The 72,089-nt window shown below is 35.6% G+C and overlaps 4 protein-coding genes and 1 long non-coding RNA gene across 9 annotated transcripts in view; 1 reads left to right on the plus strand and 4 right to left on the minus strand.

The window, feature by feature from the left end:
* Positions 1–8,490: 8,490 nt before the first annotated feature.
* Positions 8,491–9,986, minus strand: LOC132310517 (trans-resveratrol di-O-methyltransferase-like). The gene is made up of 2 exons (XM_059808683.1): positions 9,189–9,986; positions 8,491–8,969 (listed from the first exon to the last, which is right to left on the minus strand). Exons 1-2 carry the CDS (start codon positions 9,957–9,959, stop codon positions 8,655–8,657), a joined length of 1,086 nt encoding a protein of 361 aa, XP_059664666.1. The 5' UTR covers positions 9,960–9,986; the 3' UTR covers positions 8,491–8,654.
* Positions 9,987–14,306: 4,320 nt separating this feature from the next.
* Positions 14,307–27,180, minus strand: LOC132308930 (acyl-coenzyme A oxidase 3, peroxisomal-like). Its single transcript, XM_059807231.1, has 13 exons — positions 26,463–27,180; positions 23,329–23,446; positions 23,110–23,217; positions 22,825–22,997; positions 22,608–22,707; positions 22,300–22,374; positions 22,043–22,173; positions 16,859–16,994; positions 16,656–16,775; positions 15,677–15,823; positions 15,493–15,597; positions 15,290–15,391; positions 14,307–14,740 (listed from the first exon to the last, which is right to left on the minus strand). Exons 1-13 carry the CDS (start codon positions 26,945–26,947, stop codon positions 14,492–14,494), a joined length of 2,049 nt encoding a protein of 682 aa, XP_059663214.1. The 5' UTR covers positions 26,948–27,180; the 3' UTR covers positions 14,307–14,491.
* An 8,917-nt stretch (positions 27,181–36,097) lies between these two features.
* LOC132308931 (uncharacterized) lies at positions 36,098–38,911 on the plus strand. 5 transcript variants are annotated; one of them, XR_009482504.1, is made up of 3 exons: positions 36,098–37,946; positions 38,097–38,533; positions 38,640–38,911. It is a non-coding gene; the product is annotated as an uncharacterized LOC132308931 (long non-coding RNA). The 5 variants fall into 5 exon arrangements; XR_009482505.1 differs by having other exon boundaries at positions 38,097–38,207; positions 38,393–38,911; XR_009482506.1 differs by having other exon boundaries at positions 36,098–36,992; positions 37,710–37,946; positions 38,097–38,911.
* A 461-nt stretch (positions 38,912–39,372) lies between these two features.
* Positions 39,373–42,088, minus strand: LOC132308933 (ras-related protein RABA1f). Its single transcript, XM_059807234.1, has 2 exons — positions 41,557–42,088; positions 39,373–40,133 (listed from the first exon to the last, which is right to left on the minus strand). The coding sequence occupies exons 1-2, from the start codon at positions 41,775–41,777 to the stop codon at positions 39,701–39,703; spliced, it is 654 nt and encodes a 217-aa protein (XP_059663217.1). The 5' UTR covers positions 41,778–42,088; the 3' UTR covers positions 39,373–39,700.
* A 1,326-nt stretch (positions 42,089–43,414) lies between these two features.
* The window catches only part of LOC132308932 (uncharacterized), a 35,499-nt gene continuing 6,824 nt past the window's right edge, over positions 43,415–72,089 (minus strand). The window contains exons 4-19 of the mRNA XM_059807233.1: positions 65,802–65,870; positions 65,517–65,689; positions 64,067–64,204; positions 62,660–62,785; positions 61,151–61,249; positions 58,752–58,872; positions 58,515–58,578; positions 52,487–52,541; positions 52,278–52,402; positions 50,219–50,292; positions 48,367–48,416; positions 46,154–46,240; positions 44,806–44,856; positions 44,646–44,729; positions 44,161–44,211; positions 43,415–43,775 (exon numbers count right to left, since the gene is read on the minus strand). Coding sequence (XP_059663216.1) covers positions 43,692–43,775; positions 44,161–44,211; positions 44,646–44,729; positions 44,806–44,856; positions 46,154–46,240; positions 48,367–48,416; positions 50,219–50,292; positions 52,278–52,402; positions 52,487–52,541; positions 58,515–58,578; positions 58,752–58,872; positions 61,151–61,249; positions 62,660–62,785; positions 64,067–64,204; positions 65,517–65,689; positions 65,802–65,870 — 1,451 coding nt within the window. The 3' untranslated portion in view covers positions 43,415–43,691. The remainder of the gene's footprint in view (positions 43,776–44,160; positions 44,212–44,645; positions 44,730–44,805; positions 44,857–46,153; positions 46,241–48,366; positions 48,417–50,218; positions 50,293–52,277; positions 52,403–52,486; positions 52,542–58,514; positions 58,579–58,751; positions 58,873–61,150; positions 61,250–62,659; positions 62,786–64,066; positions 64,205–65,516; positions 65,690–65,801; positions 65,871–72,089) is intronic.

Here is a 72,089-nt window from a genome sequence, read left to right on the forward strand (position 1 = left end):
TTAATTCACGTGAAAAATTAAATAGATAAATTAAATTAAAATCACAGCCACCAACAGTGCTAAGTTCGGCGGAAGAAAAGAATTAAATTCCACTATTAAAACATGAATTTAAAATTTCAAATTAATCCATGATTATTGATTCAATTAATTTATTTAAGGAACCCATAATTAATCTAGCATGCATAGAGTACGAATTAAAGGAGCAGAGAAGATTTAAAACTTGCATAATTTTTAAATTTTATATGATTAAAAATCCTATAATCTCCTAGGCATGTATAGAAACACAAATCTAAGGGAAAGAGATAGAAGAAGAATTTGCCTTAAACTTTCGGATTAAAAGTTAAACTTCTTCTTCCTTGATCTTCTCTCTATAGGGTTTTTTCCTCTTTCCTTCCTTTTCCTCCTTCTCTCTCTAACTCTCTCTCCCTAGAATATTTTTCGTGAATATTTCTAACCCCCTTTTACAACCTATAGCTATATAGTTATAGGCTAGATAAACTAACCATAATCATTTTCCCAATCCAACTCCACTTAAAAATAATAATAATAAAATTAAAGTATTAAAAAAAGTAACTTAAAATATGTTACGTATATAATTTATGTTTAACCTTATTAAATAAACAAATTATATGCATCCGATTCTTTATTAATAGATTATTTTATAACACTGAAGTTACCATAATATTAAAAGGTAATTTAAAAATGATACGTATAAAATCTATGTATATCTTTATTATATAAATATATAAAATATACATCAGATTAAATATTAATACTAAAGTTATCATAAAAGTAATTAATATATTACTTTCCTTTTATACGTATATACATATATCTCTGTATATATACAACCATCCATGAGTAATTATTCATACCCATTAAACCTCCTATCTAAATAGTCCATGGGACCCAATTGGTTGGCCCATTACTACTAACCATAACCATAAAACAAAATAAAACATTATAAAATAAAATAAAATAAAATAAAACATTTAATTTACAATTAATTACAATATAACAAAATACCATTTAAGCATATAATCTAAGTAAACAAATAATACATAGACACATAATCCAAATAACCAAGTAACACTTAATTCAATTAAACACATAAGCACATTGTCAAATAATCAATTAAACAATTTTTAAAAAAATGTAATTAAAACAAGTACGTAAATACCGAGACTATCTTTTTAAAAATTAGGGGTGTTACAATATATGTTTTGAAAAAAATTGCGGGGCCAATTGAAATTTTTAATTAATTTTAGGAACAAAATCTACAAATTAATTAATATTTAAGGGCTGTTAATAGAATTTTCAAAAAAATTGGGTGGTCAATATATGTGCTAAAAATATTTTTTGGGTGGGGGGATCAATTAAAAATTTTAATAAATTTAGGGACAAAATTTACAAATTAATTAATTATTAAGAGGTAGTTAAAAAAAATCTCAAAAATTTTACTTCAACAGTCCGCATATATTACAGAGAATAATCACATTTGGAACAACTAAACAAAGACTTCCCTTTGCAACAACTAAACGGAGTATACAATTGTACTTATGCATGTGGTGTGTTCATGGTCATATTTGTGTTTATCGGAAAGAATCAGAACACCAAGTTAGTCATATTAGTACCAAGATTAAATGTCAATATTCTTTCAATGAATAGTGCATCTGCAATTAATTTATAAGCACCAATGGAGTAACAAGATTTTCCCAATAGCATTCCCAGGTGAGTTTACTCGATTATGGACCATTAGAAGAGAGAGAAAAAAAGCTAAAAAAGGGGTAAAGTACCAAAAAAAACTCTTTACTATATACAAAATGTGCATGAATCAATTCTATTTTTTATTTTGTGCATATAAATCTCTATATTACCAAAATTTGGAGCAAATTGCCCCTTCATAGTCAATTTTGACCAAATTTTTTTTTAAAACCCTAAAATGCCCTCAAGGAAAAAAATATATATAATTAAAATTGGTCAAACCCAAATTAGAAGAAAAAAAAAAAAAAAAAAAAAAAACCCAAATTATATATATATATATATATTGTGTGTATATATATATTGTGTAGACAATGCACAGGTCGTGAACATGAACATCGCACCATGTAGGTGCTTCGACGATAGAGACCACCGTAGGTGCTTCAACAGCTTATGCATGGCTAAATATACTAGAATGAGATGGGTTTTAGACCTTTTGGATTTGTCCTTATTTGCACAAATTAAAAAATGTATGGGGTTTTATGAATAATAGGGTGTAATTGCACATTTTATATATAGTAGAGGTGTTTTTTTTCATTTTATCCCAAAAAAATAAATAAATAAATAACTTTTGTTTGAATGCAAATTATTGTAGAGAAATTTTTTTCCGGATGTATTAGAATGAACTTGCATTGCACTTGTAATCATCTTACTCCCGAAGCTTCCTCGCTACCGATACCTCCATGCCAACGCTCGTCACCAACTTGTAGTTGTTTCATTGGTGATTATGTTGTGCATGTTAGGGAAATGGATACTTTAAAAAAACAAAATAGAAGACGACTTTTCATCAAATGATCTTGATCCATCTTTAAGAGCTACTTTAATGCAAGAAGAAGATGATGATACATTCTGTGAGATATAAATTTGTAGTTGGCAAATTTTGTTGTCAAAGGACAGGCCACGCAAAAAGTCGCCAACTTGTAGTTGTTTCATTGGTGATTATGTTGTGCATGTTAGGGAAATGGATACTTTAAAAAAAAAAAAAAAAATAGAAGAAGACTTTTCATCAAATGATCTTGATCCATCTTTAAGAGCTACTTTAATGCAAGAAGAAGATGATGATACATTCTATGAGATATAAATTTGTAGTTGGCAAATTTTGCTGTCAAAGGACGGGCCACGCAAAAAGTCGCCAGCAAAAACAAGTCCGATCGAGTTGTAAATTAATTTTCAATTCAAATTTTCAAGATTCAAGATCGGAAGCCGAATTGAAAAAATCCAAGTGTTCATACTTTAATATACTCTGGGATGATGAAAAGAATACTTTAGAAAGGTATGGGAGTGTGTGAGTACACCTAGAAAATTTTGAAAGTTTGAAACATATGTTTTTAGGAAGTGTTTACATTATGCCCAACTTGAACTAGTTCAAGATTATTCGAACAGGTTCAACTGGCTTTGTGGAAATTATTCAAGGCTTCTGATTTGTTTTGGTAGCTTTAGTTTTCTGATCTATTTGATTCCTTTTTGGTATAAATTTCTTTCCAAAATACCTATGTACGAATTTACCTTATTTTTCAGGTATATGTAGGTTTTTTTAAAGTCTATATAAACATGTTTTCTCATTTGGTTTGTACGGTTTTTTGCATACAAAATTCTGATTTAATTGAGAGCCATCGTTGTGAGATTTTTATTTAGAAAATCAATCTGATTTTTCTGTTTTTATTTTTTGGAGCACACACATAAACACAAGAGTGATTTAGTAGTATTGTTCTTTATCTCATCGGAATTGAAACATAATTGAAGATTCAGAAATTCCGAAAAATATATCTACTTTTACATCAAATTCAGATTTAAATAAGAAGAATTTCATATCACACTTTGAAGGGGTCAAGGAGCTTTGCGAAGTGTTGTTGATCTACCAGCAATCCTTCTACAAAGTTCAAGGAGTAAGTCTGAAGTCAAGAGTTGTTGGACTGGGGAGTTGTAAAGCCAGGGGTGTTCAACAAGTTGGGTATTGGTAGAGTGAAGGGGTATGAGTGTGAGTCAAAGTTCGCTGTACTTTGTTTTATACATAGTGGATTTTTTTACGCTTGGGATAGCGCACAAAACCTTGAGGTTTTCCAATTAATTTCCTTGCTAAAATCCGGTGTCACTATAACTTTACTTGCAATTATTTTGTTTTGTGATTTGATTAATTTACTTTTATTTTGGTAAATTTAATTTAAGCAAAAATTGGATATATAAAAAACTAAGTTGAATCTATTCACTTCCTCTAGGTTATTTATCCATATTATATTCCACAATCATTCCGTTGCGTGTAACTCATACATTCATTAGATTTAGTAAACTTACTTAGAAGCTTAATCGAGTAAGCTACAAAACCATCTACAAATTGAATGTTCTTCCTTACAAAGATCACTTTAGCTCCTTCTTCCTCGTTAGGTCACCACCATCACCATGGTAGTCTTGCCTTTTGGAATCACCTATATGCTTTCATGAAAGTCCTTAGATGCATAGCTTGTGGGAGCCTCCATTTAGATGCGAACACAAACCTAAAATTTCTAGAGATAGAAATATTCATCTTTACAAACTAATGATGCCTAAAAGCTTACTAATAGTACACATCATATATGTATTTATACTCATATAGTATGTCAAAAGTAATTCTCAATCTCAACAATTAAAGTGCTATCTTCAATCTAATGGGCCTCCAATATCAAATTGGGCTATGGGTAAGAATCATTTGGGCTTATTATATATTTTCTTAGCTCAAATGAATTAACAATTGTTAACCCGGTCCAGTATACCATGGACCCAATTCAATTAATTTTTACTCCACTAAAAAAAATTAATTGACCTCTAATCAAATAGTAAATAACCACTAACTCAATGTTGCACTTTGACCCCTCTATGCATAAATATAGCTATCGGATAATTGTAGCCATCAATCCGCCCGCACAATTAATATATTTATTTTGGTTCCTTGATTATTTCCCACCTTGATCACAGTAAAACATTTGTTTTACAATAATAATAATTTAGTAAATAAAGATATAATTTATTTATTTATTTTTGTCTAAAGCACATGAAGACATTCGAATTTATTTTGTGATAAACCATAATCAATACAAAATAAAAACAACTAGCAATGATACAAATATTGAAAATATAATATTCTAATTATTAATCACATAATTACCTAAAGTGTCTGTGATGGGATCCCGGAGGTTCTGTCGAACAAATTAAAGTAATTATTAATTATTAAAATAGTTTATACTCTTCTCATTCTTAAAAGTCAAATGTCATGACGATGATAGGGAGTAATTGCATACGACGGCTCTCGCAATATAAGTCAATCTGTCGCGAATTTGGTTCAAGTCTTAGTTAATTAAGAGTTCATTCTTAATTACCGATTACGAACTATTTATGATCACTATTTATATTATTGTATTGATCACCATCATATTCATATAAATATGTCTTGCAACTATAATTGGACAAATTCAATTCCATCATGAATCGAAAACATATTACTTTTAGGGTTAAGTGCAAAAAAACCACCTAAACTATTACCCTTTTGTAAATAACCCACCTGAACTATTGATTTGTTGCAATTAAGGACAAATCCATCACACAAGACTATTTTACCCTTCTCATTAAAATTTTCACTTCTTATTAAATTATTTTATTATATTTTTTCTTATGTAAATATTAATTATACTATTTATCTTAATTTTATTTTTAGTATCAATTTATCATAAAAATGAAAAAAAAAAATAGATAAATGGTTTTGTAACTACCATTTTCTAAATTGGTTAACTTATTATTAAAACTTTATTATTTATAATAAAACGCATCATAACCAATTTAAACATTTTTATCATAAAAAAAAATATATCATCTTTTTCATGCAATATATTGATGAAAAAATAATAAAATACTTTTGAAAAAAATACCTTATTTTCATGTAATATATTCATTAAAAATTAAAAAAATAATTTGTTAAAAAAATTAAAGGTAAATTTATGCAAATTTAATAGAAAATATATCTTCAAATTAGTATGAATTTTTTCATAATTTACATAAATAAAAAATATATTAAATGTAATTCAATAAGAATGGGCATTATGGTCATTTAATGAAATATAGTTTAGTCTTTGGGGTATGCTGCAACAAAATGAGACCGTTTAGGGAATTTTATGTACAAAATATAGTTAAGGGGGTTATTTGCAAATTCAAACATAGTTCAAAGATGTGTTTTGCATTTTACCCTTACTTTTATATTCACCAATTGTATAATACGTAAATTAAAAAATAATGTCTATAAAATCAAGTAAGAATTTATTATACAAGGACGTACAAATCCCAACAGTGGAGACTCCGAGCTGGCGGCCATCACCGGAACAAACAGAATCTGCTCCAAATGTTGATAAAATTATGCTGCTTTAACAAACAGAGGTAAATGGCTCAAGCGTGACTCCTTTTTTTGGGTTGATTCAAAACAGAGGAATAATCAAGCACTTGCCATGCCTCTTGCCAAGGTGTTGGTAGGGTCAGAAGTGGATGTGACTTTAGTGGTGAAGGAGGGTTTACTATTTTTAGACGTAGGAGTGATCGATTTCATTTTCATTTTATCGTCGATAATAACAATTGCGCCCTGGAATTTTGACAAAACTTTGCTCGAAAGCTTAAGATGCAATGTCCGAGGACTTTCTGGCAAAAACTTGAGGACAGGAAAAAGCCTCTTGACAAGGTGTTTCCAGATTTCAAATTTGGCTTCTTAGCATTATGAAATCCAAAACGGTGTTCTTGTTTCTGGTATTTTCCAAAGATAGAAAATATGAGTTCTTTAGTGAGATGTATATAGGTCTTCATTCTTTGAACAATACCAATATGAAGAATATGTGTGGCACCATAAAGGAGAGACAATTTGGGTGCTTGATTTGGGCACCATGAAAGGGGATTATAAAACCGTCGTGCTTCCTCAAGATGTTGATCCTCTTTTATCAGTTATTTTAGAAGATGTCAAAGTTCTATTACAGAAAAGTGAGGGGCCTTAGTTGATGTGGATGCCCCCTTATTGTAATGCTGCAGGCTGCAGCGCATGAGCTAAGAAAATTAGCTTTGAGTTTGAGGTGCAATGGTGGAGAGTAAGAGCCCATTCCATTAGGATTAATAATAATAATAATAATAAACTCTTGTTGGTAGGGCTGTCAAAAATTTATTATTGGTAAAAAAATGTGGTGTTTAGTGACATATTATAATTATAATAAGTATTTTTTTAATTAGATTATTTTTTAATTTATTTACTAACAATATCTTTTAAAACACTTCTGTTGCTAATTTTACAATTATATCCTCTAACAGGATGTTAGCATATTAATTTGATAATAGCAACTTTATAAAAAAAATGAGTGTAATTGTCTTTATAAAAATAAAAATAAAAAATAAAAAAGACAAAATTGTCTAATAAAAAAAGAATTACCTAAAATATTCGACCTCTACTCATATTACAGTTTGAAATGTGTCAAATTCTACCATCGTGAAGTGTTACTGAACTAAAATTGGTATTATTAAAAGTGTTTTTAATGATTATCAAACACATCTAAACGCAATTTTAAAGAAATAAAAACGGCATTGAAAAACAATCCCAATAAGACTTTTAGTGTTGGCACTTTGGTCCTTGTGGTTTCTTGAACTTTGTAATATTGATTTATTGGCAATTTAATGGATCTTCAGTGTTAGAAATAAAGGAATGAAAAAATATTATATTGTATTGAATTAATGAAAATTAAATAAAGATCCTATATATAAGAGAAGGTTTGGGAGTAGGTAAGTGATAAACAAGTACTCTATAGATGGTACTTTATCTGTTAAAAAAAAAAAAAAAAATGGTCTCTTTTGAAGAATTTAATTTAATTATTATTATTATTATATTAGTATGAAATGAATTTTTTAATATGCCCTTCTAAAATTTTGTCTTGACATTATTTGACTAGGACACTTATTTCAAGACAAGAGGGTAAAGTAAGAATATTAAAAATATAGTTCATTAAATTTAAAACAGGACAAAGGGATAAACAAATTAAAAGGAAAGATGAACATTTTTTATGAAACCTAAGGAGTAATATGATAGATATAATCATATATGATAATTTGATATGTAAGAAACTTAAGTGATAGGTAAATGAATAAATTTGTAATCTAACCTTCACAGTTTTAAAAAAATAGAATAAAAAAAAAAATGGACATGAGACGACTTCACCGCTTCTCTATAGAAGTACCTAGTAGTAGAGAAGAAATTGCAACATTAATGCAAGTCCTCAAATGATGATGCCATTTAGCTCGGATCAAATCATATCACTCTCAGTACTAAAGTTGAAATCGAAAACATGTGAATAACTGTAAGTCTTTTGGATCTATATGCCCTGTCTTGAAACATGCTGGCTGAAGACTTCAGCCGAAGTCTTCGTCCTCGACCAAAAGTATTAAGTGTTAGGTTGAAGTCTTTCTATTCATACCAAAAACTTATATAATATCTCAGGGCATTTTACATGTAAATAGTAGTATTGCATATAAGTTGTGTTTCACGTTGTAAAATTAGAATTAGTAGAGTTAAAGAAAATTTGATTTAATTTTTTTATTTATTTTTTATAATTTTAAAATTTTAATTCAATGCATCTGAATATAGTTATTGTGGTACCAAAATATCAATTTTGCATTTGAATATAAAACCAAAAAGTAAAACCCACTAAAGGAAATAGCATTTCTTTGCATTTATTATTCCAGACCAGTCGTTGCCATATAAAATTTTTACATGCTCGCGTTAAGAACACTTGAAAAAACCAAACAACATTTATTATTCTAAACTTGTAAGCAATACTACTGAAAGCTTACGTGCTTAATTTCAAAGCAAGCACTTATGACACAACCCTAATTGTGAGGAGTAATAATTAAGGATAAAGCTGAATGAGAGACCTTAAACCCAGTACGGGCGTTATGTTATAGTCACTGAAGCCAGCATCCAGGAAGAGCTTCTTCCATTCCTCCTCATTTCTCTCTTTACCAGATACTGTAACCATCATTAACATATCCCAGAACAGCTGGGTTTCAATCGATTCATTATCTTCTTTCTTGTTTTTCTCCTGTATCATCATGTTCATGTCTATAATTATCACCTTCCCACCCTTCTCCTTGCTTGGAATTGCCTCTCTGCATCTCTTCAGGATCTTCACACAATCTTCGTCACTCCAGTCATGCAGTATCCACTGTTTGTCATTTACAATATTAATCCAATTAATTACAAGTATATAATTAGTTAGTATTCATATATATACGTACGTAAAATTATCATACATATATATGCTTGGTTATGGCAAATAATGAATACATCTCTATATATATATGGCTGCCCAATATAAAATAAATCATATATATATATAATGAAAGATGGAAATCAACAAGTTACAAAATTACAGATGGATTACCTTGAGTAGAATTGCATCTGCTGGAGGAATTGCTTCAAACATGTTCCCTTGAAGAAAGTTCAAGTTTTGAGTCCCTTTCAAGTTAGCAACAACATGTGGAAGATCAAGCACTGTGCACTTCAAGTGTGGGAATGCCTCAGCAATGGCTTTGGCCACTGTCCCAGTGCCACCCCCAACATCCACCAATGAATTCAACCCCTCAAACACTCCCTTACACTCATTAATCACCACACTAGCCACCAACCGAGCATCACTAGCCATGGCCTCATTGAAAAATTTGTTCAGCACCGGCTCCTGCCCAGCTTGGTCCCAAAGTGTCCTCCCATTAACAGTGTAAAATGGGGTTTCATCCTCATTTTGGAACCAAGTGCTCATAAAGTGCCATGGATTGGTTACAATTGGATCAAGCATGGCTAGCAAAAATGGTGACAAACTCAAGGGATGGTCCTTTGTGAGAAGCTGAGAAGCCGGTGTGAGAAGATACTCAACTTCTTGCTCATTTCCGGCAACTTTTTGTTGAACAAAGAAACCGGAATGAACAAGAATGCGCATGAGGCGATAGATGCAACGGTTTTTTGTGGGGTTGATTGGTAGCTCGGCGAGGAGGTTAGAGAGAGGAATTGGTTGGCCATGGTTTTGGATGATATCTGGTATGCCAAGTTGAATTGCGCATTTAAGTGATGCAGAGCTTATGAAGTTGAATGTTTGGTTCCATATGTGAGCTTGAGCCTCAAGTAGCTCACTGTCTCTCTCTATATTAGGCATAGCCATCTTAATTCTAAGCAGCTACGCTATATATATTCTATCCCCTCAATTTAACTTGACCACCATTAAACTCTCAATGTATATAGAAGTGGAGTCGATGCTTATGCCTCAATATTGAACTGTATGAATGTCGGCTACACGTTTTTCGAATTTCTGGTTGGCCTGATTAATTATTATTAGGTATAAAATAGTATATGTTATATTTTGATTTGAATAGACATGCATGACACTTTCTTTTTTATTACTCCTATTTATTATTGTTATTTTAATATTGATATTTAAGTAAAAATCATTAAAATTTAATCATGTGAACTGTGTTAAAATGTACAATGTATGTTTAACTAATAAGGTTTGTAAAATGCTAACCAGTTGATTGGAGAAATAAAATTGCATAAACAGCGGAAAGGGAATCCGATGAGAGAACAGTACTTTACTTTAATGTTTATATATTTAAAAACACATTTAATTATTGGCAAACTTTTAATTAATCTAATGTACTCGTAAGACAATAAGCTTTACTTGATGAACAGATGAGAATAAATTAAATAATTTTTAATTTTCCTGTTCATCACTAATTTTCTAGTAGGGCAAAAATTGGTTTTACTGATTGTTTTCATGCCACCAGTCTCATCACGGTGGTCCCCATGAGCAATGTTGGATCAAGTACTTTGGTTCACCCTAAAATAAAGTGTTTTCAAAACACTCCATGTGGTCCTATTTCTCACAGACTATTGGTAATCGGTTTGTCAACATACTCAACACACCAAATTTCGGTTCACAATCATTCTCATTCTAAGATGATTTTCATGTCCAATAAATTGGGCCAGAATTTTCATGGTTCTATTTCTAATTGAGATCGAATATTATCCATTTGACAATTTGTTTTTTTTTTTTTTTTTTTTTTTTTTTTTTTTTTTTTTTTTTTTGAGCTGCTTAGAGGGAGAAGAGATATCTTACGTTCTTTTGGAATTGCTAAAGTTTACGAAGAATCAAGGTCAAACAGCAGCGTAATTAAGGAGAGCTTTTTTTGAAGTAGAGAGAAATGATATAGGACAATTTTATTTACTTAGTAATTTTTATTATTTAAATTTCTTATTTATTTTATTTTTATATTTTTTTTATAGGAAGTTTAGTTTTATTTAATTTTTTTGAGGAAATATTTTCTTTTTGCTATTAAGTTTCTTTGTGTTTTAATTTTCTTTTAGAGTTAGGTTTTCTTTTATTATAAATATGTGTACTGTCAAGTGCAGAATTAACTTTTATTCATTCAATTATCAATACAAATATCAGAATTCTTTGAAATTATCTTTCGTTTTGTGGATTCAAAACATCTACTTTGTAAATTCAAAGTAAATTATTCCTTGTGAATAAACTTTATCCCTTCTGTTTACTTTACATTATGAGATACAAAAAGAGTGTTTTTTTTTTTTTTTTTCAATCTCCCAAAGATGGAAAAGATGAGTGGTTTAGTGAGACGTTGGGCTTTATTGATTGAACAATACCAAATAGGAGTATAAAAGTCACTAACCTACACAAAAAAATTAATTTATGTATATTATTGTATGGTTCATATTGTTTGGAAGGTCGGCTTTGGCTTAACTTGCTTGGAAATTAGTACCTGATCTTGTGGACAAGAATCCTCCAAATTAAAAACCCTCTTCATTATCATAAATTGAATTAGTTATACATTAATTCATAACATTTTAAGTAAATTTATGGCTAATATTACACCACGTCAACTCAATTAATAAAACTTCAAATTCTATGTACTTGATCTACTGGTTTGATAAAAAAATAATAAAAAAAAAAAAATCATGAAAAATCGAAAGATTACAACAACTAAGAATATCAAAATAATTAAAAACATTAAATCTAATGGATCAGATTACAAGAAAGAAAATGAATATTTGAAGTACTACAGCAGATGATGACGGAAATTGAAAATCAAATCTCATGGGTTAATGTTGTCCTTCGGCTCAACCCTGAGCATTATGATTTTTCCTATTAGGATTTTCATGAAGATTTTCATTTTCTTTTGAGGGTTCGATGAATTAAACACTTTTTAGTATCGGTGTTTCTACCTGTAGCCCTAAAACGATACAGTATTTTAATTCTTATTAAATTGGCTGATGTAGTGTAATTTTAGTCATAAATTTTCTTTAAATGTCATATATCAGTGTATAAGTGGTTCAATTTATGATAATGTAGAAGACTTTAAATTAGAGATCCTTGTCTATAATTTGACGCGACAACTCTAAATAATGCCACTTACAAACACCAATCTTCACTGTTTATAATACCATGTATCTTTGTTGTGTTGAGAGTATCAAATCTATATTTTAAATTTAAAATTAAAAAAGAAAATTAATTAAAATCGTCAACCCTGTGTTCCAAAACACAATTTCATTATTTTTATTTTTTATTTTGTTTGGTATGCGAAAGATTCTATAGCATCTTGAGCTTCCTAATTCTGAAATATATACAAATTAATATATGAACATGGAGTATATTTCTCTCTTCAAATCTAGAGCAGTTTGTTGTGTGTTCAAAATCGTGCTTCTTTAATCAGTACGGGACCCTCCATTCTGGACTAAATGGTTGTGTTAGATTTGAATTTAGGAGACTAAATTATAGAGTAGGAGAGAGGAGTTAAAAAATTCTCCCAAGTGACGAACGAGATTGCGTAAATTATTCCAGGCCACTTTTGGCAGGTAATACATTTGTAAAATGAGGGATCTGTTTTGATTAAAGTACAATCTATTGCCCAATCAATAAATAATTGTAAGATCTTTGGCCATACCACTACAACTTGTCCTCTATAATCACTTATGTTTGTGAATCAGAACAAATTCAATTTAAATTTTGAATTAAATTTTTTTTTTTTTAATTTAAAATTTAAAATATTGATTTAGTGCTACCAAACTTAAAATTACTATTTTAAAATTGCTAGTATATTTTTTCCTCCAATTTTGACACACATTGAACTCTATATGCATAAGAGAAAAATGCTTAAAGCCTCCTCAAGAAATCTGCAGGAATGTCAGTCACATAATCCTTTTGATTTATACATCTATAGCATTTTCTTTTCTTTCTTTTTTTAAATTATTATTTTAATACTAATAGTTAAATGAAAATATCCGCATCTATCTATGTGAATCGTGTTGAAAGGTACTTTTAGTTAATAAGATTTGTAAAACCCACCCATCGGAGATAATAAGTCAATTGAATGGCGAATTAGATCACGAAACTATTAATTTAAAATGTTTATTATTTTAAGGATATGTGATGCAATCAAAACACATGTTTAATTAATGCCAATCTTTTATATCTAGTGACCTTGTCAGTTCATGTGTTAATATTTTATGAATGTATGGACAGATTATAAGATTTAGCATATCGTTTATTACTAATTATTACGAGAGTGATATTTCAAAATATCAAAAAAATCTCTTTCAAGTAATCTAATGACGTCATTAGCAAATAATACTGGGCGACTACTCTTCATTTCCAATTCTCATCGTTACTAACGCGGCGTTCCAAGCAATATTGAAATTCATGTTTAATGATGCCCCCACTTTGTTAAATTTGATGAATTCAGCAGAGGATAAGTATGTATATATATATATATATGTTTTTCATAATTGGACGTTGTATGAAAAAGAAAAAAATATATGTACAGGCACACAAAGGGCATACCTTCAGTAAAAACTACTAAAAAGAACAATATGGGAAATAAAAACCATTTTCAGTAAATGAAGACAAACAATTAAAGCGTAAACTAAGCGAGACATTATTTTTTTTTTTTGGATAAGTCTCTAAGTGAGACATTATAAACATCAAATACTTCTAGCAAAATTTTCCTAGCCACCTCTGAGGAAGAACTAGAATTGTATCTTCGATTTCTTTCTAGAAGATAAGTACGACTATAGGTCAACATGAGATTAGGCGACTTGCTAATTGTATTTTGTTTTCTTATTTATTATTTTGTTTATATTGGTGTACAATTATTAATATTGTTAAGAGATGGATCTTTTGCCTCAACTCATGCAAAGTTTATGTATTAACCAACCCCCTTCTCCACCTCCAGCTCGGAAAACAAATGGAAGAATTTCATATATACTAAATTGATCATAGCACAGTCTGGTCACAAAAGCAATCAGTCAACATTGTTCACACAATTGTACATAATACCAGCCAATTGAACATTATCAAAATATGTAAATAGACAGTTGATGGAAGCACACAGAAACACTCTCTCCATCAAAAACATGAAATCTGCACTGCACTGCACTGCATCTGAAAGATGCATATTGACAAAAGAGAGGACAGAGAAATGCACTGGATAGATCTGAATGCTTGAGTAAAATAAGATTCCATTTATTATTTTATGATAAATAGTTTTACAAAACAATGGCCATACTTTAATGCCATTCAGCCAGGAACGATATGCGAACTTATTGACAGATACTTGAAAGCCACAGATATAACACTCATTTCCATCAACTAGAGATGGAAGGTAAATAGTCGCACCAAGCTAGCTAGAGTTTAACTGGAGACCTAGAATTTGCCTCTACCCAATTAAAAGCTATAGGGCTCAAGAAAGCATCAGGTAAGCCAAAGGAACTGACCAAGGTAAGTGCATGTGGTCGCAGTTCACTGCAAAGTTTCGTTACTTCTTTCCTCACTGCAGCAGCACTATCAGTTGATAAGTAACCGTATCGGAGGAATGCAGCATCTTCTTCCAGACTGATCATGACATACATGGATCTCAACAAACCTAACATGTTCTGCACAAAGGACATGTATATTATTAAATATTAAGCAATTGATTCTTTATTTACTCTTTTAGTAAATTTATACGTTCTTGCATTAGAAAAATAAGCCTAATCGCAAAAATTCTTGACTGGCATTTCCTGAACAAGAAGATGACCCACTTTGTCCCTACAAGGACTTGAACCCTCAACCTTCTATTGTGGAAGGTGAGGAAGAACCATTAGGCTATTACCAAGTATCACATAGATTTATCATGCTTATCACTCCAAAGTCAATTGGCTGCCAACGAGAGACCAACGGATTTCAGTATCTATAGCATCATAACTAACCCTGGAAAGTAAGCTTTTCCTAATTTTTATATATATATTATATGAATTTTTATTGTACCCTATCCCAGATCTCCCTCCAAATCTAGGTAAGTTTGTTCTATTTGTTGATAGTGTGCTTCTTTAGTCGAAGTGACCTTCCATTTTCAACTCAATGATTCACTCAAATGTACACAGAATAAATTGTATAATAAATGCAATGCAAGTAAATTATAGGAAAGAGCTCCTCATATTTACCTTCAATGGGCCAGCAGACACAGTTGCCTCAGCCTCTATAAAGATCTGCAAAATTGTTCGTTCTGAAAAGGCTCTCCCCAAGTCTTCAGCAAGATGATAGCTCTGGTGGAAAAGCGGAAACACAACAAATTAAGAGGTCGTTTGGTAAAGGTAATGTTTTTACAGAGGGGGGCAGAAGTGCAATTAAAATAAGGAAACCTAACCAGAATGAATGCATATTCTTTGCTTTCTCCCTGTGCTTGGTATTGTGAAACTTCAGCAGCAAAACGATTCAATAGGTCTCGCTCTCTAAGGCAGAATATATCAGTCTGACATAGACAAATGATTAGAACTTCCTTCTTATTTCAATGTGACTCATGAAAAAGGAATATAGCTAAAATTTATTACCTGGAACTGAATGCTCCTGAGGATTGAACTTGTCAGCTGAGATGGGATGACCGGGGAAGACTTGTTCATGTGGTCCAATCCCAAACCTTTAAATGGCACGTTTCTCTTCTTGGCTGCAACATACTCTGCTAAAAGTGCCTTGCTAACCTGAAGCACATGCTCAATGCATAAAAATCCCATGTGTTGATAAAAAAAATAAAAGATTGAAGAGAGAAATTAAGAATGAAACAATACAAGGATATATGTGGGGTTCGGTCACTACGGCATACATCCACGGCACACAAAACCCAAAGGGCTACATCACTCTTCTTATATTCTTTCTTAGTCTTGTTTATAATGACCACCTCTATCTATGGGTGAAAGAATACAAGCGATAAATATGGAAAATAAATTGAAGTTCCTAAAGTCAATCCCATAAATCACTCCTATCAATATCCTATCAAGGCATAAATCACTCCTATCATGATCCAACAATAGCATTCTGTTTAACATTATTCAGAAGTTAAAAGGTTTATTTGAAGGATAATGATTTGGAGTCCGAAAGAAGGACAACTCTGACTGATTAATGTGAGTAGGGGCTGATGTCATCATGATGTCATTAATATCCCTAACATCATGATGACATAAGCCTCTACTCCTCCCTATCATTACTCTTATCTGAATGGTTGAAACAGGGAACTTTTTCGCAATAAAGTGCACCATTGTTACAACACAACCGTCATCTCAACAACTATGGGCAGGTTACTAGAAAAACTTTTTCACATATTAATGACCCAAATAAACATCCATATTACTCAATGTAACAAAGAACACTTTATCCATTTTTTCCACATCCAACACCAATACCTGCATTTAACAAAATTTTGGGCACCAACACTCGGTTGCAAGTCTAATTTATGTCTTGATGTCACACGTCTGGCACCTAGTTATGTGTCAAAGTTCAATAAGGTTAGTTAAATGGACCATATTCTGAGAATACCTGTTGCATAAGAACATTGTTGTCCCCCTCAAAAGTGGACTGCACATCATATTCACCTTTCATATGACCAATACGATTTTCGGTCTTCAGACCTTGTCCCCCACAAGCTTCACGACATTCCTGATTCATACTTCTATGAAGTCAGTGAGGCTGCTTACTAGGAATATAATCAATTCCACACCTATAATTTTAGTTTATAGAACCTGAAGAGTTCTCATGTTATGCCAGGTACAGGTAGCCTTGAATCCACTTGAAAGAACATGGATTATTTTGTTTGATTCAGGTGTCCTCTTCACATATATCATTTTCAAGTAGTTAGCAGCAAAACTCATGGCATATCTGCAATAAGAACAAGGGAGCAAGGGGTCAGAATGCAAGCATTTATTTAAAACAACTCGTGAGAAGTGTCACAACAAAAGGTAACGAAATGATTCAGATGACACAGTCGCACATAATATTTATATATAGGTAATTAAAAAAAGGGTAAACTACCCCCACACGCCCGGAGGTATGCTCTAATTACACACGGTGGTCGAAAATGGCCTTAATTACACTGAACTCCCTTATTGACGTTAGTTAACTTATGGCGGTATTCATTTTTATTTTTATTTTTATGAAAGGTCATATTTGCCCGTTATTTAATAATACATTTCTTAACCAAGAACATCCTTCAATAAAATGACTGAAACACCCCAGCAACACAACCCCGCCCTCTCTTTCACCGGCACTGCTCCCCCTCTCTCTCCACTGTCACATTTTAGTTCCCTCTCAGATAATCAACTCTCTGTCACTATATATCCTTGCTTCAATCTCTCCTTCTCTCCCAACAAGTCTTCAAAGAGCTCAATGGCCAATCTTTGGAAGAACCCAAGATTCTGAAGCTGCTTTGGTCTCGGTGGTATGAATCAGAAGCGGAATCAGATAACTGATGCCGTGGTGATCGCAAGAATTCTTGGGGCTCCTTTGGTTGTTCCCATCTTGCAAGTCAACATCATTTGGGGTGATTAAAGGTATGTATGAATCTCTTTGTTCTCTGTTTTGACCCAAATTCCCTATATTATCAAATTTTGATTTTTCTAGCAGATATCCATTGAATTTATTTGGTGTTATGATCCTTTAAGGTCTATTTCTTGAATCTAAATCATTTTGATTCAATTTGTCAAATCTATCAGTTTAGCCCATCTTGATTTAATTTAGCATACCGTCTTGTATTATAGCGGATTCCATTTATTTTTGGGACTAGTTCCTGATTTAGTATAACAAATACCTATTTAATTTATAGTTGAGTTCTCCATTTAAAAAAAAAAATGAAAAAAAAAAAAAAAAACGTGTACTTGCTGCCTTGTGGAGGGGATGACTAATTTGTTTGCCTGTGTTCTTTGATAGGTGCAGTGAATTTTCTGAATAATTTGATTTGGATCACTTAAAGAGAGTTCTTGTCAATTGCGTGTGGATAGTTTGTTGCTTCCCTCACCGTATTTATGTCAAGACCTGTGGAGGAGAAATGAGCACCGCTTCATGCCTCCCCTCAACGGATTTGTTCCATGGACACACACAAATATATATATATATATACACACACTATACACACACACACACACACACACACACACACACACACACACACATACATATATATTAATTTGGAATTTTTCAGAGAAAGAGAAAATAATGAGAGCGATGAGAGATTAGAGATGAGGTAGTGGGAGGTGGCAATGATAGGTTGTATGGTGGTGGATGGGGAGTGTTGTGGATAGACCCAAAAGTGGGTTTGAAGAGAGAGATGTAGATAGGTATTTTTGTAATTTTACGCTACTTTATAAGGCTAGTAATGCCTTTTTATATAAGTAAAGGGCAGTTTAACCATTGCATAAATATACTTTGACAGTTTTAACTGCTAGTTGACGGGAGGGGGTTGGTTGAGCACACAACAAACCAGAGGGCAGGGCAGGGTAATTAGGCCCATTTTTTTACCAGTGTGTGTATTTAGGCTAGAGCTTAGGGGGAGTAAATGTAATTTTTATGTATTTGTGTCTCTTAACTTTTCTAGGAAAATTTTGCCCTTATTATTTCATCAACTCCAAATAGGCCCTACAAATCAAAATTAATTACTTCCAACTTTAACACCTTTACTCTCTCATACTCTCATTTTATTTAAGCTCTCTAAAGATCTAAAGTATAGTTTTGAGTGTTACAATGATAAAAGAACTTGTATAAAGATAATAATATTTAGCTCATTAATCCTTAAATTATCCACAAACACACAAATGTTACGTAGTGCATATTTAGCTCAAACTGGTGTTCATGTTCAAGCTTCAAAGAAAACTGACGGGAGAGGTCAAACGAGGGTTTCAACAGTGAACATGATAGGTGGGTGAATAGCAGCAATGATGAAACATATCTGGAGTTCCTGTGACAAATCCAGTGGTTGTCGTTGGTTATTGTGATGGTCTGGTGGTATATAATCGTTACAGAGGTTGACATCGGTTAATAGAGATGGTTAAAGCTCATGGGTGATGGTCCAAGCTGATGTGACTGTGGTGATAAATTCCATAGTGGGAATGGTAGTTAAGGACGGTAATGGAAGAGGGAGGGAGAGAAAAAGAAAACAGTAATTCATTTTGGGTGGAAAAGAAGAGGACAAAAGGAAATGCCCTGACCACTACAGCTATGTTTCATCGAATTTCCAAAATATGAAGTGTTTTATGAGTTAGCGCATCTCATGCGGGTGTTACTCGTATTTGATATCAAATTAATATAAGTTACATTATGCCATTAATTCTTTGTTATCATATATTCACATAAAATTTTCATACATGAGATGTAAATATTATAGTGTGTTGCAATTGGAGATCCACTTATTGTTTTTAGTGACGGGACCGTCCAACTTGTGTTGCTTAAAGGCATTACAATGTTTAAATTGTGATCAAACAATGGATTCAACTAGTATTTAATATGAATCAAACTTGGGACTTTTACTTTGAGATAAAACACCAATGTAGTTATTTTTATTTTTTATTTTTATTTTTAAATTTTTTTCCCCCTGGTCAGTGAAACACCAATGTAGTTAATTTAGAAATGCCACACCTTGAAATGTTTTGATAGTATCATAGGTTAGAAATATTTCTTAACTTTATTAGCCAAACATTGAGACTTATAAAAGCCAGCAGTGAACATTTTAGATTACCGGAGGGTAATGTACTGGGATATATCAAGTATATGTTTCCCGCAAGCTAGGTGTTACGGGGTTGGGACCTTGACAAGCCCCCTGACAGCCATGGGATGCTGTCAGCGTGCACTGGGGGTGCCCAATGGCATTTTCGTAAATATGGCGAAAAAGTGAAGCTTGGAGTTTTGGCTCGGGATCTTTATAGGAGGTACCTTGAAGATGGTTGGCGCAGACGGCACTAGATTTGGATGTCGTGCACTTTGAGACATTTATATGTGGGTGCAGATTAGTGGACTTGGCACGGGCTAAGTTCACAAGGTTGGCTCAGATGTTGCTTAAAGCATGGACCACACAAGTCATGGATGTGTGGCATAGTCAAGTCAGGGACATGGGCACAAGGCAGTGCGCGTAGGCAAGGCTCAGCGTGCAAGGTTGGCTCAGGAGACTCAGACATGGCTTATGGTTATAGAAGATGGCTAAGTGAGCTCAGGTGGTTGGGGGAAATTACACTTCCCACTAAGTGGGCTTAGTTGGTTGGGGAAATTACACTTCCCACTAAGTGGGCTCAGTTGGTGGGGGGAAGTTACTAACACTTCCCACTCGTGTGCATATATTATGGGAAGTGAGGGTGTGCTGAGTAACTTCCTATGCATGTGGCACAGATCTGAGGGGACAACACACAGGTGGTTAGAATCGGTTTTCTTCCACTATGCTGATATATAGAAGGTGGCAGATAATGTGTAACTTCCTGTGGACAAGTGGCATGAGCAGAGCATGCCAACAAGTTAGTAGTTGGGCTTATCAACTACATATGTAGTGTTGGCACACTTCGAGGGTGCTAGCATGACCCTAGGTGGATGGGGGTGTCATCTACCACTTTAGTGGGCAGTTGCGGGCGATTTTGAGAGTTTACCTATATATTGCTAATGTGGATTCTGTAGAGAGGGCAGATTGAGAGTGAGAAACAGAATTGTGTTGTGAGAGACACTTGTATGCTTCTGCAGGTTAAGGTCTTTCCTTGTACTGTTTTGTGAATAATAGTAAAAGGTTGGAAGCCTTGTGCTTCTGTAAAATCGTGGGTGTTATTGTCTTTACATTCTTGCAACTATACTTGTGTGTGTGAGCGTTTTACTTGCTGTGTGTTCTAGGCAGCAAGTGTAAGTTGGCTGAGCTAAGTTAGAAATTCAAAGAAAAGTTGTTCATATTTTTGGCTTAGTGCCATAACAGGGCACTAGATTCGTGTTCAGAATTTACCCCCGTGACACTAGGGATAATGTGAAGAAAGTAGCAAGTAACACCGGCCCCTATCTTGGTACAAGGATCACCGTATCATACTATTTTATGTTGACTTCTTTCCATAAAGATAACCTCAATTGCCTCCCTCTTCTAATATTGTATGCATGTGATACTGGAGCAAAAATGTTTTTTTTTCCCTGAAAGGTTTGGAGCAAAAATGTTGTTTGAACGTGATTTAATGATAACTTTTATATATTGGAACATTTAAATGCATTTATGATCAAAATTTGTGAAGATAAAATTCGTAAGTTTTTTTTCTTTTTTTGCTGATAGCAATTAAAACTGAATGTACCAGCCTTTACACATGTTAAATCATCTTTAAAGATTCAGAAGAAGTCATTAAAAATCATTTAAAACCAAATTTATCAAATTATGGGATTAAAACATGTGGATTGCTACATTTGGGAGAGGGTCAGTAGGACTGCATTCACAACTGGGATAGCTGTTAAACTTACATAAACCCCTAAACACCCTGCATCGCAGCATCACCATTGTTGCCTTTTGTTCATTATTTATAATAAGTCCAACATAGGCAGGCTTCCTTGCTTTTCAATGGTCTGTGCCATAGGGCGAATTGTTTTTTGGAGAGTTAGCGCATTCATAGGTTACAGAACTTGCAAGATACAAAATTCAGAAATATGATTGAGAAGTAAGAACTTTAGCAGCTAAACTATTTCCAGTTGTTCACAAGTGCAAATAATTTACCATGCGGGGTTGTGACAGTTTTGAAGATTCTAAAGTAACATGTGGCATTAACATATTACCTATACAAGGATATATACATATATAGACATATAGAGGATCCAACAGTTAATCTTACTCCAGCTAATGAATGCAATTCAAGGAACAATGCAGGTAGTAGTAACTTTAAAAGAGTTTCAATGAAATGCAGATACGCAAAGCCATATAATGATATACTTACGTCTTTGCAAGAAGAGGTAAGAGCCGCCGTTGATGACTTGGGTAATCAAGCAAAAGCACTTCAGGTCCATTTGGTGTGACAGAAAATGCCCGCCTTGTCAATGAGTACCTAACAGCAATTGCTAAACTAATCTGAAAGGAGAAGATACAAGATTAGAATCTATCACTAACAAATCAAGTTTTAAGGATGGCCAGCTTATTTTCCCTATCCCACGGTTATAGAGAACGTTAAAAGAAGAATATCAAAGCTTTGATTACCTTTGATGAGTAAACTGCACTGACTGCCAGGGTCACGCGACCAGATGTCAAAGGGGCCAGGAATGCAGCAAATCTCTGAAATTAATAATCACCATATAAGTTTAGCCTACGGAACTGTTACTTCAAGTCTTCAACTACCGGCCAAAGACCCATTGTCGAAAGAAGCTAGATATTATACTATAAAGCATATAGATAATCAATATCAGAAACTGCAATGGAATCCAGCTTTCGTCAAGGTAAGGGGGGGCTTATGTGTAGGGAAACAAAACCCTCATTCTGTGTGACTAATCATCTGAAAAGACAATCACCTGATCTGGGTCCTTTATTGTGCTAAGATATTGCCCATCAGGAGAAACATCAGCTACTGAATTCAACAAATTCTCTCTAGGGATCCTGACATTGTCAAACCTGGAGAATACAGATTGTCAAAGCACATACTTCATCTTTCTTTCCTTTCTTTCTTCCAATCAAGTGATATTTATAACAGCTATTGACTTAAATGAAATCCAACAATTATACTTTTACCAGATTCGGCCATTGTCAACACCATTTAAGCCAATCTTATGACCACAATCAGCTATAGATATGTTTGGACAGATGTTGCCGTTTGCATCTCTGATCTGGGCTATAAAAGCATGGACCCCTTGATTCTTTCCATTTATATTGAGCTGTGAAAAAACTATAGTGTGTGTTGCATGCTAAAAAGCATCAAAACAGAAACATGTCAGTGTTATATTGATGCTGAACAAAAGAATGGAAAGGATAAGTATGAATACCAATATTTTTGCAAGAAACAGAAAAAGTTCGTACATTAGCTGCCCCTCCAATCCAGTACTTCTGAGCCGATTCACAGGGAGTGTTAATTACAAACTCGCCAGTTTTTGGATCATAGGTGGTGACTGTTTCAATTCCTCGCACCTGAAAAAGATAACCCAGGAAACAGTCACGGAAACTGACGCAGAAGAATGGATGAAAATCAATGAACAGGCCAAATGCCCAATATTAAATGAAGGAACCACCTTTACATACATTACTTCCATGCCCAAGTTCAGTCATTGCAAAGCAACCTTTGACTACGTAACTTTCAGTGTCTCTCAACCACTTCTCATGATGGCGCTTTGTGCCAAAAAATTGGATGGCACCACCCCTGAAATGCATTGAAAAAGAGAGTCCCTAATGATAAAATTTCTGTGATATGCCACACAAATATTAACAAACAAACACAATATTCCAAAAGTTGGACTTGTGATAACTAAAAATATATGCAATTCAAGTTAATTTAAGAATGCATGTAAATCAGCATTGATCACCAAACTCCAAAAAATACCCAGACTAATTGATTGTCTGGCTAATATGATCAACAATTTCAGCCAGTCCTAGCTACATGCCAACACCTGAAGTTCAATTAAAAATAAAATTGTAAAGTTCATCATGGTCCAATTGCATTAATATAATTTTTTAAAGAATTTGATGGCCCCTGCTCTTCATCACATGAATAAGAGTAGGAGTCCAACCAGCTGAAACTTGCAAACCAACTTGCATAACGTGTTTCCTCCCTCAGCAACATATATGATTGAATTGTCTTCTGTTAGTTCTGAAATGATGATCACACATAATGTAATAGGGAAAATAAAAATTAAAAAATCAACTCCATTGTTAAGGTTCATATCAGCAAGAGAAAAATAAATGAAAATTTAACAAGAAATGAACAAACATAAAACAGGATGATTTATTCAGTTCACCCACGAATAAGCTATGTTTGTGAGCAAAGACAACAAAAAGGTTCCACTATATATAATGGAGGCGGTAATATGAATTTTTTCTTAAACTTCATCAAAGAAGGTATCCCATCCAGAACAAAAAGAGTATAATAACCTGAAACCTACAATATCCAAAGTAAAAGTCAGATAAGACACGTGATTTCTCCAAACTCCAACCACAAAATTCACTCTAGAACCAACTCCACCCACAAAACAAACTCTAGAAACATGTAAAGAAATACCCCATGAATTCTCCCATAAGCATAGAACCCCTCGCAACCTTGGGTATACTATACTCCTACCACGTACTCATTCTTTATAGAGCTCTTACAGTGATTTCCTTGTTGGACATGAATTATGATGATCTCTAATAGTTTTTTCTTCAAATCTGAAGATATTCCTGGAAATTTTGGGAGGTTTTTTAATTTTAATCCTCAATTAGATCATATAAAGAGGAATTTTGGTGATACTTTTAAATCCTCGTGGAAATGTATATAACAGTATTAATGTCGGAAAGGATCTCTTCTGTGTTGAAAGAGATCCACCATTTATATGAGAATTCTCTCATAACATAGGGTAAATTATTATTGTCATTCCTATAAAGGAATTTTAATGCTCGGATCCGTGGAATATTAAACCTAATAGAACCCCTTGCTACCTCGGGCATACTCCTACTCCTACCACATACTCATTTTTTATAGAGCTCTTGCACCAATTGCTGGTTGGACAAGGTTTTTTAATTTCTTTGGTATAACTCTGTCACATCAGAAAAAGTGCTTTAGAGCCACGTAAAGAATTACCTCATGGGTTCTCGCTCACCTGCATGTGCTCTCAACCCCCCCCCCCCCCCCCCCCCCCCCCCCCCCCCCCCCCAATCTTGGGCAGTTGGGCTCACTCAAGTTCCTAACACAATCTCATCTGTTATGGAGTTCCTATACAAATATCCTCACCGGACAAGGAATCGGAAAATAATTGACCATCCAGGCACAGACCCAGAAAATTATGTAAGGCTGGGCAGCCTATGTTGTGGGGGAAATAGTGGGATTATTCTGTAATTTCAGTGGGGACAAATTAAAAATTTTATAGGTATGTAATGCCAAAAAAAAAAAAACAGAGGGAAACTATAGGTATAAAATACCAACAAAAAAAAAAAATCAGTGGGGGCAATTGTCCCCACTGGATTACAGGTATGTCCGTGGCTGTGACCATCATAACAAGAAAAATCTTAAAAAGAAACCCATTATTTTGTTTATTTATTTTATAATTGAAACCCATTACATTAAAGAATATGAGGCAGAAATCTGGCCGGCCACATTTCAGACACACAGAGAAAGAGAGAGTGAACTATGTTCTTATTTATTTGGTTCACAAATCAAATGAACTGTGAACCAAACATGGCTTAGTTAAATTGCGTTCTTTTTTCTGCTTATATTTTTCTTTTCTCTTTAAAAAAAAATAATAATAATAATAATAATTCATTCGTTCGACATGAAAATTAAGGAAAAGGTGACGTGTGAAGGTTTTTTAATTTCTTATTACATTTACAGAAAACATTTTGAAGCAAAGATGCTGACACAGAGGAGCCTATTTGTGAGGTTTTCACAGAAGGAACAACTTTCAAGGCAGTCAAGCATTTTAAACCATCACGTAAAGTGGTTACTATTCCTAACTCCCAAGTTCAGTGCTCTCTTCCTACTTTCTTTCTTTTTTTCCCGATAACCGGGGTGTCCTGGGTTGTGCCCCAGCTAATTCATGGGAGCCCCCACACGGATCGGGTAAAGCTAGGACTTTGTCCACGGGCGTAGCTATAAGGAATTGTTTGCACTTAAGAGGAATCGATCCTGAGACATAATGCTTCTTGAGGCACCAGGCCCAAGTTTTTTTTCCAACTAGGCAACCCCCTTGGGGTTTAGTCTCTTCCTACTTAAACGCAGGCTGATAAGAAACTAAATGAACAAAAATGGGGGAAAATTGGAACATTCCCCCCTCAAATTAGGCACCCACAAGGATGTTAATTTGGGGTTTACAGTAGAATTGTTGGTGGAAAGACAATAACAGCATCTAATTCAATAGAAAAGCTTGAAGTTCAGTTCCGATTGGTTACTTATGATAGATCAAAAAAAGAATTTTAAATATTTACTTCCTATACCTATCGTACCTATAGTTGAATGGACATTGTTGTTCTTTTGTTGCCCAACAATAAAAAGCTTGCAAATTCAAATTTTTTATTTCATTTTCTATTCAATTTTTCTTTCAGAACCAAGAAAACAATTTACTTTCCCTTTCTTTTCCTCCGCTCAATCAGCAGCCAAACAGAAAGCAACAACAACCAACAACCAACATTCAGGATCACTCAAAAAGCATTAAATTCAGGAAAATAGCGAAAAAGAAACTATAACGTACCATAGAAAGAAATGAACACCAAGCTTAATGGCAAGTGAGTGATCATACAAACCAACGGCCTCAAAAAAGGCGAACTTTCGCATATCAGCATCGGGCCCTTTGGCCATAAGCCACCCATCGAAAACTCCACGATCCAGCAAGTACCCAATTCGCCTCATTGTCATCTCTCTCTGCTGCTCCATCGACTGATTATAGTCGGGCGACACGAAAACTTTCCCTCCCCTCTCTCTAGGGCAGAACAACTTGCTCTGTATCATCAATCCGAACAACCAGTCCCTGTCCTCCAAATTGTGGCCGTCCATCAGCTTCCGCATGGATCTGGTGTCGAAATTGAACATTTCGGAGAGCTCCGGAGGAGAGTATTGAAGACATACGGAGGGTTCGAGAGATGGAGGTGAATGAAGATTGGGGTGGTTGAGGTGTCTGGCGAGGACTAGGGTTCGAAAATTGACTTGATGAATCGAAGAAGAAGATGACGATGCCATGAACAAGCTTGAAAATAATAGGATCTGAATTCAGAATTAGGGATTTGTATGTAGTTTTAGAGTTTATACAGAGAGCGATATATATGTGTGTATATATATATATATCTATGTATTGATATAGATTCTAGATGGAGATTTTTGAAGTTATGAACGCGTTGAAAGAGAAAACTTAGTTGAATTACGCACGAAGGGTAGGTGGGGGCACGCGATGAACCTTCTTCCGTTACTTTGTTATAGTATTATGGAGTACAATAGATATATATATATATATATATATATATTTGGCTACAGACAGATGGTTTAAAGTAAACTCGCGGTGAATATACGTGCATAACTTGAAAGTTGAAACCGTTTGGATCTGAACTGTTTTTTACAAGACTTGATCTAAACTTTACTTGTTTCATTTGTATCTTTGATCGTGACTCCTTCCATTATATGAGCAATTACGCAATGAAAATTTGTCTAAATTATTATTCTAATTTCTCAAAAAAATTATTTTTCCTGTTATCTAACATTTAAAAATAAAAATAAAAATAAAAAAATCAAAACTTTATCACCCTTTGCCAACTTTTTCCTTTCAAATCCCATTAATCTAAAAATTAAACGTTCCATTTATTAGCTGGATGATAGAAATATCATATTAGGTGCGTAAAAGGCCTAGACCACTAGAGTACACAACAGCAATCTGTTACGGCACTCTCGCTGAATGGTATATATATATATATATATATATATATCACGTTGGAATGCGTGCCGAAAGGCTTATCCGCCGCATCTGGATATGGTTTTTGGGTAAGTGCGTGGGGATGTGGCTGTTAGTCCTCGTTCAGTCATAAATTCATGAAAAAATTTAATACGTAGTGAGTCACAACTTACTCGAATACATTACAAATATGATTATTTAACAATAGTAATTACGAATTCGACAAACACACATGCATTTGGATCCAAATTATTGCTCCCAATAATTTTAATTCTATCCATATCATCACCATCTTCCTTCTATATCACCGCCATGTGAACAAAACCCAACCATCATTCATAACCACCGGCCACCACGATCAACGAAAAATCTAAAAAAATTTATGAGGAAGTGCAGACTTTTTATTTGTGAAAGCAAAATCCAACAAACTTATATAGTGGACCATTTTTATAATTTTTATTTGATTTTTTTATAAAATTTCAAAAATGTAAAGTATGAAATGCAAAAAAAAAGAAAAAAAATTAGGAATCCAGTGGAAACAAATTGTAATTTTAGTAGGGATAGCTTCAAAAATCCTAAAAAAAATTAAAATATAAAATAAAAATATAAAAAATCTAATTCCATTTGATCAAGTAATATGGCCAGACTTTAAGACCAGTGTCTAAATCAAATCAGGCCAAGTTTCTGTCCGGACATGGGCCCAAGTCAGTCCATTTAATTTTTGGTTTCGGTCACAATCTTGGTTTGATGAATTAACTAAAGTTAGATAGGATTAATTACACTAAGTTGTATTTAGTAGCAGCCTGGAATTGAAATTTGTAAAAATGGAGAAAATTTTAGTTCAATTTTCTAAATAACTTTTCTCCGATTCTACCGATTTTAATTCCAAAACTCTACTTTCATGTATGCCAAACATAGCCTAAAAGTATCAATTTCCCTTCATGTGACCATGTGGGCTATCTAAGTCTCCGGGTGATAAATAATGAAACAGAACATTGGTAGACTATAAGGTAAAAAACTCTTGGAGGGCACCACATAATGTCACATGCATTTGAAAATTCCTTACATTAGAATTTTTTTCGGGGAGCTTTCATGTAGTATCACTATGAAGGCGAAGTTGATCACTATCCTGAAAGGAAATCCAAGAGAGTAGAATGAGAACGAACAAGTAGAATGAGAAGTAGTGTGTTTTAATTAAACTTGCGCGTAGAAGAAAATAATAGAAAGGTACAAATTCTCTCATGTTTTGGTTATATATTAATTTGTATACGAGTGCATAAATTAATGTATAGTTTAAAGACGACATATTGACTATTTATAGATGAATGCGAAGTTAACTTTTCTGTTTTACTGTTTGGATTCGATGCGTATACGTGTTGTGAGGCATATAGTTTATGGATGGACTTTATGATTCTCGAGTAGTAGGTTATGGTTTTGTTGAGATTTGCCATTTCTATAATATATATATATATATATATATATATAGTTCTGTGATGGTTGGGATATGAATAAATGTTACCAAGTGTTAAAAAAAAAAAACAAAAAAACATTTTGATAAAAAATAATAATAATAGAAAACTAATCCTTTACTGTTTTGATGCAAATCTATAATAATATTACAGGTATCTCTTGTTTTTTATTTAAATATTTCGGAGAGGTCTATGTCATCGTACAGAAGAGCTGAAAGAAAAAGCAATTGAATTTTATATATATATATATATATGCAGGGGGGTGGTTGGAGCCTTAGGTAATTTAGGCGGTGGCCTAAGACCCAAGTCAATAAGAAGATTCTACAATTTTTTATTTTTTTATATATTATAAATTTTTTAAAATAATTATAATATTTTTTTAATTATTAAACTTTAACATATAAAGAAATTTGACAATTGACCCTAAGTCACATAGAGTGGGGGCAAGAGTAAGAAGGGGATAAAATTTAAAATTAGGTGAGGGCGGGAGCGAGAGCGCCATAAGAGCATCTGTGCATTTACTAATATATATTATTCTAATTAATGTTAATTATGACAATTTTTTTTCTGTTATTTAATATTTGATTAAATATTAAATGTCTTATTTTGATAAATAGATCATTAAACGGGTTAACACGTTTATCTGTTTAATAAACGAGTTGGGTTAGTGTTGAAGATCTTGACACGATTATTAAATGGATTGGGTTTGGGTTTACCTATTTAGTATAATACTCTTACATTAACACGATACGAACATGAATTGCAACCCCTACTCACAAGAGGTGAATTCGGCCCATCTGGCCCAATCCGCGGATTACAAATTAGAATCATCGAACTCAAATTTCGAGTCCACGAATTTTCGGCGAATCAGCTCCAAAAGCATTGATCCACGCGCGGAGCTTGGATCTAAAAGTTGACCTAAAAGATTTCTATTCTTTATATTTTTTTGAGAGGCCCCCAAAATTTTTTTTCTTTATATATTATAACTTACCTAAATATTTTATTTTCTTATATTATTAAACCTCAACAAATACAAAGTGTGCCCAAAATATTTCTATCTTTGTATTATTATAATTTTTTTTTTTTTTTTTGCTCTCTCTCACTTACATCAACATATATACATACACTAAATATTAAATATATATTTAAGTGAAAATTGGTAAAACTTTCTATATTTTTCTAAGACTTATATTAATTTTTATTTTCTCTTTTTTTCTTACTCCTATATTTTTTCTTCTCTCTCATTATAAATTTTTTCTTTTTTTTTTCATCTTCTCCACTATTACAATTTACAATCTCACAATCTCACTCTGTAATAAGATTTTGAATACACTTATATTCTATTAAAGAATTTATTGGAGTATTATACCAAATTATTCGAAATCAATTTCTATTATTATATAACTTAAATTAGTTTATAGTTTTATTAATTTTTTTATCATAAAATTATATATTTTGTTTATAATTTTTATTTATATTGTTAAATGTGACTATTAGAAAGCATATCGTCAATTAATTAACAATTGAACTAGAGTTTGGAAAAAATTTAGTGATAGGTTTAAAAATCACAAAACAAATAATTAGCATAATACTGACATAAATATATGGATAGATTTAATTAAAATACCATTTTTTTTTTCGCCTAAGGTCTCAAATAATATTTAGCCGCCCCTGTATACATGAGATAAGCATTAAACCTCTATAATTTTTGCTTTATTTTGTACTGCCTAAATTTATTTTGTAGTGCCTATACTAAAGGTGAGGTTTCATACATGTCGCTCGAACTCCTCCGTAAACATGGCTAAAGCAGATTTGATGTTCACTGCTATATTTCAAAACACAACTTTGGGGGTAGACCTAATGAAAATTCTGATACAGCAGTGGCCTAATGCTAATGTAGTTTGTGGATTTATATATTTTTATATCTATATGTTTTATATATTTTGTTAAGTAGGCAACAATTTGTGTTTAATGGTTGCAGATTATGCTATGATAGGAATTGTCATTATTTTAATTTTTCTTCTTCTGAATAAATTTCTTTCTTCCTATTGTAGTTACATACTTTTTGTGTGTTGTTTCTCGTGTGCTTTTCTCTGTTTCTTGTATACTTATTTCTGTTTTTTATGATGGGATGGATATCTTGATATGTGATTGAAAGCACTAAGAAGGCAACAATGGATGTCATCTATGGATGACAAGTAGTCATGGGGAGAACTATAGTGATGCTCACAAGTATTTATAGGAATCAGTCTAGTGATCCAGTACAGTTCATTTCAGACGTTGCGATTCGCTCCAGTGGTTTTAAGTATCAGCAACAGCCCATTTCGGATGTTGGGACTCACTCCAGTGCTCTTCAGTACCTATTTCGGATATTAAGACTCATTCCGATGATACTCTTCTGTATCGACCGCCCATTTCAGATGTGGACCTTATTCATTTACTACAGTACCTTTTGAGACAACAAATGAAGGTCTTTTTAATTACTAGGGAGCAAATTGATCTTATTACTCACGTGTAATTACTAATTTATACTACCCTTGTCTTCTTCAGGTAATTTGTCTTTAATTAAATATATGAGTTAAGTGCAAAAAACTCTTGATATATAGGGTTTGTGTAAAACTAATCCCTGTTTTTTTAAAATGTGCATATCGATCCATTAAATTCAAAAAAGATGCAAATAAGTTCATCTGACCACTTTTTTACAGAAAGTAAAAAAAAAAAAAACCCTATTTTACCCTTTTGATTCCCATTTTGCCCCTCACCCATATATGCATTAAATTGGGCATTGCCCATGTATTTCGGGTATAACCCATGCAAGTATAACCCGTTTGCAGATTCGGGTTCTTAGAAAACAATTGTTTTCTTGCTTAACAATCACCTCTCTTCAACCCCTCCGCGGCGGCCGATGGCGAAGCGGCCGTCATGGCCAAGCTTGCCAAATCCATCTCCCCAACGCCGTCCGGTCAAATTGTCCTCGAGGTATCAATCCATTGCCGCTTCTGCCTCACCGAGATTTACAGACTTTGACAATTGACATGCATAAGGAAGAAGCAAGAAATTGGGTTTTTTTTTTTTTTTTTTTCGATAATTCCAATAAATTGGGTATCGTGGGACATGGAAAATGGAAAATGGAAATATGGGGTGACTGAGCCCTAGGAATTGACTTTCTTGTCAAATCACCTCTCGTCTATAGCCCCTCAGGTTAAGGCAGCGATAGTACCAGGCCTCTTTGCAAGAACCGAAGGAAGAAGAAAGAATTGAACAAGAATAGAGAGCAACGTAATGGAATGCGTAGAGAGAGAAGTGCTGTTGCGCGGGTTGCGTGTGCACAGAAGAAGATGAAGAGAGAGAAAGCATGAAAGTACGGAGAGACCCAACCATCCAAAACGGCTCTGTGAAGAAGAAGAAGATGATGATTGATCTGGGTCTGTGCTTTCAGTAGTGTTCGACAGATGAGAAAGAAGGGGTTGGACAGACAGAATCTTGTCTAGTGCTTGTATTCGTAAATTAGGTTACATAATATGTAGGGTAAAGTGCATTAAACCCCCCTGAACTTTCTTCTCTTTCTCACAAAACCCCCTTGAACTATCACAAAGACATTTAACCCCCTAAATTTAACTCACCGTTATAAAATTAACAGAAATGGGAGCACTTAAGTCACGTGAGGGCTCAAAAATTTTTAAAAGGACAAAATTAGCCCTTATGACACAACTAAGATAAAACACTTCCTTTGCCGGAGTGAATTTGAGTCTTTGTCGTTGGTCCCCTCAGCCACATATCCCTCCTCTCACCTGCAAACCTAAAAACTTAAAAACTAATTTATCTCATATGGTCTTTGTTGTGTAAAACACCACCTTCTTTCATTTCTTCACGCATCAGATCCATCCCCAAGTTCCATAGGTGGATTTGCATTCTTGCTCCAAGGACTGGGTTGAGTTTGTATCATTTTGACCTACAGTTCCTGATACATCTTCAGATTCCCAGAACACTGTTGTTCAATCTCCGGCGCCGAGCTTCTCTGATGAAAATCCGGTGAGTAGTCAGTTTTCTGGTGAGGATAATGTAACCGAAGTTATACGCCGACCGCCCTCTCCGTAGCCGGCCGAACCTGTTTCCACAGCCTTAGACTTTTTGGCGCGGAACTTGTCCCGAGAAAAGCTAGCGAGTAGACAGTTTTCCGGTGGATCTACAATTTTCGGCCATATCAGAACACCATCTCCGGCTCCGAATCATCACGTCGAAGCCAAAAGGGATGTTGGAAAGAAAGCTGTGACCAATGATACGTGTCGACATCCACCTCCGTCACCGGTGGAATCTGCTTCCATGCACCCACTCAAACTCTTCAGCGCCGAGATTCTCCGATTAAAAGCCGGTGAGTAGTCAGTTTTCTGGCCATGTAGGAACACCATCTCCAGCTTCGAATCATCATGTCGAAGCCAAAGGGGATGTTGGAAAGAAAGTTGTGACCAATGATACGCACCGACATTTGCCTCCGTCGCCGGTGGAATCTGCTTCCATGCACCCACTCAAACTCTTCAGCGCCGAGATTCTTCGGTAAAAAGGCAGTGAGTAGTCAGTTTTCCGACCGTGTAGGAACACCATCTCTGGCTTCTAATCATCACGGCAAAGCCAAAAGGTATGTTGGAAAGGATGCTGTGACCAACGATACACTCCGACATGGGTCTCCGTCGTCGGTGGAATCTGCTTCCACCCACTTAACTCTCCAGCACAAAGCTTCTCCGATGGACCTTCAGATTTCAGACATGTCGGAACACCATCTCCGGCTCCGATTCATAACAGCAAAGCCAAATGGGACGTTGAAGAGAATGCCGTAGCCAACAATACACTCCCACCACCATCGCCGTCGCCGGTTGAATTGGATTCCAACGATCTAAACTTTTTGCCAGCGTCTTCACCGGTTTGCTCAGACGGCGTCGTTTCGTCTCTCCCACTCAAGGGTGAGGGTGAAGATTTGTTCTGTCCTCTAACCATACCTACAAAAGTCAAGAGTGGAGTTTCACCCACGACCTTTGCTACCACCACCCAACACCCACAACCTTCGCTGATGGAAATTGTTCCTCCTCTCTCTCTCTATGTTTTTTTTTTTTTTCCTCATTGGCCTTCAATTCCGGCGGAAAATCATTCAACAGGGGTAAGGGCTAAAAGGTAATTTCAATTTTCAGTTAACAGCTAGTTAATGGTTGGTCAATGAGTGCAACAAAATGATAGTTTATGGGGTTTTACTTATTTCAGGAGGGATTCTTGCAATTGGGTCATAGTACAGGGGGGTTTAATGCACTTTACCCTAATACATATTAGGGTAAAGTGCATTAAACCCCCCTGTAATATATATATATATATATAAAGAAAGTGGAGTCAGTGGACTATTCACAAAGCAGATCTTGCTTTCTGGGCAGTTCGTTTCATACGTCAAGGTCAAATCTCCAAGCAATTCACAAAGCAATTCGTTTCAATCTCCAAGTCAGTGTGATTGTTGCAACAGCAAATATATAAATCAAACCTAAAACCCATCTCCAAACTTCACTTCTCATGCCTTTCAAACCCAATTTGGAATCAATCTTACCAAACAAATGAGTGAACAAGGTCAACCCACTAATTCCAAATGATATATATAAGATTTTTTTTTAATTTTATTTTTTATAAGTAGATAAAATGGTCATTTTACATGATTGGTATTTTTTATTATTAATTTATTTAACTGAAGTGAGAGTATTATCGTCATTTTATACCACCACACAGGGACCTATTTGCACCAAATTGATAGTATAGGAAAGTTTTTTATCACACAGGAACCTATATGCACTGTATCGATGTATCGATAGTAGATGGGAGTTTTTTTTTGCATTTAACCCTAAATATATAGATTGATTAGTATACATTTGTAAAATTGAGGCTTATCCCATCCACATCAACCTAAATTAACTTTGATAAAATGCTAGAAAGCCTCCTTCAATTATTTCTTTTTGGCATTATACATTGATTTTTCAAAGGTGCAAAGGTTTAAGTGAATCTTCAATTAGATTCGAGTTGGCCGACCAAAATTTGTGCCCAAAAGATGATATGTATTGTACGATTGTACCGCTTACAAGGTAAGTTTTACGTGCAATATCTAATTAGATTCTGGTTAACCAACCAAAACTTTTTTCCCGTGAGTTTGACCACCCAAAACTTGTGTCCAAAGAAAATATGTAATGTGAGAAATTAGGGTTAGTTTAGGAAAGCATTATCTCCCAGTTGTACGCTGTGTTCAGAGAAATTCAAAAATCCTCACTTAGCTTTCCTTTTACATTCCGACCAAGTCACCCAATAATATATATCTCTATATTGATATATATAGTACGATCCATCAACACACTACTTCTCATTGTACTTGTTCGTTGTCATTCTACTCTCTTGGATTTTTCCTTTCAATGGCTTGCGCAGAAGAAAAGAATGAAAAAGTACGAATTCTCTCGTGTTTTAGTTATGTATACGAGTGCATATATTCGGAAAGGTCTATGTCAGGATTCCTAGGATATAAAACAGTAAGAAGAGTTGTAGGAAAATTATTTGTGATGAAATTAGTCGTTATATAGAAGAGTTGAAGGAAAAAGCACATGGTAATTATTTATTTCTACTACCTTGTCTTCTTCAAGTAATTTGTCTTTAATTAAATGTTTGGTTAAATGTATAGATCCATTAGTATACATTTGTAAATTAACTTTGGAGGAAAAAAAAAACCTAAATTAACATTGGATAAAATGCTAGTAATTTGTCTTCAAGTGAGGGTTTAGGCCACCACTTAATTAGCCGCTTAAGAATCCAGCCGACACTAGTTGCACTCAACCACTGAAAATTTAATTTTTGTATGTGAGAGAGGATAATTTGTAATTTTTGATAAAGTGTGAAGGTTTGTTACTGAAAAAAATAATAGTATAGGGGTTTATTTTGCAATTTTTGATAGTAGAAGGTATTTAGCGCAATTTAACCTAAAAAGAAATTTATAAAAAAGTTTCTACCCATTAAAAAAGATTAACATATAAATTAACAATTAATTTATTTTAAGAGACCCGTAAAATAAGGAAACAAAATTTTATCATATAAATATACATTTGTAAAATTCAGGTTTATCCCTTCCACATCAACCTAAATTATCTTTGGAAAAAAAAGAAAAAAAAAATCCTTAAATTTACTTTGGAAAAAATGCTAGAAAACCTCCTCTCTCTCTTTTTCGGAATTTAAAATATCAAAATTGGAATTAACGAAAACCCTGTCACAAAAACAAAGGCCCAAGCCCTTTTCAACAGCCGAACAGCAAACAAGGCTAAAAGCCCAATATTTGGCCCAGAAAACAATTATAGTCTAGTTTCCTCAACACTTTTGTTGTAACATATCCGGTGAAGTGATGAGGGGCAAAGCAGAGCATTTCCCCTGGCAAGATGCAAAGCGTCACTCCGATCCTGAGTCCGGTGGTTCCGGTGGAGGCCTAATGAAGGATGCGGGAAGATCCCAAGAGAGGGCCAAGCATCTTGCTGAAGCAGAGTCCTTTACGGTCATGGAAGATAATCGTTGACGTACGATGTCAATTGTTTGTTTCAGAATTGCCGATTGGGAACACCTTTTGAGTTTGAAAGCTCGGTTATTGCGCTCAGCCCAAATTCGGTTGATAGTGGTGGAGAGAACCAACCTTTCGTGACCACTGGTTCGATGTCCAAGCTGTCAGCTAGCACCAATCCATTGGAGAAACATGAAATCGGCAGATGTCTTGAAGATGACTCCACAATGGTCGTACAAAAAGGCAATCAAAAAACAGGTGAGTATGAGTTTCATCTTGTGGGTGAAGGAATTTGGGGGTTGGTCAGAGATAAATCAGGTAATTGCTCCACAATTTCAGCACCAATCCTCATTAACTACTTGGTGGCAATATCTAATTAGATTCTGGTCTACCACCGTAAGTTTGACTACCTATATAACTTGTGTCCAAAGAAATTGTATAATGTGATAAGAAATTATAGGAAAGCCATGTCTCCCATTTGTACAAGGCGGCACTAATCCTCACTTAGCTTTCCTTTTGTATTCGGACCAAGTAATATATATCTCTATATCTATAAATAGTACCATCCATCTTCTCATTCTACTCTCTTAGATTTTTCTGCTCAGCACACTACTTCTCATTCTACTCTCTTAGATTTTTCCGTTCAGTGGCTTGCATAGAGGAAAAGAATGGAAAGCTACCAATTCTCTTATGTTATAATTATATATTAATTTGTATATGAGTCCATATATTAACTTTGGGGGTGGACTTATTTAAAATTCTGATACAGCAGTGGCCTAATGCTAATGTAGCTTGTGGATTTATATATATCTGTTTTATATATTTTGTTGAGTAGTGTTTAATGGTTGCAGATTATGCTATGATAGGAGTTGTCATTATTTTAATTTTTCTTTTTTCTGAATAAATTTCTTTCTTCCTTTTGTAGTTACATACTTTTTGTGTGTTTGTTTCTTGTAAACGTACTTATCTCTGTTTCTTGTGCATATATATTATTTTTCTGATGGGATGGATATCTTGATATGTGATTGAAAGCAGGCAACAATATTGGATGTCATCTATAGATGATCAAATGGTGCTCACAAGTACTCATGAGCAACACTCACCTCATCCTGTGCAAGCAATAAGAAGAGAAAACCACCCCAGCATGCATCATCATAACATTGACACCAGAGGAAGAGGTGGTCGTCCTTCTCTGGCTCGGGTTAATACCAGGAATTCGAGTAACAGGCTCATACCCAGAGTCATCTTTTCGGAAATTATCTACTAGAAGATGTATGTTACTTAATTTATTATCTTCTTCCTCGACTACTTTTATCTAGTTCCTTAATTTCCATATTGAAATATTTACACTAAAATATATATATATGACCATCTAACTTTAAGGATACTAATTAATATATTCCCTGAAAATATTGTTTGTAGGATGTGCTCTTGCTGGATGATTCTTCAGATTACTCCCTCTACATTGGCAGCTCGCTTCACATTCCGGCAACCCCCAATTCAGATAACTTCACTGATGATATGTCTTACGAGGTTTCTACATTACTAGGTTCAACTTGAATGTGTTCTTGAAGTAGTATGTATTCATGTTAAACAAATCATTTCCTATATATATGCACAGGGGTTAAATTGAAGACTAGTGATTATTTAAAAATCTTATTGGACTGTCATTATAGATATATAATCATACACGTATAACTAAAAGGACAACTTTGCAGGACGTATTAGAGCTTCAAGAACTAATGGGCCGGGTTAGCATTGGGTTGTCAAAGGAAACCATTGCAAAACAGCTTAACACGAGAACCCATGTTTCATCTGCGAATCAGAACGAAGAACCTGAAATCTGTGTTATATGCCAAGTATATAGAACTATATATATATATATAATTCTTCACATTTGTGTTTGGCTTTAATTTAAGGCATACATCTTTGTCTGTTGATGATGTAATAACTATAATTTTGCAGGCGGAGTAGGAAAAGAATGAGACAATTGGAAGACTTAGATGCGGACATGAATATCATGCAGACTGCATAAAGTCGTGGCCCCTTGAAAAAAATGTTTGCCCTATCTGCAAAGCTACACCTTTTTGATCATATATATAGTAGAGCTAGAAAGTTCCTAGTCACTTTTAGAGAGAGGCCAAGGATGATGTATAGACTGTTTATTTCATTTGTTTTTTTTATGTCTATTGTGGACAATGTATTGACGTGTTTATACAATTCAGTTGTTTCATTTATTTTTGTCCCCATTGAATCTTGCGGGTATACCCAAGATTTCTCTATGGTCCTGTATGTGTCGCGTTCTTCAGTTTCTTTACATCAATGTTTTAGAACCATCTAAAAAAATTTCCATCAGGCCCTGATAACAAATTTACCATCTATCTCCTACCCAGATGATGATATCAGATTGTAAATGTAATGCTGATTTCCAATTAAAACTCTTCGAATTGACCTACCAAAAACCATTGATTCCCAATTAAAACCCTTCGAATAGACCTAACAAAAACCATTGAGTAGTGTAGATCCCATAAAAGAACTTCCAATAACTAACAGATGAAAACAGAAAGGTAAGTTCTCAAACAACTATCAACATCCTCAAAGAGGATAGTCACCCTTAACTACTGACATTTCTTCATACAACATGAACCAGAAGACAAGCTATCATTCCATTACCATAATACAATAACTAATAAACCAATTATGTGGACAAAAAACATCAAATTGAAGTACACTGAAAAGTAGAATGTCTTAATACATTTCCGAATCCAACCATGAGCAATCAAATTTAAACTAAACATGAAGGTGACTAAGAGGACAAAAGAATGCAAGAAAAATCAATCCTAAAAATTAAAGCCTCGGCAAAACTAGGCAAATTTTGAGTGTCACGTGCTATAAATATATAAGTTTTGTTGGCGATAGTTCTTTGTAATTCTAACACTGAGATAATCAAAAGTGTCCCTCCCATAACCACGTTGAAATGGGAATCAAAGAAATACCCGTTTTCGCCAGTGGTCTCATTCTTTAGATTATGCAGAACAGCACCCAACTTTTTTCACCGCTGATACATCATCCTTGCCGCCAACATTAATGGTTTGCCCTTTTGGCAAAGCTGCCGGATCATCCCCAATATCAAGAGCCTTTCTGCTAACAACACGATATATCTGACTAAGCACTTCAGTGAAAGCATTTTCCACATTCATGGACTCCAGAGCAGAGGTCTCCATAAAAAAGGTGTTTTCTCTTTCAGCAAATGATGTAGCATCCTCGGTGGAAACAGCCCGCAAGTGACGCAAATCTGCCTTGTTCCCCACAAGCATGATCACAATATTGGCGTCTGTGTGATCTCGTAGTTCCTTTAGCCATCTCTCTACATTTTCAAATGTGACATGACGAGTGACATCATAAACAAGCAATGCACCAACAGCTCCTCGGTAGTATGCGCTAGTAATAGCACGGTATCTATAACAAAGAATTTAAAGTGAGAAGACAGTTTATTCTGAAAGGAATATTGACAAGAAAAAACACTTGGTTGATTAATCATGTAAACAACAGGGCAGATATATGTAAAAAGAGAAATTTTACGTAGCAAAGGAGTTAAGATTGGGGATAAGGGCAATGTAAGGCCAACGACCAATAACAATTCATTTGGAAGTCGAAACCTTGTAAAGGGCTCCTAGTTTGCTTGTTTGTTTATACAAATATACACACTTATAGCCAGCAATAAAAATTTGAAGAAACTACGCTCGGATAGTATAATCATCATGAGATGGAAACTTAGATCCAGAAGGCGATGGAAGGAAGGTTATTGATTTTTAGTTCTGTAACTCTCTCCTTATTATATGGTAATCGGCTGCAACCCAGAAACATCCAAGGATTGTTCAGAAGCAAAAATACCTTGTTTAATAGCAGACGGTGATAAGAGGAAAGAGTACTAGTATATTCAATATCATACAATTACTCTATGTCGGATTGGTAGTTTTGACATTCCAAGTTTTCTATTTCTATCTTCCTCCTAGTCAACCAACATCAAGCAAAAGTAGAAACATTCCAGAATAGCAGAAATGATAATCGTGGAGTAATAATTTGATCTAAACTATATCATCACTATAATCTAGTAGCTAATCTTGTCACACCCAATCATATAGCATCCCAACTTACTATGGAGTATGAACATATACAACATTTGCTTTGCATGGTCAATTGGCACACATAGCACACATAGAACACCATGAAAGAAACAAATGTACAAGGAAACAAGCAAAGCCAGGGACTTCAATGGAAAATGTCTAGGAAGAATATTCAAATATATACCTTACAAGCTTTTCTTGCAACCAAATTGATTTGGGGTGTGTTTGGGCATCCCCTCAAATTTGAATGGTTCCTTCAACATATTGATTTGTATTCCTAAACTACAGTCTAGAACTGAGCCACATATTCATTAATCAACCATTTATGAGCCAAACAACAGACAACATAGGATTAAAAACTTTCAAACTTTCTTCTCATTTCCTCAATTTAGTCATTAATAAAGAAAAGCAATAAAAACAAAATCTTCAGATCTGAGAGGGATAAACAAAATTTTAAGTACATCGTTGCACGGTCCAGTGCAAGGCGTCAATGACTAGAGTATAAAGATCTCAAAATCAAGCAGTATACATACGATAAATTTTATTTTTTAAAAAAAGTTCCATAACATTAACTTATGTGATCATCTAAAGGGAATTTTTTTTTTTGCTAATTTTCGAACAATAAGATCCAGAAGTCAGTTAAGGAATTGCATACATTTAAAAGTTATTGATCAAAGCAATAACCTCGCATTGCATGATTAATACATATATAAAGCATGAGATGTGGCTAATGATGAAATTTATGAGATCTGTACCTTTCTTGGCCGGCGGTGTCCCAAATCTGAGCCTTGACGACTTTGTCGTCGACGTGAATGCTTCGAGTGGCGAATTCGACGCCGATTGTGGATTTGGACTCGAGGCTGAACTCGTTCCTGGTGAATCTAGAGAGAAGGTTGGATTTGCCGACGCCGGAGTCGCCGATCAGCACCACTTTGAACAAGTAATCGTAATCGTCGTCGGCTCTATATGCCCCCATTTATGATGGATTTCTTATATATAAATATATCTAGAGAGAGATAGATCCGAATAAGAATTTGCAGATCAAAATGTGAGTTTTTGGATCTATCTGTGGATCTGCAGCCAATAATAATTCAAGAATTTTAGAAAGCGAAAGATTAGTAATTTAGATAGAGAGAGGGGCGGGTATTAGGGATCCGCTCCTCAAACGTTCCTAGCTAACACGCTCACGGTACTCACAGCAACGTTTTAAATTTGTTCCAGACTTGAGATAGGGGCACAGAAGAGGGAGGAGGGGTGTTTAAAAGCTCAGCAAGGCTCTCAACAAATTTTACTCTTTTTAATATATATTTTCAATGAATCTATAATGTGCAAATGTTTTTTTTATTCTTTCATTATTTTTTATTTTTGGTAAATAAATAAAATAAGTATTGTTGCTGGAAAAATGAGAGCTTGTGGAAGGCCGAAGGAGAATCGAAATTACACAAATCACACGTAAGAGTACAACTTTGTACTTTACAACTCTCACAAGTATTCACATTCACATTTGGCAATTGACTTTTTCTTTTATACCGTATAAAACTTCATCCTTTTCTTTTTCTCTTTCAGTTCTTCCAGGCAGTTTCCCAAGATTGGTTGATTACTAATCTCACGAATGGTTCACATAGGACCATATTTGTTTCAAAATTTTCGGATAGTTGGTAGAGGACATAGATTATAATAATTCAAGCATGGTTTAACAGAAAATTGAAGGCGTGTAATTCGCCTACTAAATCTATCAGAATTTTTTGTTAGTGTGAAATCGACAACAAAAATAGAATGTCGCCAACGCTCATGCAAAGCAAAAAAATGGTAGGAACCACAACCCTCTCCTATTCAATTTTTGTCATGTGTTTGTCTTGCACTAATGCAACAATTTCAAATTGCGAATGCATGGTAGTTTTATCTTTGATATAAATGTGTACACAATGTTTTTAAAATTGTTGGTTGTTAATCATTTTATGATCTGCCTGTGTTACATTGTGAAATAATAGAATCCCCTATCTAAATAGGAGGAAATCATGGAAAATAAGGGTTCCAGATAGACCCCCAACAACAAATACGAAGTCCCACGGTTTATATGGCATGGTTCTTTTCTCATTGCCGTTTTCTGTTAGGAGTAAACCAACTAACCAACAAATTATACCTATTATAGCTTTCAACATCGTTGCTATCACCTTGTCATAATAACTGACAATACCGTTTACACATTCAAACAGTAAAACTGAGGAATAAACACCCAACAACGACAGAAGTACACTACTGACTAAAGGGGCAAAGTGAGAAGTTAGTAGATACAACAAGTGAATCTCTGGAGTAATTTAAAGGCTTTTGCCACAGGGCGAGATCAAAAGTAAACCCGAAAGTAAAACTGTCAGCTTAGCCCACCTAACCGGACCAAACCATAACGTATCATAAAAATGGTTGAAATTCCATCTACCTCTTAACAAAGCCAATTACACGGCTCTAATCCCCACTTATGCGCGTGATTTCTGGAAAAGGAAAAAAGGAGATGGACATCGTGCCTGTCAACCCAACCCATCTTTTTTAACCATTGGCCAAACAATGACGGATGACCCACTTAATAATACATCATCTTGCTCTTCATATTACATGTCAATAATTATAATTTCTCATTACCATTATTTCTTATCAATTAATACAACATTTTAATAATACATCATCTTGCTCTTCATATTACATGTCAATAATTATAATCTCTCATTACCATTATTTCTTATCAATTAATACAACATTGAGTTTCATCACCTCTCAGCGCATGCAAAAGAATAAAGCATCATACTTCATAATGAATAACCTAAATTGGGGTGGAACAGAAATTGGTAATGAAATCAAGGTATAAAGTTACAAAACTGTATTGAGTTCAAAGGCTTCAGTCCTTGGGCTTATTCCTCATCATTTTGCGCTTGTTAGCATCCAGGTATCTCTTTCGTAACCGAATGGATTTCGGCGTAACCTGCATAACCAACAGGGCCAATGAATAACTTGGAATTTTATTAAGTTTTAGGAAAATATTAGGTCAGAGATCCTATGGAAGCAGAACTTTCCAAGAATTTACGGAGAACACCGAATGTTTCTGTCAAAAGATTAGTGAAATATATATATATATATATATATATATATATATATATTTCAAGGATAGGCAAAATAATCAAACCAGCTCATCTGTTAAAAATTCTTCTCTATTTGAATGACTCACTACCAAATTATATTTCAAGGAATCGGGTAACAGATGCTCAAGGAAAGATTCTCACAAGATTAGTAGCTTCTTGAAGTATATATATATATATATATATATCGATGATATTCATGACATCTAGAAGACTAAAAGTGGAACTTACCTCAATCAGCTCATCAGAAGCAACGTACCCAATTGCCTCTTCAAGAGTCATCTGTAGCCAAATGCATTCAGATATTAGTACTACACATCACTCGAAAATCCAGAGTCATGTTACTTTTCTCATTTTACAACATCACTTAATAAAAGCTGGCAGTTACATTATGTTACTTTTCTCATTTTTCTCATCATCTTGATTTCATTATAGTTACATTATGTGGTTGATATTTTCTTCAAGTAATCATATCCATGATTTATTTATTTTCCCTTAATAAAATCAATTTCCTAAGAGCTTGTATTGCACCTCTATATTTCCATGTCTACTACTAACATGTAACAACATATATATCAGATGTAAGGCTTCCAAAAAAAAAAATCACTGTTTTCATTCAATAGCTATGTCTTGCATGTAACTGCGAGAACAGGGAAGACTTGTAATTGGAGAAATAGAATCAGGAAACAAGAAGCTAATGTTTAAAGAATACATACAAGACGAGGAGGAGTTAGTTTCACATTCTCATCCTTGTTAGCAGACCGCATGTTGGACAGTTCCTTAGTCCGTACTGGGTTGATCTGTGACGGAGATCACTGTAAGATTAGAAAGCTCACGCTATGCATAGTGTGTTGAGAAAAAGATACTAATCCTTACATCAAGATCTGTATCTCGTGAATGTTCACCTACAATCATGCCATCATATGTCTGCATAACAAACAACCAACAGCAGCAATCCATTAGATAAATCAATCATCTTTGCTTCATTTGTTAAATGTGAGCGTGTATTTTATATTTTCTTGGATATATGAATCTATTGTTAAACCACATGTCCATTATTAATATTGGCTGCTCCTGTGGTCAGCTGAAAACTGCACTGACATTTATGGTCATAACCATCCAATAAACTGCATAATCCGGATTAAAAAAAAAAAAGGTGAAAACCAAAATGACAACCACCATCAAGAAACTAATGGGATGGCTATAACAATAAACCAACATGCTTTTGGGGCTCACTTTTTGTAAAAGCTTTCGCAATCAGGCAAATCAAAGACATTTAAGGGTGCAAAAATGACCCAGAGCCCGCGGGCCAGCCTGAGCCCGTGGAGGGCTAGCCCAGCCCAGTCCTAAGGGTAGGGGCTAGATATAGGTTCAGCCCATGGACTGGCCCACTAGCCCACCACCCAGGCCTGTTCACTAGCCCACATGTTTGTTATTATTCTTTTCCAATAGCCCAGCGCTCTAAAAAGACAGCCCATTGCAGCCCAGCCCCTTAAAAATAATAAGAACTCAGGAGCTCAATGCTCATGAGTCATCACCATTGCACAGCAATGGTCACATTATCATTGCACTGTGCTACAGTAATATAATGTCCTAATAGGCCCAAACAACCTAAGGTAATAGACAACACTACATTTAAACTTCTACAGTTCTACCCCTTGAAAAAGATTACCAGCAGTAAGGAATGCCCTATTTGCTGGACTATATCTGCCTTCTAAAGAAATTTTAATTTTTCTTTGGTCACAAATGCTTTTTCCTTCTCCATACGACATAATTCTTTCTGAGTCCCTGTCAACCCAGAACATGATTCACCGGCTCCTAGAGTGCCAGCAAAGTTGAGATAAATTGAACAGAGAAAAGCTAGGATGATATATTACCGTTGAACCCATCCTTTTTTTTAAGTCAGTCCACTACAAAGTCCCATCTATTTTTTTCTTAAATCAAGACTCGCCCGAGTGAAGTTCTTTTCAAGATAAAAATCAAAGCCCAATCCAAGCCTGCTAGCCCATTCCAAGCCCGCTGGCATATTATGCACCCTTAGATAAATTCATGAGTGCAGGACAACTTCTTTAGAGCCAAATGGAGTATATAGCATTTCTTTATGGTCTTTACCACAATACTGAAGATGGAGTATTCCACTGGTGTATTCATGCGATAACCGACAGTAAGCAAGAAACAAGAAGGAAAATAAGCAGAGAATAGACGTGTTAATTTTTTAACCAACCTCCATCCCAGGAGACACAAAGAGAGTTCCACGAGCTTCTAAACTCATGAGAGCATGAGCCGTGATTGTTCCATAACCCATAGACACCTGTTCAACATGGATTGCATTCAAGTACAAGCTCCCACGATTAGAAACAACAGGACGATAAGAATTTGGTACAGATGAGTTCGCAAGACAATTACCAAATCATGATCAAAGGCAAATGTTACAAAATGCTTGCAAAATGAACATATTGACCAACTCATAACCAGGAGAATAACAATTGAAAACTATAACTCAATATACACATAATACAAAAATTACAAGAAATACTTTCAATATGAAACATGATTTGATATATATGACTGAAGTTTGTCAGCAAATATTGAAGAATTGATGAGACTAACCAGTATTAATGGGTTGCCAAATTGCGATACTAGAAGAGACAAAAGAATATGGTAAATATAGTGGAAAGCATGGACAAGCTTCCTGATGGGGCCTCAGAAAATCTGACAAAAAAAAATGGACAGACCTCTCTATATTACTTTATTAGAGCTCAGTAGTCACATTCATATAACACAAGAAATGCTCACCTCATGGGGTTGCAATTTACAAATTTATATTATGTTTCTGACTCCATGACATTTTTCAATTTTTTCATTTTTAAGTTGTTATATTGGCAGTCTATTGTTGTACACTCCACCTTATTCTATTTTACTTTTACTAAAGGTGGTGACATAGTAGAGTATAATCGTACTTTTTTCGAATAATTGTGGAGTATGAGTGCTTTAGAAAGAAAATTGTGTCATTTCCTTTTCCTAGAAAGCAAGTGGAGTACAAGTGTATAGCATGTATATTGAGTGAGGCTATGGCCTTAAATAGAGCGGAATGGAAACATAGGATTCATGTAGCTGAATCCCAAGTGATTGGGGGAAAAGGCTTAGTTGTTGTTGTTGTTATTGTAGTAGTAAGTGGAGTGCATGTGTATAAAAGTGGAGTGCCAATATCATTTGCCCATTTTCAACATTAGAGGTTGACAATGAAGATTGTGACAGACTAATAGATACTGTTCAGTTTCTACAACCAGGTTAAAAAAATCCATTGATATTGTTCACTTAGAAAGTGGATTTGAATTTCCTTCATGCCCTGATAAGAAATCTAAGCCCCATACTGTATAAAATTAATATACAGCAAATGTGGATTTTATATATAAAAATAATAATAATAACTCAATGAAGCCCAGTTATCATCGGAAAGCCTAGTAATTTTACTCTCACTTAAAATTAGCTTCGGTAAAAGAGTAATGAACTTTTCTTGAAATATCCACAAAAGACCTCTGAATCTCCAATACATCAAGCTTTGGCCGAGTTTCTGAACAGGCTTGTATCTGACAGAATACATGTCGAAACAAGGCTCGTTATACATTGTTGAAAAGATTTTTACATATACTTTCACATGGTCAAACAATTTCTCAAAAATTCTTTCAAAAGACTTCAGATTAAGATCAAAATACTATGTAACAGTGAAACAATGGTTGTGGAGACCTGGTATACAGAGATCTCTCATGGAGGATGGTTGTGGAAATGGAAAGTGTGGGTACACATCTTCTAGACCATACATGACATCCATCAACGACATGATGACTTGACATGAATGGCCAGTATTGCAACAAAAAGTGAGCCAAGTTGGCATCACCACATGTACACCTCGACAGAAAATTAAGGTTAAGTATTAAGAAGGAATAAGGCTTTGATGTCCCCTAATTATGGCATTGAATTATGTTTAACTGGACAAACACATAATCATCTTTGAGCATCAAACATTATCTATAGCGCTCAAGGTTGAGTGAACCTCAACCATGGTACCTCAAATGTCCTCTTTAACTATAATTGAAGATAGAGAACTGGGGGGAGCCGCTGCTTATACCAATATGTAGTGCCATACATCTCAATAAAGGTTGCTACTTTTAACATGACACGTATCAAAGCTTTAATATGTATCTGGCTACATGGTGACTTCATATACTTCGCCGTGCCCCTTTCAGAATTTTCAAAAATTAAACAGAAAATTGGAATGGAAGCAACACTTGGCAGTTGAGAAAATGCAGATGGAAAACTAACATTTTCTGGTTACAACAAAATATATTCTCTCTTTTGTCATGCTAAACTTTTGACAAGAAGGCAAAAAAAAAAATTAGATGAGTTATCAAAAACCGAAAGGTTAAGGCAACTTACCAATACTCCCTTTCTCACATTTCCAAGAGGACCACGATATTTTGCATACACTGAAAAAAAAAAAAAAAAGAGGAACAAGTGGAAATGCAACTGTTAGTAACAAATGTTACAACAAAGTTAAGAAGTAAGCATCTTAAGAAATGGAAAGGCGGGCCCATTTACTAACAGTTTCACTTTCTTACTTTTACTTTCTCCAAAAGTAAAATCATGATTTTACTTTTTTTGAGATGAAATAGAAAGTAAAATGATGTTTAATAAGATTTATTTTTTAATATTTTCAAAGTAAGTTTAATAATTTTGATTTTAATTTTACTTTCCTGTTACCTTTCTCTCACAACGCTGGACTAAACTTGGTCTGCTCCGGCGAGCCATTATTCAATTGGGTCTCTCAACCCAGAAGCAAGGTGTAAATTGGGTATTTCAACTACCTCAGCTCCTCCAATATTCAATTGGGTCTGGAGACCTCATGAATACAAATAAATCTCCATGAACTCTCTCTTTCTCTCTCTCTAACACCGAATTTCGTAGAGTAAAATTGTAAAAAAATAGTTAGCGAACCAGAGATTCCCAAAGATCTACAAGCACTGTCTTGAATTCTGTTTAAAATTGAAAAAAAAAAAAAAAAAAAAACTTGAACACTCTCAAGATTTTGCTGAGAAAACCATGTAATGCTGATAAATTTCGAACCAAACAAGCTAGAGAATTTAGAGAGAGATAGAGCTACAAACACAAAAATCGACGGAGCATTGTAACGAATCTCTACGCTCAAATGAACTCAGAACAGAGAATTTAGAGAGAGAGAGAGACTACTGCTACAGAGAATCTCGGGTTTTCATACATTCAAAGAACCTTCAATTTTACAGAACACAAACTCAAAGAGAGAAAAAGGGGATTTAGAGAGAGAAAGTACGAGTGAGTTTAGAGAGAGAAACAAATCTCGTCTCAGAGATCTCGTCCTTGTTCACTCTTGCCATGACACCAACAAACAGCAACAAAAGCAGAAACGAACACAGAAATCCACTTCTTAGAACCGCCATTGCCATTACAGAGTCGCAGAGAGCCCCCTCTCTCTCTCCCTAAACTATCCTCACTTTCTCTCTCTAAAATGGAACCAAAGAACAGATAGAGAGAGAGAATTAATAAAAAAAAGTAGAGCAGAAATGGAGTCAAAGAAGTAAAAGGAAATCTGTAGGGAGAGAGAGAGAGAGAGAGAGAGAGAGAGAGAGCAAACAAATCTGAGAGCTACAGTACAAGGAAGTAATTCCTTGCTACAGTTCAGAAAATAGAGAAAGTGAGGATTTGTCACTTTCTCTTCTCCTCACAAAATTAGAAAGTACTTCCTTAAAGTAGAAAAGTGAAAATATTTTACCAAACATGATTTTCACTTTTGATTCCTATTTTAGGAATTGACAGTAGAAATCAGAAATTAATTCCTGTTAGTAAACAGACCCTAAATGAATGCAGTAACGGAAGATGCAAGTTCTGTGATGCTATGAATGATTTCTAGCAATTAGCATCAAGAAAGTTGTAAAGAATAACTGATAATTGTTTAATTGAATTTTGGACTATGAGAATCGAAGAATGAAAAATATTGGACATTCTCAGTCGTTGCTCGACAGTCCAATCTGCAATCCAACCTACCACACAGACCATATACACTCGAAAAGAAAAGCAGGCTGACCAGGAATGGAAGAATCAAGTGTCTGAATCAGACAATAAACACGTATTACAAGGTACATCCTAACCAGCTCTACTGGATTTTCAGGCACGCATGCCCAAAACCAACCTCATCTAATATTATTATTCTTCTTTTTTCTGGTAAGAGGAATTTTATAGAGATCAACAAACATACTCAAGAAAGCACGGTGCATAAATCCAGTGCCGCGCGTATCACTGCTAAACACGCTCCGGTAACCAACCAGCCCCCTGAGATTACATAACAAAAAAGAAGAAATTACTTTATTTGGAAAGACCAAAATATATATATTCATTACAATACATCAGAGTTCTTTTATGTAGAAAGGCTAAACAACACCTATCCTCAATGCATCAGCTATGCCCTAAACTTAAAAAGTTTAGTGTAATAACATATTTTGTTCTAAGAAAAGAAAATCAAATGTAACAACTAACAATTTCTTTTCCTGGTAAGTAGCAACAATTACTTGTTTCCAAGTTTAAGATGTAAGCTGTGTCTTTACAATATATTATTTCATATTAATGATATAGCCCGACATAGAGGAGTATATCTTTAGTCCATTACCCAATGTCTGCCCTGCCTACGTGGAGTTCTGGGAGGGGAGCAGCGGAGACAAACTGAAACCTTTCATGTTATGTTCACTGAAATCACTGTCTGAGTAGATTTACTCATTATCTCTGTTTTATGGAGTTCATAGAAGGATATACAACAATTGGAATGAATAGTACTTTTTCTTTTTCGTTAACAAACGAAGGGTGCTTTTTGTTAAAACAATGGAAGCATAAAACGTATAAGTAACACCACTCCCGATACAGTTTGCATTTTGTCTCTTTAGTCCTCCAACACAATAATAAACACTGAAATTTTTTGTTATTGCATTTTATACTCATAAATTTGTACTTTTTTGCATTTACACCCATAAAATTTTGAAATTGCCCCCACTGAAATTATGAAAAAAAACCCCACCGCACCCCCCCCCCCCCCCCCCCCCCCTCTCTCTCTCTCTCTCTCTCTTCTCCTCATATAAATTTCTAGATCCATCCCTGATAATAAATGAATGCTATGTTACACAGTTGGCATAAACACAAGTTCTAAAATGTGAACATTTAGCTTAACACTTTTTGCCACTTAAAAGGGTATGGGTGTAATTGATCTAGTTTATCATCTCACAGCAAACTAGAATACTTTAATATCTGCCCAACCATTTTGAGCATTTCCATCTGCAATGGTAAACAAAGCACAATTGAAGCCTTCAAAGATCAGCAAGACATCATTTCCTTCTATATATTATCATGGAACTAATTTCAAATCAAGCTCCATTCATCATGATGAATTTTTCCGGTGAATCTTGGAGATTTTTATCAAGTCAATTCAGCTAGTTCCTGTAGAGGAGGGGAAAAACAAATCTTCATACCAAAGATTTATTTTATTAGCAATGGATGTTCAATATCTCTGTTGAAATGAATGAAGCCATGGGTATATGATGGAAAAGGAGGACCATGACAACAGTAGCCAACAATCAGATGTGAGCAAACAATTGCTTCTTACAAAGACAAACTCAAAAAGTTAGTGCTATGGAACAACAACACTTCTTATAATAATTATTGCAAAAGATGAATAAGATTTAAATCAAGAAAAGAAAAGCAATATAGTTTCAGTTTTTTAGATTGACATACAGAAAAGAAGTGAAGTACCCAAATATCCACATAGAGAGGCAATGTACATTTTTTGTTCTCACTTAGAATAAATTTTTTGCCTTCAATACTTCATTGCGGCATACCAGTTCCATATAACAAAATATATAAGACAACATCTATCTAAGAGGAGGAAAAGCATTGAAAACTAAAACAACGGACATTCCACTGAATTAGAAATCATATCAAATTAACAGTTTCAAGCAACATTGCCCACGGCGTGGTAGCATAACAGTTCAAGTGTTGGTATGACATCTCAAAGTAAAGGAATGCTAAGGGTTTGGTTATTGCCTATCAATCAGGAATGATGCTGGGTTTGATGGTTGCTTATATATATTTATATAAAGATGAATACAATCTAGCAAGAATTGTATATATTTTTATATAATAATTCTATTAAATAAAAAAAAAGGATTACCAAGAAAAATATTCCCGCAAAAAGAACCAGTTTATTGCCACTAAGGTTAGCAAGAATGAGAGTCAAAATATCAGGAGTGAAAAGGATAAATCCAAGTATTAACCTTGAGGGACAATTCAAAGACATTCTAGTCCTGCCATCATTTCCTGCTACAGGACCCATGTCAGTGACTTCAGCTCGCCTGTGAGAAAGAGCTTCCATAACTAACCCAACATGCTCTTCATTTACCTGAATTGACAAAATAATTACTGAAAGTTTCAAATCATCAAAGACTTCCAGCCAATGCATGCATTAATAATTTAATATTTTTACCTCAATAATCACTTCTTCAACTGGCTCTAGCTTTTCACGATTCTCAATTTTATACCTGACAAAAAGCGACAAATATTGCTCAATGTGTGAAATTGAACAAAATACATAGAAATAATTATGTTAATAACCAAATCATGGCTCTTAAAGTGATTCTGACATCATCCAAGAGGTGTGTAGAAACTTGCTAGGGAGTTCCCAAGAAGTGTCGGTGTCCTACTCCTACACAGACATTGTTCCCTCTCGGAGTGTCAGTGCCTCTTTGTTTTAACAACAAAAAAAAAAAGCATAACTGCAAATGAATTAACTGATCTGAAATTTAATTGGCAATCAAAAAGCTCCAAATTATGTAATTTAGATGTTATTTGAACAAGCTAACAAACATCACTAAAAATATTATTTTATTTAAGTATTATAGGTGTCAATAAAATTAAGTTCTATATATGTGTGTATGTATATATATATATATATATATATATATAAATAAAAAATAAAAAAAGCACCCATAGACAACGGGAAGTTCAGAATAGAACTATATAGACACTTCAAAAAAACGTGTGAAGCACCACTGTCTGACACATGGCGCTAAGGCATCATAATAATTCAAATTTATGCACCTAACAAGCACAATAATTCAAATTTATTACATATTTATATATTAAACTCTTCTATCATGTTCCTTTTTACTTCATAACAAGTGAACTTTATTCTACCCTAGAAAATAAAAATAAAAATTAAAGTATAAATAGTATGGAGATCTATGTCCTTAGATTTGTTACCTAAGTACACACCCACACCCGACGTAGATACCTGAGCACACCCGACACACATACCCGAGCCCCATCCAATACACGTGCCAGTGTCAATAAAATATAAGAACAAAAAAGTTTGTACTACAAGAGCTAAATATCAACTGTTTACCAACAAAGGATTGAATGTTCAGCTACCAGTGATAAATGGACAATCACAGGTTGGTAAAGATAACTGATTACCATCTGATGTAAAATTTTACAAATTTAACACTTCAGTGGAAAGATTATGACACCAAGAGTCAACAAGTGCACACAACATCAAATTGGATGCATGGAAATGTCACTGCACCATGGAAACTGTCGAATCACATCAAAGTGGCTTGTTATTCTCAATCAAAGTAAAAAAAAAATAACAATCGCTACTCCACTTCCTATACTGTTTTAAAGGTAACATTTAATTGAATCAGTGGGTGCACTCATGTTCATAGTTATTATTTGTCAAAATGCCAGGTAGATTTAATAATCAAGTCCATTTGTTGTTAAATTGGTCAAGCTTGAACAGATGCACAACAATGAAAGAAAGAATAAGCAGAACTCAATTAAGTATATTCACTATCTTGGTCACACTGCTCTTTCATAAGATAACACTTGCCATAATGATTTCTTTTTTAGTTTTTTGAAATTACTAAAGTTTCATGGTATAATAGTGAGACAACTTCTTTAAGAGTGGCCTTTTTTTTTTGATAGGTAATAATAAATTAAAAAAGGCGTTCAATAGGGGAACGCGTCACGTAGACATAAAAGAACTCGGGGTCTAAGGCCCCAAAGAATCCAAAAAAGAAATTAAATCAACAGAAGAGGAACACGAACTTCTGTTCACATAACTAAAAAGAGAACGAAGAATAAAAAGTTTTAGAGTCGCAGTAGGCGATTCCTTCCCTTCAAACATTCTAGTATTTCGCTCTTTCCAGATGCACCACCAAATACAATGAGAAACAGATCTCCAATAAGCACGAACAGTCCTACTTACACGACAACCTCTCCAAGCATGAATCAGCTCCTTAGTAGAGCGTGGCATTACCCAACACATGCCAAATAGGCCAAGAATGAGATTCCAGCAATCGCGCGCTATAGAGCAATGCATTAGGAGATGATTGGCTGACTCCCCATCCCACTTACATATGCAGCACCAGTTAACAATAAGATTTCCCCTTTTCCTCAGATTATCGATCGTCAAAATCTTACCCCAAACAGCAGTCCATACAAAAAATGCCACCCTAGTAGGAGCCATAGAACACCAAATAGTCTTCCATGGAAAATCATAGGATGCAAATTTAGATAGACATAAGAACAAAGATCTTACTGCAAAATGCCCGTGAGGGGAGGGAATCCAAATCAAATTGTCAAAACCCCTTCCAATTCCTTCTTGCCGATACAATTGATCCAAGAAAATGGTCACCTCTTCCAACTCCCAATCCTGAAATGAACGTCGAAAATGAACACTCCACGTAATCCCACTATTATCAAGCTGATAACAATTGGCTACTATGGCATGTTTATCGATTGCAATACCATATAATATGGGAAATGAGCGACATAGAGGCTGGTTCCCACACCAAAGATCTTCCCAAAAACGAACGCAAGTACCATCACGAACTCTGAATCTGATATGAGAGGATAAGGCATCCCATCCTTTCCGAATGGACTTCTAAGCCCAAACTCCTCCCGCAATAGAAACCGGACGTGTAGTCCATCCGCCAACATCTTCCCCATACCTGCAAGATACTAATCTACGCCAAGGACGATGTCTTTCCTTCCCAAATCTCCACAACCACTTGCCCAAAAGCGCTTGATTAAAAAGAATCACTTGTCTAATACCAAGACCCCCCAATTTTATAGGCTTGCACACTTGCTCCCATTTAACAAGATGATACTTGAACTCATCTCCCAGTCCTCCCCAAAGGAAATTCCTTTGAATTTGTTCAATTCTATCAGCAACAGAACATAGAATTTGGAACAAAGAAAGAAAAAAAGTGGAAGGCTTGATAAAGTGCTCTTGATAAGAGTGACTTTACCCCCCTTAGATAAATATTGCTTCTTCCAACCGGCCAACCTCTTTGCATACCTATCAAGCACAGAATCCTAACTCCCCACTAACCTGGAAGAAACCCCTAATGGCAATCCCAAATAAGGGATAGGAAAGGAGCCCCAAGAACTGCAGCTAAAGAAGAGATATCCTGTACATTCCCGACTGGGACAAGCACACTCTTGGCCACATTCACCTTTAACCCAGAAACTGCCTGAAAGCAAGCCAAGATACATCTCAAATATCTAAGTTGAGACACATCTGCATCACATAAAACCAGAGTGTCATCTGCAAATAGTAGATGTGAAATCTCCACCTGATTGTCAGCATCCCTTCCCACCCGGAATCCCATAATGAGACCAAGAATCTCTGCCTTGTGCATGAGTCTGCTTAAGCCCTCCATAACAATAAGGAAGAGAAAAGATGACAATGGGTCACCTTGTCTTATACCCCGAGAGCACCCGAAAAAACCAGCTGGAGAACCATTCACAAAAATTGAGAATTTAACAGACGAAAGACATGTCTCAATCCATGTCCTCCATCTACTTCCAAACCCTATTCTTTCAAGCAAGTAAAGAAGAAAATTCCAGTTAACATGATCATAAGCTTTCTCGATATCAAGTTTGCATAGAACTCCAGGAACGCCACTCCGCAACCTTGAATCCACACATTCACCAGCAATAAGAACTGAATCGAGAATTTGCCGTCCTCCAACAAAGGCATTCTGGGAATCTGAAATAATCCCATCCATAACTTCTCTCATTCTATGAGCAAGCACCTTAGCTATGAGTTTGTAAATACAATCAACTAAGCTAATAGGACGAAAGTCCTTAATATCTGAAGCATTGCCCTTCTTAGGGATAAGGGCAATAAATGATGCATTGAGCGATTTTTCAAAAACACCAGTTGAATGAAACTCGTGAAAGGTACTCATCACTTCATTTCTCACAACCGCCCAACTTTCCATCAAAAAGCGTATAATGAACCCGTCTGGCCCCGGGGTTTTATCCCCATTACAACTGGATAAGCCTTAAGAACTTCTTCTTCAGTAAAAGGAAGCTCTAACCCATCTCTCTCCAACACAGAAATAGCCTCAAAAGGAAGACCATCAAGCTTGGGTCTCCAACCTAAAGGTTCTGTGTAAAGCTTCTGATAAAAAGAAACGATCCCGCTACGTACCTCTTCCTCCCTCCACAACTCTGCGCCTTCAACCCGTAGACATCCTCTATGATTGCTCCTTCTATGAGCATTAGCAACTCTATGGAAAAAATTTCTATTACGATCTCCCTCTTTCAACCAAAGAGCCCGGGATTTTTGACGCCACGAAATCTCCTCCATACAAGCAATCTCAGCAAGAACTGCCTGACATGAAGCTCTCCTAGTAGAAAGAGACTCCACATTTCCACCCGCCTCCTCAAGCCGATCAATCTCAGAAAAATCAGCGAAGACTCTATTCTTCCCCTATTCAAGATTCCCAAAGACATCCTTATTCCACTACTTAAGAGCGAGTTTGAGAGCTCTTAATTTCTGTGTTTAAATGAAGCCGGGCGCACCTGTAACGATCGCTCCCTACCACCAAGAACGAACTGTCCCTTGGAAGTCCTCCACTCTCAACCACATATTCTCGAAACGGAATGGGGTTTTCTAGAACACAAACCCCACAATCCAAAACTAAAGGAACATGATCGGAGGTAACCCTTTCTACTACCGCCTAAACAACAACTGGGAATTTTTCTTCCCACTCCCCAGAGATCAAAAATTTGTCCAATCTTGATAGAGTAACTGGGTCTCTACCATTAGACCAGGTATAGGATGCACCTTCCATTGGTAGATCAATGAGAAGGAGCTCATCAATGAAGTCGGAAAACTGATCCATGTCTATGGACCTTCTTCCCCCAGTAGACCTCTCTAACGGGAACCTGGCCGAATTAAAGTCCCCACCCAAACACCAAGGTAAGGAGCACAGATCATGAGCGTGGCTTAGTTCCTCCCATAAAATAGGTCTCTCAGCATCAACGACCGGTCCGTAAACCCCGGAAAAAACCCGTCTAAAATTATCTTCTTCCATCTTAAACTCACAAGAAACAGAAAAACTCCCTTTCCACACATTCAATCTGGACAACCACCTACTGTCCCACATGACTAAAATACCACCCGAAGAACCTGTAGCATCCAAGGCCTCCCATTCCACAAACCTTCCACCCCACAAACTTCTAACCACCCTGTCAGTAATGGATGCCAACTTGGTTTCTTGCAAACAAACAACCTGGGCCCCCTATTTCCTTAGAGCTACCTTCACCACCCTCCTTTTATTCGGGTCATTGAGACCACGAACATTCCATGTAATGATTCGTAGCTTCATTAAAAACCAATTGAAATTAACTCCCCTCCCCCCTTCCTCAAACTCCTACTTCTAGTCCTACCCCTTTCCATCACCACGCCTTTCTTCTTGTCGTAATTGACTTCAGAGATGAGATTCTTAATCTCATGAATCCCTTTCCAAGACGATATGGGCTTCGTGTTTATAACTTCATTAGTGACTGCTATCTGAGTTCCAGTCACAATTGCTTGGAGAAGAGATGAAGTCTGAGCATAACCTTCTGAAGAAACTCCCAACAACTCACTGGTAGTTCCAATATTATCAACCACCCACTCCCTCCCCAAATCAGTAACCTCATCTTTAAGAGTGGCCTTATCATAAGAATGATCTAGAACTTCTCATAAGAAACAGACTATCTCTGTCTTGTTTAACTTCTCATTTGATAATACAATCCAACGTCTCTTTTAGTAGAATAGGTTTACAAGCATGGCAATTACAGTAGGAAATTAATATTTTGCAAAAAATTAAGAACAAAATAAAACATAAAATAAAAATTACAGGTGCTCAAAGAGGTATAATGCATGTATCTTATGGTGTGCTAGCATTTGAATTTCGGCCTATCACATATTATAGCAAACAACTGTTGAATATAAAACGAAAAAGGAAAGAAAAGAAAAAAAAAGAAGAAGAAGAGAGAAATAACATATATAGTATTGAAGATTTAATGGAGGAATCAATATATAGAAAGAATATATAGTACATAGTTATAAATTATAAAATACAAAGTGATGAACTAAATGACATGTTATAATTATAGTACATTGGGAATGGCCAAATGAGGAATTTGAAAGGAGAAATTCAGAGAAATCTCACATGACTTTAGGGGGTGAGACAGATAGCTCAAATCCTTCACGCCTCATATTCTCGATTAATATACCTGATTTGTACATTAGGAATTTGCATTATCACATGATTTAATTTGAGGCCGAAAAGAGGAAGAAATTGAAGAGGAAATTTTATTATTAAAAAGTTAAAAGCTTCCTATTAGATTGAGTTTTAAAGGTGACATGAAAGTAGAAGACATGGAGAATAGGTTATGAAAGAACTAACCCAATTGAAGCTCTCCCCTTCCCTGAACTTCAAATGACTCGGACAAGCCCGGGATCACATTTATAGCAAGATTTGTTTCTGCTTCAGCCATTAATCGATCGCCAATTTTTCCACCAGTCAACTACATAGAGATAAGAAGTATCAGATCACATCGTGTAATCTGGTCAATGACAATTGGAGGGAAGGCAGGAACATCTTAAAAGAATGAAGAGGTAGTGGAAGCATAACAGGGTTCACGTGTGACGACATCACTTTGAATACAAGAGTGAGCACATGCCTTAGGTGGGTTGCAAGTTATCATTTTATGCTACTGTTAAAGCATGTATAAAATTATTGATAGAGAGTATAAAGCAAAAGGGCAAGTTATTACAGAAACAACAATAGAAGCAGGTCAAAGTGCAAAGGGCACACCTTAGGAAGCTCAAAGGTATGGTGTATGATGGAAGCATAGAAAAAAGTTCTTAAACCAACATGAAGCAAGGACACAAAATATCAATCTAAATATTTTGAACACTTCGTGAACAAATCAAGAATCCACTTATCGACTGAGGAATAATTGATCACTGTGTGCAAGAATAACTAGAAATAACTCTCCCTAGATTTCAGAAAATCAGGAAGAATGCAATATTATACAATTCCATTGTTTTAAAATAAAATTTGAATAATATAAAAAGTTGAGAGGTTTTAAATTTGTTGTACAAGAAAACCATGTTTTTGTTCAAAAAAGAACTGCAAATCTTACAAATGTTCATCTAAAAAGGGTAAAAAAAAAAAAAAAAGACACGGAATCAAATCAAAAGTCGGAGCACCACCTAATATGCAAGGTTCTTGCAACAAATCGTAGAAACACATACACAATTTTTTTAGAACAATTTAGTAGAGTGAAATTCTAAGCCTCTTGCCATGTTCAGCTTCATTCTCCCAAAGAAATATTATATAAAATCCCAGGGGTGATGAAACGGAATCAAATATGGCACCTTAGAAGTCAATACCGTACTTAAAGCCAAGGGAGTCCCATTTCTCTTCTTCTTCTCTTCTTCTTCTTTACGAATTTGTAATGTTTAATGTAAAAGTTCCAAGTGGTTAACAAAATACATGGAAAGAACCTAATTGGGGATACTATTTCTTACCTTACGAATGCATAGAATAATCAGGGCCAACTTTAGACCTATTTAAAGCCTTTCTAACTTAGTTAAGAAAATACCCAGATTATGAAGCCAAAGTACACAAGACATTAATATGAACAAACTAAAGTATATGATATGGTAAAGCTTGAAAAGGTACCCAGGATGCAAACTTTATGAAGTCTGATCTAGGTTGGTTGAAAAAGCTCAATGTAGATGCTGCATTCAGTTCGGGGGTTTAGTAAGGGAAGGGGACAAGAGAGCGAACAAGAAGGCATTCCATGGCAAACCCACGAATAAGGGCTAGCGGGCATATGTACGTTGGCCAATCAAACGCGAAATTCATTCTCCCTGAATTTGTTGGACCATTCCTGAAAACTCTTACAACAGATCCAATGGATCAGTGGTTAAAAGTCAAAACCCACTCAACCCACCCACAGAGAGAAAGAGATCAATGGCAGACATATCCATCGGCAATAAAGAGCCAGAAGCATTACACTTTTGATTGTTGTGTCTTCCAAAAAATCAAGATAAAATTTGTAACTTACTTCTCACATTGATTAATATTTAGGAAGTATTTTAGATATTGGTTTAGAACTTTTGGCATACTTAAAACTCCCAATTAGTGAAAAATGCTTGATTTTGTTTAGGGTTCATTAGCTTCTAACAAAAATTTACCCTAATAAGAACAGGAGATCCTCCAAAACTCCATTTGCTTCACCTACTTTGAGTCATTGCAGCAGCTTACCTTACTAAATAATAAACCACCATGAGCTCATCTTCTTTTGCGTTTGTTTCTCTCTGATTAGAAGAAAAGATTGTGTTTTTTTTTTTTCAAAAAAGCTTTCCCAACCAGTTACTGTGTTCCAGCCTTGGTCCGACAGAGAATCCCAAACCCACAAGATCGGGAAATTGTTGCATTATATTTGCCTAGGTGTAAATAGAAAATGAGATAATTATCGTGAATCTGACATAGAAGGAGAAAAGAAGAAAAAATAAAAATATATACTATGCCATTCACCTCCTGAGTCCCACACCAAGATCTCACTAACCAGAAGCATTAATCTACTCAATTCAGCTCAATAAAAGCCTTGGGATTCCAATAAAAATTACTTGGATTCACGCGGCAGTCAGCACCAAAGGTCATATACCTCCTCAAAAGATCAATCATCATGCCTCAAATCAATGCTAACATGCAAGATTAAAGATCAACGAGAATATTGAGTAATGGAAGCAGGTTATCTGTAACATTGTAGAAGAAATCATCACACTTACATGGGTACCATCACGACCTGCCAGTGGGGAGTCATTGACACCAAAAGTCATGGAAATGGTTGGGGGATCCAATTCAACAGTCGGCAATGCAGTCATTACCTGGCAGATGTAACAAGTCACCTCAAAATAATGCCGAAAAATTACACTTTTAAACAATGTAATGCTGGCGTGGTCACGAAAACAAAACAAAAAAATTTGTAGCAACATCTAAACATGGGAGAGAGATGAATCTGTAAATATTCAGTCCTCTACATAAACATCAACTGATTTATTTATAAAATTTTCCTAAAATAAAAAATCAAACAATGCTAAAATTTGCCACTATGTTTTGACAACAAACTTAAGAGTACAAAATTTCATAACTTTTTACCATTGGGCCATGGCCTGGGTGGTATAACCTCCACCTCCCCAAATGGGAGGTTGAGGGTTCAAGCCCCAACTAGGGCAAAAATGAGTGTTTACGTCGCTTTTTACCACCACCCACCCAACACAAGTGCACAAAATGTTAAACCATCACCAGCCATCCTCTTAGGGTAAAGAGGATGTGCTTTTAATCTCCACTACAGCGGAATACTTTTTGTTTCCTTTTCTTGTTTCTTTTTAAACAAGAAACATAATGTCATAGTGAAGAAAGGATAACAAGAAAACCAAAGGTCCTATTAAAATATTCTTATTGGAAGGCTTCTACACCATGGGGGAGAACATATTGACCATGAAGTAGCTGCACCTGGAAGACATCTGCAGAAACCAAACTAGGTCTTGACCCCTAAATACTACAATGCAGATTTGGCCCGAGAGCAAAGAATAAACCTAGATATAGCAAGTTCTAAATTGGAGGTATCTAATTCAGCCTCAGTTGTGGCCTAGAAAAGCATGAGAAACTTACCACAACTACCACCCACTTTAATTCCATGCATCCTTTAGCAATCTATTTATCAGAGATTCAGGACTGCAAGAGGATATCTAGTATCTAGTTAAAAAAATAAACCTCATAATACCGTTAAGCAGCATAGTGGCTCCGTAAAGTCATTTATATTTGCGATGATTGTATTTGTGAATGTATAGTTTGGAAGTTGTAGTAACCCAAAAATAATTTTTAGCACACTAAGTTCACAAAGTGCACGTACCCGTAGCCAATAACCCAATAATATTTACATATAAAGCCTAATGACCCAATAATAAGTTGCATGAGCCAAATATAGCAACCCGTAATATTCACAGCAGAATGCAAATACCATATTAACTATGGGACCAAAAAACCATGTTAGTTTCACATCACACAAGGGCACTTCTGTTTGTTTTTTTTTTTTCTTTCAATATCAAAGAAAATATCTATAATTTGCATGCATATCCCATAGTAGTGGTTCAATGAACTTCCTCTTAAAGTAGCATTTAGAGATCAGTACTCAACCTAAGAAAAGAAGTGCCATAAAAAAGATAACAAATAGAATATACTGCTTAGTGCTTACTCAATGTGGAAACAACAACAACAAAAAAGGAGTCACACACCTCCACATTTGCCACTGTGTGGCCTATCGATGGACTTGCCAACCCAGCCATTGATACTATATCTCCGGCACCTGCGCTATCAATTAGAGCTATGCTCATGCCCTTCTTTTTCATCAGTTTCACAACCTACGTGGCAAGAATTATTCAGTTAGCCCAAAACACAGTAATGCTGATAGTGGAAAAAGTCATATTGATTGATAAGCACGTTACAAATTTTAAAAAATGAATGAGTTGGAATTTCATAATGCACTCTCTTTTTTTTCTTTTTCTTTTTTTGGGGGTGGGCGTAAAGTTGTATATCAAGTGTAATAACTGTACAGGTAAAAGGGGGGGTTTACCCCCCTCCCTATATATTTATATATATATTAAAATGGCTAAAAAAAGCACTAAAAATAAGTCAGATGGAAGCAAACAAACGGCTAAAAAAGCACTAAAAAGAAGTCAGATGCAAGCAGAAAGTAAAATGCTGCAATGCCTAATCCAAAGTCAAAAAAAACACATCAGTCATGGCAACATAGCTGTAAAACATTCCTGCAAACAGAACGCTGCAAGGTCGAACCCAAAGTACAAAAACACATCAGTCACAGCAACATAGCTGTACAAAACATTCAAGCAGAGAGGAAAATGAATCTGGAATTCCACATTCACACCATTACCACTAGTTATTCTACGCTGCAGGCACCTTGCAGAAGGAGCATAATCTTAGTCTAACAATGTCAGCGATCTCCTTTTGAGTGGAAGCAACATCAATACAATCGTTTGCAAAAGAACTATTATTTCATTTTGATGTAACCAAAGACGTCTTAAAAGAGTTTAATATCTGGTTCGGGTGGTTTTGCTGTTCTTTATACACATGTAAATTCCACTGAGCTTCTAATTTCCTAAAAGTAGGTCAATTCAAAACATGGTTTTGGATTCAGTATAGGATGGTAAACAATATTGTCAAAGATTCATAATAACGTTAATTTGAGTTTGTGAGTTGAAGCTTGAAAGTGGATTTTGGGCTCCATGATATGCAACAGAATCTGTAATCTGGGTTTGAAGTTTGGACTATGAAAGAATCTAGAGGGCACAACTCCTTTTCTTTATAGGTCGTAAGAAAGAGAGCTCTCAGTGCCGCCCAAGGGGCAGAAACTAACAAGATAAAGCTTACCATCAATGGATCAGTCCATTAAGTATAACTGGCCACAATACAAATGCAAGAGTAAGATTAATTTAATTATATTCGGTTCCATTCAGATGCCAAATTCGGTAGAAACTCAATTCAAGGTTCAAGGACCTTAGTGATCCAGAAAATAAAAGACCAATGGTGGAGATATTAATTGTTAAAAAGGACTCAGAGGACAAAGTAGCAGGCTCCAGGAGACAGAACTTATCCTTAGAAAGCAATTATATTAGACCACCAACCTTCCCATCTTCAATTTTCTCAACCCCAGAGTCTTTCCCTCGAAGTCCGTGTACTTTGTCACCAATACGAATGATTCCGGAAGTAATGCGCCCAGTCAATATCCGGCCAAGATAGAAGTCCCGCTCCATCATAGAAACCTGAAAGGAGCTGTCAAACATCTTTCTCAACATTCCAAGTAAAGATAAAAAATCATGAAGAAAAAGGTAACAGAGGGAGAAGGGGGTGGGGGGAAGTAAGAGAGAGAGAGACGAAACAGTAATCTTTTTATAAAATAAAATAAATAAATAAAGGTTTATCAGAAGATCAAGGATTTCCACTCACAACACACACTTCTCAACAGGTATAAAAAAAAGTATCTACATATTGAGAGTGACCAATCTATAATTTGCATGATCAACTACCCAAAAGACAGGTTGTCCTTAGTCCATACCAACTTACATAAAAGAACACCATTATGATAACCAAATCCAAGGGATTGGCTTGCATTGCTTGCAATCTTCTTTCATGGAGGCACATCAAAATTTGCCTAATTTGGAGGAATCTCTGCATAAGAGAAAACTCCATTGTGGTCCACAGTATTTCAAGGCTAGTGATAGTTCAACCATGTCTTTTATCCCTTCAATCCCAATCTACAGGTCCATTTGTCCAGTGTTATGTTTGGTTGGAAGGAAGGAAGGATTGAAGAGGGATACATGATGCTTCTCATGATTGGTTGGAGGGAAGGGAAGAGAAGAAGGAAGCGAGGGATGGAGCATCCCTCCTAGCCTGTTGTTTCTTTATCAGTCCAAAATTGGGCGGGGAAAAAAGGGAAAGAAAGAATAATTAACCCAAAAAAAAGTCATACCAATTTCTCTCAGGCATTACGAGGATATATTGGTAAAAAATGTAAAAACTCTCCTTCCTTTCCTTCCAACCAAACAAAAAATGAGGGAGGCACCTTCACTTCCCTAGGGCTGCCTCATCCAACCCTCAAACCAAACGGAGCACAAATGTGGTAAAAAAGGTATTCAGTTTGAAAGTCAATGTACAAAAAAATATATATAAATTATTTCCGAAATTTTTTTTATAACTTTTCCAACCTATCCTATTTTCCAGTAAAATGTTAATGCATTAATTATTTCAGAGGCATGGCAGTTTCAGAAACTGATATTTTTCTAATTGAGTGTGAATGAATAATATGGTGTCTCCTTACAAAGTAGGGATTTTCCATATGACCAATAAAGTTGTACCAGAAGGGAGTAAAAAGCATATACAGAGGAGTCACAGTGCAAGCTCTACAGTAATATAAGAAACAGGTGACAGAAAATACAAGCATGCAATTATGCATATAAATATGCTTGCTTGCACTCATGCCCATCTGCATGAGAGCATGTGCTGATGTATGTCTACATGGGTGCGTAGACCTTTGTAGGTAAAAATAAAATTTGCAATCAATGGTTTATTGCTAACCAGCATCTGGAATGGTGCATCGAGGTTTGCTGTTGGTGGAGGAACATGCCTTATGATTGCATCAAGTAACTGTGACATATTCTTCGCATCAACAGGAGGACTTTTGGTGAAGGTGGATGAAGCCCATCCTTCTTTAGCAGAAGCATAAAGAACAGGAAAATCTAGCTGCTCCTCTGACACAAAAATACAAGAAATTTTTATTTTAAATTAGATTAAAAACTAGCTAATTATGAAAGCAAAACAAACGAAGGAATAGAATATTTTCACTTCCAGCAACTGTTGCACCTGAAGCACCAAGATTTGCAAAAAGGTCAAACACTAGGCTCTCAACTTCATCACATCTCTCCTCCGAAACTGCATGTATGATGGTTAGAAACATGAGTAATTTAGGAGTAAAGATTAACATAAAAACTACAAATCTTCAAATAAGAGAATATGCTCTTGTGTGGCCACAAAACTGATTCAAATTTTTCTTCAAACAGATAAAACATTCAAAATATTTTAAGCATACTAGTCTGCAGCATATTTTGTTAACCAGTATTAATCTAAAATGTACCATGAAGTAGAATCCATTTTTGTCAATTTTTTGGTTTCGTCATAGAATTACAACATGCTGGTACTGGGACACCTTGGTGTGCCTTCCCTGATTTTTGTCGCTATAAAACTATGTTTACTAATTAATACATTAAAATGGAACAACCACCATAAAACATAGCATTAATGTAAGGGTTGAAGATTTTGATAATAACAAAAACAAGATTTTAGTAAAAGATGAAACAAAACAATTGAAAAATGCAAAGAAATAAAAAAAGAGAACAATGAAATAACTAAGCTGTACAGTTTGAATGCTTGTATTCAAAAGTCTCCGACTATAGATCCAGTGGAGTTTCCCCATTCAAAAATCAATTCAATGTACTATGCATTCAAAATGATATCGTAATCCTAAATCTTAGCTGAAATAATTCAGATAAAACCGTAGGATCGGAATCCAAGGCTCTGATGTGTCAGAGAGTGAGCAGTGAGTTTGACCTAGATGTGGAGTGAATAGAACCTATGAATATTATTTTGCATTTAAATAACTATTCTAATTACTGTTGATCCTTTTTGAAATTCAGCTAATCAGCTAATTATGTCTTTCATTCATCATCACACAAACTCATAAAGCAATAAATAAAGTACACACACAATATCTTTTATGTGCAAAACTCAAACAGGATAAAACACAGAACCTATCAAAATCCACTATATGAGAAAGAAGTTACTACGTTAACAGACTCTAACCTAAGAATCATGTAGTCCCTACTCCCTCCCGACTCAGACTTGCGCAAGATCGCCCCAGATCTTCCAGCCATTGATCTGTAGACAGACTCGCTCCTTACGCAATCTGCTTCTCCATGGACTTCTGATCTCCAATAACTAGTTACGTAGGGTAAAATGTTCTTAATAAACCACTAGGTTGATGCTCGGATGGATATTCTCAATTCACAGCTCCTTGCTTTGATTATCTCAATCACATATAAAATGGTAATTAATGAAGAACCCTAGATGGATTCTCAAAGCTTTCCTCATCATTATCATCATACTTGCCTTAATCCCATATGGATGGGGTCAGCCACATGAATTATTTCTCTCCAGGCTTTTCTATTACATGTCAAATCACTTACTATATTTAACTTTTTAAAATCATTTTTAATAACCTCATCCCATGTTATTTTTGGCTGCCGTCTCCGTCTCTTACCTTCTATTACAACTAGTCTTCCTCTCATTTGACCGGATTCTCAAAGCTCTCTCTTTCTAAATCCTCTTAATAATATATAAAGAGTTGAAAGCTAGTGTGAGAGATACCCTAAACTGATAACTCCATATTTATAGCCGATATAGGAGATCCATGTAGTATGGCAAGTAAAAGTCCTTGTAGAATTTTCATTTGAGTTTCCATAAAGTGAGCCCGTAGGGTTCAATTGGTTGAGCTTTTGATCAAAGCCTACTGGACACTCATTGATCCCTCTGATCGAAGCTTACTGGATTTGAAGGGAAATTTCTGTTTAAAAACTCGATCCATCAACCATTTGATCTTTCCGGTTTAACATTATTCCAAAAAATATCTAAAACTTTTATTTTGAAAAGCCATTTTTGCTAAAAGTTTAAAACACATACAAAACAATTTTATGAGCCCAACCAAGATTTATAAATAGAAAAATAATAAAACAAAGTTAACAAAATAGGTCAAATTAGGTCTTTCTAAGGCCAATTTACCTGTGTCCTAGTTATGTGATTGAGTATGCAAATTTTCCACCGTGTTCTTTGCAATTCTGTGTTTGTCTTGTCTTCAATGCATATAATCAGACGACTCAAGACACTTTGACACATTACAACACAAGTTCTAAGAAGGAATATACCAACACATGACTCATATAACTAACAAATTCTAACATAAAAAGAAAAATGGAAGTGTTGATTATATACAACTATTTTATAACCTCCTAACAGTTTGGATATGTTAACCTAGTACTAAGGCAGGTCACGTGTCAAAATCAGAGCACCTTAGTGTGATTATATTATATAAATCTTCTTGGACACTTGTGGAGAAATGTTGATGGAGAACAAGGTGCAACTCAAGAGCTAGAACCACATATGACCAGCACTTACCATTGGAGAAGGGGAAAAGAAATATAGAATAAGGGATTTTAGTAATTTAGGGTTTTTATTCATGCTTATTGTTATTTTTTATAACGTTTGAATTTTAGGGTTATTTTGGTATTTTTGGATAGGCACATACTTTGGGAGGAGTTGGGGTCTGTGAAGGAACAGTGGGGTCTTCCGTTGTGTGTTGGAGGCGACTTTGATGTGGTGAGATCCCCTTTGGAGAGATTGACAGGAGGAAGGTGGACTTTAGCTATGGTTCAGTTTTCAGAGTTCATTGATGGACATCATCGTCATGATTTGCCGATGGAGGGAGCGAGGTTTACTTGAACCAGTGGCAGAGAGTCACCCACTTTTTCACGCCCGGATAGATTTCTCATTTATGGAGATTGGGAGGAGAAGTTTCCGGATGTGGCACAGGCAGCTTTGGCTAGATTGATATCGGATCATATTCCTTTGATGTTAGATTGTGGTGGGTTGGGGTTGAGGATTACTCCTTTTCGTTTTGAAAACATGTGGCTTAGGGCGAATGATTTTCAGGGAAGTATGAGTTCTTGGTGGGAAGGGTACACGGTGTCTGGGAATCCGAGTTTTATTCTTGCAAGTAAGCTTAGGATGTTGAAGAATGAGCTTAAAAGGTGGAACAAGGAGGTGTTTGCCGGAAAGCTTCGAATCTTGAAAACAAATCTTAAAAGGTGGAATAAGGAGGTGTTTGGGAGCTTGGTGTGGAGGAAGAATAGGGCTTTGGCTGATATTGCGGAGATTGATCAATTGGAAGGGGAGGGTGCTATTTCGGAATCTCAACGCAGTAGAAGAGCAGCTTGCCAGGCAGAATGTGTGGAGATTGCTCTTTTGGAGGAAATCTCGTGGCGTCAGAAATCTCGGGCATTATGGCTCAAAGAGGGGGATCGTAATACGAAGTTTTTTCACAGAACTGCTAATGCTAATAGGAGGAGTAATCATATTGGGCGGATGTGTGTGAATGGTGCAGTTTTGTCTTCAGAGGAGGAGGTGCGAAGTGCTATTGTCTCTTTCTATCAAGGACTTTATTCTGAGCCTCTTCGTTGGAGACCTCGTCTAGATGGTCTTCACTTCGATTCTATTTCTGCCTTGGAGAGAGATGGGCTGGAAAATCCTTTTTCGGAGGAGGAAGTGCTGAAGGCTTTAAAGAGTTGCAATGGTGATAAGGCTCCAGGTCCTGATGGTTTCACGATAAGATTTTTGTTGGAAAGCTGGGAGGTGGTGCGGTACGAGATTATGGGCACTTTTCATGAGTTCCATTCCACGGGGCGATTTGAGAAATCGCTTAACGCATCTTTTATTGCCCTTATTCCTAAAAAGGGTGGTGCTTCTAATATCAAGGATTTTAGACCCATTAGTCTGATCGGGTGCATTTACAAGATCATTGCAAAAGTCCTTGCCTTTAGATTGAGGGAGGTCCTGGATGGAGTTATCTCTGAGTCTCAGAATGCTTTCGTTGGAGGTGGACAGATTCTGGATTCCGCTTTTATTGCTAGCGAATGTGTGGATTCTAGACTTCGTAGTGGGACTCCTGGTGTTCTGTGCAAGCTGGATATTGAGAAAGCCTATGATCATGTTTGCTGGAATTTCCTGTTCTATCTGTTGGAGAGGATGGGTTTTGGTGAGAGATGGAGGACGTGGATTGTTTCTTATGTTTCCACTGTCAGGTTTTCGGTGTTGGTGAATGGCTCTCCGTCGGGGTTCTTTGGCAGTTCTCGTGGGCTGAGACAGGGGGATCCTCTCTCCCCTTTTCTTTTTATTATTGTTATGAAGGCCCTTAGCAGGCTGATGAGAAGGGCGGTGGATTTGGGGGTTTCAAGATTGGCCCTGAATCAGTTCAGCAGTTGGAGATCTCTCATTTACTTTTTGCGGATGACACTATTGTTTTTTGTGAGGCTGATATTTCCCAGTTGAGGTATCTGAGATGTGTTTTGGTTTGTTTCCAGGCTGTTTCTGGTTTGAAAGTTAACGTGGGAAAGAGTGTGATTGTTCCTGTGGGGGACGTTCAGGAGGTGGACACTCTAGCTGCTGTCCTAGGATGTGGGACGCAACGCTTTCCCGTCTCGTACTTGGGTTTGCCGCTGGGGGACTCGGCTAGGAGGGTGGGAAGTTGGAACCGGTGATTGAGCGGGTCGAGAGAAGATTAGCGGGTTGGAAAAAACAATATCTGTCAAAGGGCGGTAAAGTTACGTTAGTGAAGAGCACTTTGTCAAGCCTTCCAACGTACTTTCTTTCGCTTTTTCGTATTCCAGCCTCTATTGTTGGAAGACTAGAAATGCTCCAACGTAATTTCCTTTGGGGGGGTCGCGGAGAAGAGTTCAAGTATCATCTTGTCAAATGGGAACAGGTTTGCAGGCCTATTCAGTTGGGAGGGCTTGGAATTAGGAGATTGGCCCTTTTCAATTGTGCTCTTCTTGGTAAGTGGCTTTGGAGATTTGGTAAGGAAAGACATAGATTATGGAGAAGGGTTATCTCATGTCGCTTTGGGGAGGAGAGAGGAGGGTGGTCAGCTAGACCAGTCAGGTCTGTTAGCGGAGTGGGGGTGTGGAGGGCCATTGGTAAGGGGTGGGATGCCTTTTCCAAACATATTAGATTCAGAGTTCGGGATGGAAGAACTGTCCGGTTTTGGGAGGATCCATGGTGTGATGATAGGCCTTTGGCCCTATTGTTTCTCAGGCTTTTTAGGATTGCTGTTGACAAACATGCAATGGTTGCTGACTACTATCGCCTTGATAGTGGAAGGTTGTCTTGGGATGTGCGTTTCCGACGAGCTTTTCAGGATTGGGAGCTGGATGATGTCACTGGGTTTTTGGCTCTTCTTTACGGATAGGAGGTGGAGGGGTCTGGGGCAGATTCCTTGATTTGGGTACCTTCTTCTCAGGGGATGTTCCAGGTCCGGTCCTTTTTTGTGTGCCTTTCTGGTTTTCATGGTACCTCATTCCCATGGAAGACGGTGTGGAGGTCTAAGGCGCCTCTTAGGGTGGCCTTTTTTGTGTGGACTGCAGCTTGGAGTAAGATTTTGACTTTGGACAACTTGAGGAAGCGAAGGCATATCATTGTTAATAGGTGTTGTCTTTGCAAGATTAATGGGGAGTCGGTGGATCATCTTTTGTTGCACTGTCCTGTGGCTCATGATTGTTGGAGTTTGATGTTTGGCCTGTTTGGTATTCATTGGGTCATGCCTCGGTCATCTTGGGAGTTGTTAGATATGTGGAGGGGCCAATGGGTGGGGGCTCAGGTCAGAGTTTTCTGGAGGGTGATCCCTTTTTGTATTTGGTGGAGCCTTTGGAGAGAGCGTAATGGAAGATCTTTTGAGGGAAAGGAATCCTCCATTGGGGTGTTAAAATTTTCTATCATTTGTAATTTGTTTTGTTGGGGTCAGGGGAGAGACTACTCCTCTCTTGAGGAGATTGTTGATTTTATGAGCTCTTTGAATTCATAGGATCCGTTTTGTCTTTGTATAGTTTGGGTCGCGTTCCCCTTTTTGAACGCTTTTAATACAATTTACTTATCAAAAAAAAAAAAAAAATTATTGAGTGGAGAAAGGTGCGGGCCTTTGCAGAGATTGATCGTCGAGATGGTATAGGTGGCATTGATGAGGGTCAGAGAGCCAGAAGGGCCGGGTGCCAAGCTGAGATTGCAGAGAGTGCTTTGTTGGAGGAGATTTCCTGGAGACAAAAATCTAGGGCTCTATGGCTTAGGGAGGGCGACAAGAACACTAGGTTTTTTATCGGCTTGCCAATGCCCATAGGAGGGGTAATCACATTGGGAGGCTCACAGTTGATGGGGAGGCTTTTGTTAGGGAGGAGGATGTTCGTAAGGGGATTGCAGATTTTTATCAAGGCTTGTTTAGAGAGCCTGTCTCTTGGAGACCGCGTTTGGATGGACTTCATTTTGATTCTATCTCTG

This window comes from Cornus florida, unplaced genomic scaffold (assembly GCF_030987335.1).
Source record: "Cornus florida cultivar Cherokee Brave unplaced genomic scaffold, ASM3098733v1 CherokeeBrave_3.0.0_Hap2_Chr05, whole genome shotgun sequence".
NCBI classification, from domain to species: Eukaryota; Viridiplantae; Streptophyta; class Magnoliopsida; order Cornales; family Cornaceae; genus Cornus; species Cornus florida.

Coding starts and splice junctions, on each gene's coding strand:
- LOC132310517 (XM_059808683.1), bottom strand. CDS start 9,959: ATGGCTATGCCTAATATAGAGAGAGACAGTGAGCTACTTGAGGCTCAA. Junction 8,970..9,188: donor CAGATGCAATTCTACTCAAG/GTAATCCATCTG, acceptor AATGACAAACAG/TGGATACTGCATGACTGGAG.
- LOC132308930 (XM_059807231.1), bottom strand. CDS start 26,947: ATGGCATCGTCATCTTCTTCTTCGATTCATCAAGTCAATTTTCGAACC. Junction 23,447..26,462: donor GGTGTTCATTTCTTTCTATG/GTACGTTATAGT, acceptor AATGCATTTCAG/GGGTGGTGCCATCCAATTTT. Junction 15,392..15,492: donor AAGAATATGCATTCATTCTG/GTTAGGTTTCCT, acceptor CTTTTCCACCAG/AGCTATCATCTTGCTGAAGA.
- LOC132308933 (XM_059807234.1), bottom strand. CDS start 41,777: ATGGGGGCATATAGAGCCGACGACGATTACGATTACTTGTTCAAAGTG. Junction 40,134..41,556: donor GACACCGCCGGCCAAGAAAG/GTACAGATCTCA, acceptor TCTTTGTTATAG/ATACCGTGCTATTACTAGCG.